Source organism: Rhipicephalus microplus, chromosome 1 (assembly GCF_043290135.1).
Source record: "Rhipicephalus microplus isolate Deutch F79 chromosome 1, USDA_Rmic, whole genome shotgun sequence".
Lineage (NCBI taxonomy): Eukaryota > Metazoa > Arthropoda > Arachnida > Ixodida > Ixodidae > Rhipicephalus > Rhipicephalus microplus.
In genome coordinates this window covers 193171303-193243391 of record NC_134700.1, presented here as the reverse complement: position 1 = coordinate 193243391, position 72089 = coordinate 193171303, and the positions used below count along the sequence as shown (strand labels likewise).

The window sequence follows — 72089 nt, the reverse complement described above, 5'->3', positions numbered from 1 at the left end:
TACATAATCTGACTTGGTGACAAGGCGGATGCGTCCATCTTGTTCAAGCGGAGAAGAGTCAGTGGCATTTAGATGCAGGAAGCGCTGATGACATGATATGAAAGCGGACGCAGAAGACAAGAAATTCCACCCAAGAATGAGAGCGTGGGTGCACTCACGAAATACCGCGAAAACAATGTGATGACGAATGCCTTCTATGCCTACACGAACGGTACACTGTGCAAGTAGACGAATGAGAGCGTTGGTCTCCGAACGTAGGGTGGGCCGCAGGTGTGGTGACTTTTCGAAGGCGGGAACAAAAATCAGCACGAATAATCGAAACGGCAGCGCCAGTGTCTACGAGAGCCTCAACACGTACACCTTCTACACTACTATCAAATTCCATGGCCGCTCTGGAGGAATTATTAGCTGTCCAAGGGATGCAGTTTCCCCTCCTAAAACTGCATTGGGGAGTTTTCCGCGTGGGCGTTCGTGGAATGGGTGGCGGGCCGTAGAGGCGACACTGAACGGCGACCTGGCGAAGGCGACCTGCGGTGAGACGTACGGGAATTTTCAGGCATGTCCGTATAGTAAGTAGGTGGCGGTGAACGGTAATAGGACGATCGGGACGGTGGTCGTAGGTAGTTTATGGTCAGACGGAAGCTTCGATGTTCTTCGGGAGCGTAGCCGCGTTGCTCGTCTTGTTGGCGCCTTCGACAAAACCGAGCGATATGTCCTCGATAGCCGCAGTAGTAACAGATTGGTCGAGGTGGGCGCTGAGGTGCGTAGTAAGGTGGTGCACGCGCTGGCGGTGATAACGAAGCCACAGGCGTATGGTCTGCTGTTGTAGGCAGAGAAACGGTGGGTGCGGCCGAGAGCGCGGCAACTTCGGCGTACGTGCGCGTCTGGCGCACGCAGGGACTGTTGGAACACGTCGCACGCGATGCGGAGGCGATCTCTTGTTTAATCAGGTCTCGCAAGCTATCTTTTTCAGAAGGGAAAGTAATTTTCGCAGCACAGGAAGAGCAGTGCCCGTGCAGCTCTTCACGAACGATGTCGCGGATAAGCGCACGCAAGTCGAGGGGTGCAGGCAAACAAACGTCGGTGGCATCGTAGCAAAGGCCAAGAGACTGAAGCTCGTCAAGTCGCTGACAGATGGTTATCACGTCCTGGGTGGTGGCAGGATTTTGCGTGGCGAGGGCGTTAAAGGCGACGGTGTTAATGCCTTTAATAATGTGGCGTATTTGGTCGTTCTGAGACATGCCGGTGTTAACGCGCTTGTACAGTGCAAGCACATCCTCAATATAAGAGGTGTAAGATTCACCCGGCAGCTGCGTGCGTTCAGCGAGTTTCTTCTTTGCTGCCTCAGTGCGAACTGCAGGGGCACCAAATATCTGACGAATTTGCTGCTCGAAAGTGTCCCAGTCGGGAAGATCCGGGTGGTGGTTCCAGAACCAAGTTTTCGCAACATCGGATAAGTAAAATGGGACGCTTTGCAACTTCTGCGGATTGTCCCACCTGTTCAAATCGCTGACGAGGTCGTAGTTCTTGATCCAGTCTTCGACATCATCGCCTCGGAGACCGGAAAACACAGGTGGATCATGCAGGCGAGTGTTGTTGGGCGGAGCGGGTGGCGGTGGCTGCAGTAGGACGGCGACGTTGGATGGGCCAGGGTTTTCTTGGGCCACCATGGCAGGGGGTTGTATGCGACGACCCAAGCGGAGCTCCAGCGAGAACGGACGAGAGGACTTGAGGGAACAAAAAGCACAGTCCACCACTTGTGAGGAACCGGTTTATTCAGCCAGGCTCGAGCTAAATCACGCCTGTGATGATATTTTCAGATGAAGAAGATGTACAGAGGATGATGATATCTAAGAGAATAAAGAGTCATTCGCTTGTCACGCTCACAATAAATTTAACATCAATTAGTATGACCAGAATTGAACCCCAATATAAACGGGTGGAAAGCCCGCCCATTTACAGCGATGACAGCGCTGCCACGTGATCACCTCTCATGGTCTCGTCCCGAATGATCACGCAGCAACACGAAATCGTGACGCGAGTTTGCCTGCGCAACCCTCATTGTCTTCGCCGCCATCATCAGCCTCCACAAGCGACGATGAAAACTTAGAGGAATAAGGAATCCTTCTGATTCGCTGCATGGCGAGCCATTTTCTGTTCAATTTTATTCTGAGAAGTGATTCTGCAATCGACGCTGAATTGAGCAGCAACGAGGCAGCTTAGACACGCGCTCGGGCCACGCAGGCTGGTAAGACATATGAGCGCTACGTGCGTGTCACTTCATCGCGATCACCATAGTTTCAGATAATCGCATCCGTTCTCACGACTCCACGACAAATCACCCGAAGCGGGACAAGGCTGCACAAGGAAAATGCCGGATTCACACGAACGCGCTGCACGAACCAAGCAAAACAAAGCAAGTGAAGCCGTCGCTAGGCCGCCAGGCTTCGCCGCCAGACGGTGCCACACGTAGACACGGCGAGGACAACACTAAAATTGTCGACTTCATCACAGCTCGTTCGTCGCCACTCGATTCCTGAAGCGTGCCCTAAGATCTTGCTGAACACGACAAAATACTCTCAATTTCTCATAGCCAAGAACGCGCGGATTAGCCTTGGATGCTCTCTGCGTTCGAAATAACTCCTACGCAACGAACGTAATCGATACTTCGCTGAATAAACTGACGCATTCCAAGCAAAATCGCATAAGAGTAATGGGGCAGAAGAACACAACAAAGCTTGTTTTCAAAAACCTCGCTAACCACTTCCTAATAGTTGCTGCTGCCCCCCCCCCCTATAATCCAGCTTGTTTGTTTATTTTTTACCCCCCTAAAGCAGTCGTAAAATTCAATAGACCACAGGTATACCAAAATAAAAAAAGGGTTGATTTGATTGCTCACGCAAAGCGTAAATTTCGCTTGAGTTTTGACAATGTTTTGAGCTCGGCGCAAGGCTGTTTCCCAGAGTCAGAAGCAACTCTGTGCAGGAACTCTTTATAGGCCTGCTGCTCGTCTACGAGGCAACGCAAGATTAACTGCGCCGAATAACGCAGGACTGTCTAGTATTTCCTAGGTTTTCAGTGATGCAAAAGCCACTGCTTGCTGCACTGGGTGTCCGTTCGACTTTTTGTTCTATAGCGTCAAGGCTAAAGCTCGACGGCATAACTTCGTTTTTCCCGCCCAGGCTCTTTGCACGCAGGACTATTTACGGGCAGTTAAGGGAACCGAGTCACGCACTGGCGCGGTCAAATAGGTCACGACGTTCATGTATACTACCAAGGGGAGAAACGAGCTGTTGATATCTGCCAATCTATTTTGCTTCAGGCTACTTTAAGAAGAACGGGACAGAAAAAAAATCGGGGTACTTTCAGCTCCACGAACACCATGATGTCGGGCCAGGAAATGTTTTTGGGAGCAACTCACACCCATCAGTTGGGAACCTCAAGTTGGAAGCGACTCCCGCCTTGCTTAAGTTAAACCGAGTAAGACAATGAATGCGCATAAAAACTCAAGATTGAAACAAGTTTGCCTGTGACATTCGACGAAGTAAGATTTTCTAAAAGGCCGCTCGAATGGCGCATTCTTTCACGAAACTGAGAGAGAGAGTTCCACTATAGCGTTTACCATATACAGACTTTTATTTCCACCCGATCAAGGTTAAGATGCGCGCTACGTGTCGAGAAATTAAAAAAAAATGGCTACGCTGAGCAACTGTAACGGCCGCGATGCTCCTCTGGAGAGGGTGGTCGCGCCCATACCCAACTGACCGCAAGCCCGAGAGACGCCCTTTCCCACAGCACTCACTGTCCTGGGACTATCGACAGTGCCTGTACTGTGAACGTGTGCGAGGAGTGTCGACGCTCTCTGCTGTCATTGGAGGAGGCCGCTGGCATCATGCGTCAATGAAGACCATGTAGCGCACGAGTCTTGAAGACCGAAGAGTATATAAGAGCTAGGAGGAAAACTTCTCAGCCTTGTTTATCAAAAAAGAGCGGGAGCCTGCCGTCAAGATGTTCTGCAAGGCACGTACCTCATTTCGTATCCCTGTTTTCGGATTGCACTTGAACGAAGGATGGCCGTTTTGAAAAAGCAGACGACATTATCAGTTCATCCTTTAACTCATTAAGGACTGCGCCCTTATTAGCACTGCGTCTTTATAAGACACTTCAACAATAGAGCCGCTTATATTGTGTGCATTTTTTTGTTCTAGTGTCCGTGTCTGTGTACGTGCTCTTATTCTGTTAAAAGATGAACCGATACTAACTAGCTCAATTATCCGTGCTACAGCAGCGACATCATCAGTCTTCTAAACACTGAACAATGTTTCACCACTGTTCCAATTTTTTATGCTGCAGGTTCTTCTGTGCTGCGTCCTTGCCCTTTCTGCTGCCCAGCAGCCAAGCCTGGATGGCGTACGACATTTCCCATTACTTTAACTGCAAAATCTGAAATAATAGTTTGGTCAATTCCAAGTCTTTCAAGAACTGGCACTATATTCCACTTGTAAAGTTATTTGTGCCCCACTTTTTGAAAATTCCGTTGTTGTTATAAACAGGTCATGTTACACTTATTTCACTCAACTGAGCGTGAGATTTGTGCTCATAATCAGAAAAGCCTTGAGACAACCATGCAGCAACTGTATATTACACTTGCTCTGTATGAACAATCTTTAGCCAGTTCACCGCGGATACAAATCTCGACTGCTGAACCGAAGGTTATGAGTTATAGCGGGAACCCCGCGTAAATTGCGATGTCAGTGCTTGTTACAGAACACCAGTTGGTAAAATTTACCAGAGACATCCACTGTGGCGTGTCTTACCACCAAGTTATAATTTCGGCACATAAAACCCAAGCTATTCTAACTACATGCGTGAGCCAATCCCATAAAATGAATAAATAGGGAGCTGAAGTATGAAAACCTGATAAGAAAAACAAATGCACATCGTGTGGCAACTGCTCACGTCAAAGTCTATACGCCTGGAATTTCAAATATTGTTTGTGATGTTCTTGGTTGGTCGAAAAATAATCACTGGGTTATGTACATCGCAATTCGAGTTGTTTTCATGTGCCAAAATGTCTGACGTCATGTCGAGTACGGGAAAATAGGTTGCTAGTAATGGTCAATAGTTATGATTTTAACGATAACTAGGACATACTCGTCATTGTTCCTTGCTTTTTTAGACGCGGTGGCATGGCGATGTTGTAAACATGAATTCCTTTCCATAATTTTATTGTTCCTTTAGAGTCAGCACTCGTTCTATACAATAAAGCAATGCTTATGAACGTCATTTGGTCGCATTGCAGCCACCACAGCCATACAGCTTCAGCTATGACAACACCGACGAGTTCGGTACTCGCATCAGCCACACTGAGACGGGTGACGAGAACAACAACAAAGTTGGCTCCTACAGCTACACCGATGCCCAAGGCATCTCCCGCACCGTCAAATACACCGCTGACGCCGACGGTTTCCACGTTGTGGTCGAGACCAACGAGCCAGGAACCAAGTCCTCCAACCCAGCTGCCGCCCAATACGTCTCTAACGCCGCCGAGGTTGCCCCAGCTCCAGTCACCGTAAAGGCCTCCCCGGTGGTGCAGGCCGTGAAGTCCACCCCGGTGGTGCACGCCTTCCACGCTGCCCCGGTCGCTGTGCATGCCGTTAAGGCCACCCCAGTGGTTCACGCCGTCCACGCTGCTCCAGTCGCTGTGCATGCCGTGAAGGCCACCCCAGTGGTGCATGCCGTCCACGCTGCCCCGGTCGCTGTGCATGCCGTGCATCCTGCCCCAACCTTCCCCTTCAACGCCGCCCCAGTCGCCGTCCACCAAGTGACCCCAGTCACCGTGGCTGCCCGCCCAGTCGCCTTCCGCGCTCCCCTCACCTACACCCTCGGCCGTGCCAAGAGCCGTTAGGAACTACACGTAGTTTTATTACAATTAGCTCTATTAAATAATTTATTTGCCACGCATATCTAAGCGTATTTGTCTCACCAATGACTTAGTCACAATCATTGTTACTAGGAAGTCATTGCTTATACGCCCGTTATGGAGGCGAAAATGCTATAGGCCCGTGTGCTCAGATATGGGTGCACGGTAAAGAACTTCGTGTGGTCGAAATTTCCGGAGCCCTCCACTACGGCGTATCTAATACCTATATGGTAGTTTTCGGTAAACGCCACCTATAAATAAATCTTATTGTCCAGTTGAGACAGCGGCCAGTTGCTTTTCCTTTAATGGAGCATAATTTTACCCTTCAATTCATATTATCTCAACGGGCATGGAAGGACAGTCAAGCTGGGTAAGTAAATTATTGACTGCCCAAGTGCCACCTCGTTCTCCTAATAAAATGTAATGTACACTTAAGAAAGTGTTTGCATTAAGCTAACACATGTGAATTTTCTTGCAAGATGCACAGCTTCGGCTACACTTGTACATGCAAAAACATCCTAATAACGAGCGCATACTTGCACTTCGTTGGTTGTGCAACAAAATGGCCTCCTCGATTAGGTCAGTGCATCTCCCTGTATGACCGATGTACAGTTTTGGAACAATAAAAAATTGTATTTTCCTTTCTTACGCAAATATATGTTGTAAGAGTATCGCCATTATCTGCAGATAATATCAAAATATGAAGTAATAAAACGTACAGGGCCACGTCGACATGAGGAAAACACAAGGGCAATTCTGTGTTCTTATCAGTGCATTACCATGATTGCAATTTCACACATGAAATATATAGGAGTCAGACACGGTTTACACAACACCAATAATGCTTCAGCCAAATCACAGAAACCCACTTGTATTAGCGTTGTACGCAGCGCTTTCACAAGGAAAACGTATACATAGATTAATGGCAGAAATGTTTTCAAGACTCAATAGCTTGATATAAAGCATGTGTATAAGCAGTGCAAATTTCTGCAGAGAAATTACCTAGGATTGTATTGTGATCATGCATGAGCGAAGTTGAGTTGTTAGAATTTCATTGAGAAGGTGCCTTTCACGGGTAGACAAAGAAGTCTCAGCAGTATCGCTTTTGAGAATCCTTTGAGTGGTGCTCAATAAAAGTTATGCGAAACAAGAAGGCTCACTCAAGAAATTAACGTGCAACGTAGCAAAACTAACAAGGATGAAATTATTGCACGGTCATAGCCACTGTGAATGGACATTAGCCTCCCTCGACGCCATTAAATATTTCGTATCATTATTGAATATGAATAAAATTGCATGGGTGTCTACATGCATGTGGCAGACCTCCATACTACTTTCTGATATTTCCTATGCGCATAATATAATCTGCTTTTTCCCACTGCTCCCTCTTATACTTATAAAATGCTACGCGAAAACCTTTTGTGAGAAACTTGAAAATTGCTTTGTGCTTGAAGGAAAATTTACCTACACTGATCACGCCACATTCCATTTTTACACCTGCCTATTTCCGTGAAACAATCCTTCTACTTGTCACATGAACATTTCAACAAGCTGCAATGGACCAGTTGTCCGATTCTTGGAAAATTTTAGGCAGCATCCCACAGTTTAGATTCCGAGCTTGCCATGCCAGGCATGCTGCGTTACCCGACTCAGCTAAAGATGGTGTCTCACATTGTTTTCGTTTTCTCCTGGATGTTTCAAAGACGATAGTCTTTCTTGGGGACCTTCACCGCAAAAATTTTGGTCTGTCTGTCTGTCTGTGTGTCTGTCTGTCTGTCTGTCTGTCTGTCTGTCTTTTCTTAGCGACACCGGGTACTTGAAACAGCTGACCCCATCCGCGGCAACCCCCGATGTTGCTCAAGATTTAGCCTTCAAGCTTGTGCAAATTGTTTATTAAAAATCAACTATTGCGCATGTCTGGGGCACCATAACAACACGTATATATTCTGCATGTGCGTCTTTTACTAGAAAAGGCATACATAAGAAACTTTCAAGACCGTAGCTCTTATCACGCTGTGCTGATGATGCAACGCTTGCACGAAAGGGCGAGCGTTTCCAATGGTTTGCTAAGGCGAGACAGTGGTGGCACACACCCGTCGCCTTGCGTTCTACACCTTATAACCTCTGAGACGGGCGCGCACACCCATCTCAGAGCCACACGCTTCGTTTTCCAAGAACACTGCCAGATGGCGCTCATGTCTCACGTGCGACGTGACTTGATGCACTCGTTCGCCTCCACTCTAACGCAGCGCCTCCAGAATATCATTCACCGATTTTCTTGCACTGAATGGTAAATAAATGTTTTGCTCACTCTCTCCACACGCAAGACTTTCGGCGACATTTGCAGATTAACATGCAAATACGGGGCCTAGAACATGCAAATACGGGGCCTAGAACATGCAAATACGGGGCCTTTCAGAAACCTAGAATGGGAACAGTTAGGGATAAGAGTTAATGGAGAGTACCTTAGTAACCTGCGCTTCGCCGATCACATTGCATTGCTGAGTAACTCAGGGGACGAATTGCAACTCATGATTACGGAGTTAGACAAAGAGAGCATAAAGGTGGGTCTTAAAATGAATCTGCAGAAAACGTAAGTAATGAACAACAACCTCGGAAAAGAGCAGCGCTTCGAGATAGGCTTCGAGCAGCGCTTCGGGAAGTTGTAAAAGACTATGTCTACTTAGGGCAGGTAATAACCGCAGAGCCGAACCACGAGATTGAAGTAACTAGAAGAATAAGAATGGGGTGGAGCACATTTGGCAAGCACTCTCAAGTTATGACAGGTAGATGGCCACTATCCTTCAAGAGGAAGGTATATAACAGCTGTATCTTGCCGGTACGTAGCTATGGAGCAGAAACCTGGAAACTTACAAAGAGGGTTCAGCTTAAATTGATGAAGACGCAGCGAGCAATGGAAAGAAAAATGGTAGGTGTAACCTTAAGAGACAACAAGAGAGCAGAGTGGATTAGAGAACAAACGGGAGTTAAGGATATCATAGCTGAAATCAAGAAGAAGAAATGGACATGGGCTGGGCATGTAGCGCGTAGACAGGATAACCTCTGGTCGTTAAGGGTAACTAACTGGATTCCCAGAGAAGGCAAGCGGGTTAGGGGGAAACCGAAGGTTAGATGGGCAGATGAGATTAAGAAGTTTGCGGGTATAAATTGGCAGCAGCGAGCACAGGACCGGGTTAACTGACGGAACATGGGAGAGGCCTTTGTCTTGCAGTGGACGTAGTCAGGCTGATGATGATGATGATGATGATGGGGCCCATATTTTGTAAGTAGAACATACTTGGTATTTTTTCTTGGACATTGCTGACCAGTATATACATGGCAGAAATAATGCCGAACCAAGTGAAAATTCTCAAGGCAAAGGAGTTATTCAATTAGTACACCTTCCTCTTGCGATGAACTATCAAGGTTAAAACATAAATCAGTGCAACTTAATTTTCTTGATTTCACATATAACATCCTAAAACAATGAGAACATTCTTCTTGAAGACATCAGAGACGCTACATTATCGCCAGATCTGCTTCCAACATGTCCGATGTTCATTTTTTCTCCTGTGCTGCGAATTTTTCGAGAGAGCCATACTTATATGCACGTACACTGGGATTCAAACATGCGTTGAGCCAGCACAACACTTCTATAAAAACCTTGCGGAGTGGAAAAAACCTCTAGTGAGCTTTGACCAAAGCGCCCTGTTCCTAACCATAGCATGAGGTGAACAGGCAGCCGTTGAGCACAGACTGACGAACATCAGGTTTCTCTAACCCAGCATACACATTTTTGCGGGATGATGATGAAAAACATTTATTATAAAAGAGAGAGGTACGGGGCCAAAGCATGATCCCGCTACATGGTCGGCGTCCTTAGTCCGGGACACCGCATGACGAGGCCCCTACTCGCGCCCGTCTCACCAGAGCCCGTTGAGACTTTAGTGATGAGCAGTTGAGGAGGGCAGTCTCCCATGCCTCACGGGAAGGGGTAGAGGAAGGGGGTAGGTGGGGATTTTTCGGACATGCCCATACCATGTGGAAGATATCACACGTCTCCCCACAGTGTGGGCACCGCCCATCTGTGTTCGCATCGAAATGTTTTAGGATTGCAGGACAGAATAGAGTATCTGTCTGCAGGCGCCTTAGAGTTCGCTCTTCCGCCTTACTCAGCCCCTTTGCAGGAGCCGGGTAAAGGCGGCGAGTGTCGCGATAATAGGTCAGAATTTCTTTGAACAGCAGCAGCGGTGTATTGGCCTCCGAGTCATAAGAGCCAAGGTGAGGAGCCCGGTGGGTAAGCGCTCGGGCGGCCGCGTCAGCGGCCTCATTACCTCGTAAGCCCTGATGGCCAGGAGCCCATACGATGCGTTTCGGGGCTGGATCAGCGAGAGCCCGTTTTAGAATTTGGCTGGCTAGGGGGGATATCTCTCCTACCAAGTAATGAGTACATGCTTTCCGGGAGTCCGTGATGATAACTTTCGAGTTGGGGTCCGCAGCAGCAAGCGCTATCGCGACTTCCTCAGCGCGCTCTGGATTTGGTGCTCGGAACGAGAGCCCGTTGACATGCTTTTCCCGGTGAACTACAGAGGCCGTGTAGAATCCCGTGGGTGAAGGCCCTGCTATATCTACGTAGAATACACCAGGTCGGGAGCCGTGTTGCCTCTTGAGCATCCGAGCCCGCGTCTGTCTTCTGCTTTCGTGCGTGTGCTTATCCATGTTACTGGGGAGTGGAGCGACCGAGAGCATATGCCGCCACAGTTCCGGAATACGCTCCGCCTCCTCTGCAGTGCAAGTGTGCTGTATATGTAAGCGGTTTAGCAGGCGGCGCCCGGGAGCCATCTGCACGAGCCGCGTATATTGATTCATAAGGTGGGCCTCCCGCAACTCCTGGTAGCAGTTGAGCACACCTAACGCCCTCAGTTTGGCGTTGGAAGTGGCCACCGGGAGATCCAGAGCTCGTTTAGTAGCCTTACGAATGATGGCATCTATTCTTTCGTCTTCTTGCTTGTTAGTGCGAATGTATGGGACGGCGTAGAGGATCCGGCTAGTCACGAAGGCATGCGCGAGCCGAAGCGCATCCCTGCCCCGCAGACCACCCCGCTTGTTGGAAACGCGGTGGATCATTCGCCCTACCTGTTCGCCTATTCTCTTGAGTTTCGCTATAGCGGTGTCCGGTCTGAGTCTGTGGTGAATGAACAGGCCCAGAATCCGGAGCTCCTCCACCTCTCTGATGGGAACCCCAGACAGGGAGATGTGTATGGCTGACTTATCTCTTGGCTTCGCTCTAACGTGCAGAAGCTCTGATTTGTTTGGAGCACATTGGAGTCCACAATCGTTGGCATACGCCTCGACTATGGATGTGGCCTGCTGAAGGCGTTCCTGCATTTCACCAAGGCTCCCTTCAGTGGTCCATATTGTAATATCGTCGGCATATACTGCGTGTTGTGTGCCTTCCACCCTGGCCAATTCACTTGGAAGGCGCATCATAGCTATGTTGAAAAGGAGCGGTGATAACACTGCTCCCTGGGGGGACCCCGTGTTCCCATAATGTACGGGCCATATTCCTCGCCCTCGATCCGAAGAAGTGCCTGGCGTTTAGAGAGAAAATATTTGACATATGCAAAGGCCTTAGCCCCGCAATCGGTGGAGCTCAAGTTAGCCAGGATGCTGCTGTGTTTAACATTGTCGAAAGCCCCCCTCAGATCATGGGCGAGGATGGCTTTATCATTGTGTTGCATACTTATGGGCTGTATGACGGCCCTATGGAGCTGGAGAAGGACATCCTGTGCAGACATGTGTGGGCGAAACCCAAACATGGTGTCTGCAAAGAAGCGCTTGCCCTCAAGGTATGGGGAGAGGTGATCCCGTACCATCGTCTCCATAAGCTTGCCCGCGCACGAAGTCAGTGATATGGGCCTCAGATTTTCCGTATTCACGTCCTTGCCTGCTTTGGGGATTTTTGCAGGCTGACAGATAAAGTAATTGCTCACTCACTCGTCAAAACTTTCGTGCTGACCGTCTTCCGTTATCATGCATCAATTTATTTTTTCACTCGAAGTACACAACTTAATGAAGTGATCGTGGTGCCTCGGCTGAGACTTGGTCTCACCTTTCAGAACTTTCTCTCCTTAGTGCCCAACGTTCCGCTCTGTACATGCAGAATAGATAGAAATTCTTTGTGCTGTGGGGTCCTTGTAGCAAACATTTCAACAAGTGGCCTTATCTTCTTCAAGCCTACATTTCTCGGGGGAGTTTGTAACCGCGCTTACCAAAATAAATTTATCTGTCAAGTGGTGCTTACTTTTGACAGCCAGTGTTGAGCGAAACTTCTACCGCGTCCCCCAAGACCCTAAATAAAGTTCATCCATCCATCCATCCTTATACCTCCTCTTCAACCCTTTCGATGCGAATGCTATCTCCATCGCCACATCCCTTGCTCTTTACTTCTTTCTCTTTTCTTTTCGTTCACTCACTCTCGCACACCAGTGTCTCTTATCCATCCTTATCGCGTTTTCAGCGGGTGCGCTTTCTTGGCATTTTGCCCAGGCTCGAGAAGAGTGCGCGAAGCATATAAATACACGAGATAAGGTATGCAGTTTCAACTGGAGTAGAGAAACGAGAAAAAAAAAGAAGGCAGGGAGGTTAACCATGCAGTGCTAGTATCCGGTATGCTACCCGACCCTGGGGTTAGAGAACGGGACGTTGAAAGGGAGAGAGAAAGAGAGTTAAAAACTATATAAGAGCGTAACATGGACACACACGTACACACAAAATCAGTCCATTCCAGCTGGAAAAATCCACATGGAACGGACCAAGCAAGCATAAGTATCATGAGTGCACTGGTTCTTTGTCATGGTCTGACAAAGTTTGCCACTTGTTCAGCCTGTCTTAAAAGTACTGCTTGAGAACAAAGAGGACACGGAAATGACTCTATAAACTTTTAAGAGCTGAAACTTAGAGGATCAAGCGCAAATACTGGGCCATTGGGAGTGATATGGCAGAGCCTTGAAGAAGACAATACTGCTCGTGGAAGCGTTGGCTCCAACGAAACCCCGTGTTTAAGAATTAATCATCTTTTCAAGCGAGAAGTCCCCTAAACGTCTGCGTTTTTCAGATGCCGAAGACGCACGCACTGCCAGTGCTCTTGCAAGACAGCTTCACTATCCGCGACGATGGTGTTGTGGTGAGGTTGCTCGGCTGCTGACCTGAGGGTCGCGGGTTCGATTGTCGCTGCGGCGGTTGCATTTCGATGATGGTGAATTGATAGAGGCCCGTGTACTGTGCCATTTCAATGCATGGTAAAAAAATTACCCCGTATCTGCATGTATTAGTGGAAATGTCGTCGAAAGACGACAGTTCTGCGTGTGGAAAAAGTGAACAAAACGTTTATTTGATGTTCTGCGCCAGAAAATCGGTGAATTGTATTCTGGAAGCACTGTGTTAGAGAGCCTCAATCCGTGCAGCCAAGGCAAACGAGCGCATCTAGGCACGTTAGACACAAGCGCCATCTGGCAGTTATCTTCGAAATCGAAGGAAGGCGTGAGCGCCTGCGGAGAAAGATGCGTGCTTGTCCATTGATTGATTGATTGATTGATTGATTGATTGATTAAAAACTTTATTTGACTATCTACAATGTCCTCTCGCTTGTTAGCTTCAGCACGATGAAAAAAAAACTCGGGTGACCTCAAACTGGTCAGCTTGTTACTGCAGGGCAGGGAATGGTGATCGTGTGCAAGGCAGCACACCAGAGGTTCAGCCTGGCTCTGATGAGTGGGTCTTCAAGTATCCAGTTGGTAGTCCCTTCCATGTATTGCTGTAGCTGAGGCAGGGTACGTTGGGCTTTTTTCATAAAAGCAGCTCGGCTTGATTCGTGAACGGGGCATACCCAGAGGATATGCTTCGTCGTTGTTGGCTCGTGGCAGTAGTCACAGTTGGGGTCGGAGTACTTAGTCGGGTGTATCTTGTGAAGGACCGAGATTGTCGTGAAACTACGTGTTTGCAATCTTCTGAGTGTGACCTCGTAGAGGCGGGTTGACCTTGGTGGTGGGGCATCGTGTTTCGTAGCTTTTTCTAACTTGGACCTTAATTGCCACCGGCGTTGAACTTTCGCTCGGTAGTTGCCTTCATGGGTCTCATCTTGCGCCATCGTTGCGGCCTGGTTCGAGCTCGCATCCTCGAGTCGTTCCTTGCTATGATGCTGCAAGGCTCGTTGATGAACTAGCTCGTGTTCAGGTATTTTGTGTGTCCAGGAATCCAATGAACTCGTACTCGGACTGATCGTTCTTGAAGGTGGGCGGCATAGTGCAGGATGTTCCTGGCGTACGCTGGTAGCTTTCTCCTAGTTTGGAGTGTTTGAAGCACTTGCTGCGAACCCGTGAAGATATGAATAACTTTTGGCGATGATCCGTTTTGATTGTAATGGGCTAGAGCTTCCTAAATAGCGTACCCTTCAGCTGCTTCGGGCAGTAAGCAGGGTTGAGTTATAAAGAATGAGGATTCTTCCCCTGTTCTCGTGTTGAAAAATGCCCCTATGTTGGAGCCTTCTAGAGTGCACGAGGCGTCTGTGTAGATTATATGTTCTTCGTTAGGTATACTTTCAAGGTGTTCAATATGCCGCAGAGCGTAGTATGCCCTTCGTTGATTGTCCAAGGCTTGGCTCATATGTTTTTGAAGCGGCCGATTGTCTGTCATGGTAATATCTTCCCATGGCGGAAAGGTGGGTATAATTTCAGGCAGGCCTTGGTTGCTTAGACCAAGCTCGTTCCTGATGGATCTTCCAGGACGGGTTAACTTGGGGCGCTCATTTTGTGCTTGCAGTGCAGGCTCTACATAGTCACGTAATGGAAGAAGTATAGACTTGTTCCGTACAGGTCTTCGACTTTGGTGTATTTCGGTAGCCCTGTGGCGATGCGAATGCTTCTTTTGTTGATGCATTCAAGTTTTTCAAGCTGGGTTGGTGTCATTGGCAGGAAGGGTAGTCGATATGGAAGCCTTGAGTGGACGAGCGTTTGTGTGAGCCTTTTAATTTGACATTCAGGTAGGCCCCAGGCGCAATTTGTCAACTTTCGCAGCACTCTTATTGTCTGTTTTGTAGTTCACAGCGCTTTTTCTACCCATTGAGTGGACTTGGCGTTTTGTTGATGTATAATGCCCAGTACCTTAATGTGCTCATTGCGCTGTATGCTTGTGTTGCGTACAGTAAGTTGGATTTTATCTCGAATAAATTGCTGCTTGCTGTGGTTTGTAAGTTTCAGAACAACTATAAATTCTGTCTTTTGTGGTGAAATCTGGAGACCTTGCCTGTCAAGGAAAGTGGTGATAACATCAATTGTCTTCTGGAATTGCTGCTGTTGCGTAGAGGTGTCTCGTGCGTTACACCAAATTGTAACGTCGTCGGCATAGATCACCGCCGAGATGGACTGGACTTCAGTTAGAAAAAAGGCAAGCGGGCGCATTGTTATGTTAAACAGTGCTGGAGAGATAACGGCTCCCTGTGGAACTCCGATTTTGTTGGAGTATGATTGACTGGTGAAAGAGCCTATTTTTATAGAAAAGGTCCTGTCCTGGAGAAAACTCCGGACGTAACTATACAGCCTTCTACCAACAGGCAGTTCTGACAGCTCTCGTAGTATAGTATCATGGGGTACCGAATCGAAAGCCTTCATCATGTCAATACCTACAATAGTGCTCGGCCAAAAAGGTGAGGGGTTCTTTAGTATGTCCTCGTATAGACACCGGAGTGTGTCTTGAGTAGACAGGTGGGGTCTAAATCTAGTTTGGGTCCAGTGATAGTGCTCCCCCTTTTATAGCATCCATGTGAGGCGCTTGTTTACCATTCGCTCCATCACCTTTCCGATTACTGAAGTTAATGAAATTGGCCGAAGGTTACTTGCTGCCATCGGAGGTTCGTTTGGTTTAGGCAGTGGTATACCATTTCAATGTTTTCATCCTTTAGGAAGATCGCTATCTTCCCATGCTTGATTGATGATGGAAAGAAGAGGTGTTAGTTGGTTCTCAGACAGTTGCTGTAATTATTTGTAGGTAATCATATCAGGGCCCCAAGCTGTTTAACAATTTGACTCCTTTAGTGCTATAATAAGTTCTTGAATTATGAAGGGAGCATCCATTATGTCGTTGCTTTGTTTCTCCTCTGGCCACTTTGGATACTCCGGATGCCTTGCCGTTTGTGGAAAAAATGTGTTGGCGCACGTATCAGCGGTGGCTGGTGCTGATGAATGGGAAGCCAAACAGTTTTTTTCAGCGGCTGTTCGAGTTTTGCCCTGACCTTCCAATGATTTGACAATGTTCCATAGACTTTGGTTATTAATCCTACCATGTAGCTGGTTGCAGCAATCTTGCCACTGTTGCCTACGTAGCTTGCATGCGTACTTTGATGCTTGTCTCGTAAGAAGCTTAAGCTTCAGGCGATTGCGAGCTGATTTTTCAGTCATGTATGCATGTAAAGCAGCTATGCGTGCCTTCCACAAGTTTAGGATGTGCCTATCGGGCGCAGACTTTTGAGGAATCTTTTTGTAGATTTTGCTTGCCTTCCTTGCCGCCTGTCGTATATGTTTTGTAAATTCGTCAAGGGTTACTGTTTTAGGGCATCCATCCATATAAGACCGATACTTGTCGAAGTGAATGAAGGAACACTCCTTTGACATAGTAAGAATTTCGCCCCAAGCACTCACAATTGGCAAGTGGTCGCTTCCAATATTGTCGGGCCATAAGTCCCAGTGCGTATCTTTTGGTATAGGTGCCTAACCCACGTGAGGTCTGGCGATGTATTATTTTTATTCGCGCCAACAATCTTTGTGTATTGGCCTGGGGCGTTGAGGAGGGTAAAGCCAGCATCTTCCAAAGCTTTTTTGAGTTGCTTTTCTTTGGGAGAATCTTGCTAGTATCTCCAGAAGACGCATGGTGCGTTAATGTCTCCCAGAATTAAGGTTGGACCTTTAGGGTCTATTTAACTGAGGGTTAGCTCCACATTACTTGATTTGGGAGGGCTGTAGGAGTTTAATATTTCGTATGTATCGCCCTCTATTTCTGTAGGAGTCTGAATGCACCAGAATGAAACTGAAGAAAGGAGGTCGTGGACCGCCGGAAGGTTTTTCTTTGTATACGTAACACATCGACCAGATGAAACGCCAGCATAGCCTGGAATGGGGCAATATTTACCCGGCTCCTGCACGCAAATGATATCGGGAGTTTTTTCGAGGGCGTTTATGATGCAAAGGAACATAAACTTTATTTGTCGAATCCAGACGATTCGAGTCCGGCGTTTTTTAGTGGACCTGGGCACCCACCGCGGATGAGGTTCCGAGACCTTGTCCCGAAGCGGCTTCCTCGGCACGCTGGACGGCCCAGAGCTGTGCTGTCAGGTTTGAGCTGAGCAGTGTGGCCTTCCAACGCGAGCGGATGCTGGCGGTGGAAGAGTGAGACGAATCGGCACTGTTCGAATTGTTTATTAGACCCTGACACTCCCACAGCATGTGACTAAGGGTGGCAACCTCGCCACATGACGTGCATCTGTTTGTAGTGTATATGTCTGGATACATGGCGTGCATGAGTCTGGGGTTTCTGTATGAATCTGTTTGTAATTGTCTGAAGTGTACCGCTTGCGTTCTGTAAAAGTTTACATCAACTTTATTGGGAAGGCTTCTGGCGTTACACTGAACTATCAGAGGCATGATTCTGAATCTATGGTTTCTTCTTGATCTGCACTTGCAATAGGACTGACGCGTTTGTTACCTTTAGCCGACGTTTTTGGTTTGAGTGTCTCAATAATGCGTTGCATGTGCTGTAGCTGTGCAGCGAATTGCTCGAAGCGACGCTCATATTTCTCGTGCTCGGAAGGGAGTTGCCCTTGACTCAAGGTTGGAGCGTCTCTGGCAGCGTTTTATTCTTTCAATTGGATAATCACAGTTTTCAGTTCATCAATAGTTTTCTGTTGGTCACTGATAATTTGCAGATACTTCTTCTCAGTGTTTCGTAGTTGTGCTAGTTCTTGCAGAACGGTTCGATGCGTCTGTGGCGCAGGCGAGGCATTAGGTGGAGACTGCGTGTTATGCACCTTAGCTGCATATGTGGTGGGGGACGCTAGCTGCGTCGGAGCTTGTGTTGCCGACTGTGGGCGCGTCTGCTGTGTGAGTGTTGGCTGATGAGTAGCAAGAGACAGAAAGTTTTGTTCCTCTGACAGTTGCGTCTTCTGGGTCTTTTTTCCTGACGCGCAGCGGTTTGGTGAGGAATAGGGTGCCGCTGGCTTGTGTGGTTTGTTCACTGGCTTACGAAGGGCAGCAGTAGCTGCTGCTACCTTTGGACAGTCACGCGAGCGTGAGTCATGGGGTCCATTGCAGTCTATGCATTTCGGAGTACAGATAAAATACTCCGCATGTTTCGTATGACACTTTGCGCAAACTCCTGGGTCTCTTTTAGGAGCTGTGCAAACGTCAGCTCTGTGTCCTATGCCTAAGCAGTTCAAGCATGACGTTATCTTGGGTTTGTATTTGTGCACAGGGAAACGTACTGATTCAAAAGCCACGTATTCTGGCAGGTTTGAACCGTTGAACGTCATTAGTGCTGTGTTAGACGACCCGAGAGGTCGTGCTGACATGATTTTGCGAGTTGAACTTGTCAGGCCTTGCATTACCTGCTCTTCAGGTAATCCCTTGATTCTGTGAATGACGCCTCTTATGCGCCCTTCACAGAGCGCAACATATGTATTAAACTGTACGATTTGATCTTCAATGATCAGGTGCTCCAGGTTCAGCAGCAGATGTGCAGCTTGCTCTGTGTAGCAATCAACTACTGCTAGGTTAGACTTGGTGAGGAGTCTGCAGTGAATATCCGACCCCTTTATTTGAGGAGGACTTTGACGGAGTCTATATGCAAACTGATACGGCGGAATCTGGGTGATGTTAAATGCTTTAGGCCTCAACAATATGGTCTCAAATAGGGTCTGTGGCTGTGGGGAGGTTGGTGGCTTGGGTCGCGGGAGTTTTCGGTTCTGTACTACAGTCCAGCTTTCCTGGTCGTCCATAGCTGTATGCTCGGATACCGCATGATGTTCAGCAAAAAAGACGCGGGCTTACTTGGTTTCCTGTGGTGGTGGGGCCGCTTGGTGGGGTGTTGGTCGGAAGCCTTGACCGGGATGATCCTTGGGTGGTGGGGTCCACTGGCTGGCTGTTAGAAGCATCGTCCAGTTGGTTGAGGGGTTGGAATCTTGACGGTGCGATCATCTCCTCTCCTAGGTGGGCTCCCCTACAAGGGGAGCCGCCTCGGTGATGAGCAGAACAAGACAACCATTGACAGACGCCGGAAGCATTCGTTGCAGCAGCACGCCGCGACAACCTTCCAGCTCGCCGGTCGAGAAGCGTCTCCTGCGTGCTTGTCCATGAGGGAGGCGATTAGGAGTAGAACGCAAAGTGACGGGCAGATGTCACCACCGTGTTGTCTTACCTTGATATGTGGGGTGTAACATCCAGAAACCACCATATGACTATGAGCGACGCCGTAGTGAAGGGCTCCGGAAATTTTGACCACCTGGGGTTCTTTAACGTGCACTCAAATCTGACTACACGGGCCTACATTTCCGCCTCCATCAGAGATGCAGCCGCTGCAGCCTAGATTCAATCCCACGACCTGCGGGTCAGCAGCCAAGTAACTTATCCACTAGACCATTGCGGCGGGGCACCGTGTCGTCTTAGCAGAGCGTTGGAAATACTTGCCTTTTCGAGCATCGCGTTGCACTGACAGCGCAGCGTGATCAACGCTACGGTCCTTATAATTACTTGTGTGTGCTTTCTCTACAGTATAAATGCACACATACGAAACATCAACGTGTTGGTATGATGCCCCAGATATGTGCGATGATTTCTTTTAAATGCGAAGCATTTTTAGCGAACTTTGGTGACTTTGAGCGTGTCTATCTGTCTATCTATCTATCTATCTATCTATCTATCTATCTATCTATCTATCTATCTATCTATCTATCTATCTATCTATCTATCTATCTATCTATCTATCTATCTAGCCGCCTACGACCTTTAGCTCTCCTGGCCGTTTCGATAATGGTATCGATACCAAACTTGGTATGGCATATGGCATATCATGACTGTATGAAGAACATATTTGACAAGTCATAGCAAGAAAATCATTACATGGATATCATGAATGTCATGATTTACATTTCATGGTTCTGCAGCGCTTGCAGTGGTTTTGTTCACAAGGCATGTCGCAAACTGGTATGGCATGGCATGATTTCATGGCGAAAACAAGTCACCTACCATAACACGAGAATCATGGCATGCGAGTCACGTAACAAAATGACTACTTGCCACGCTCATGATGCGCTCGCGGCCATTTCACTAGCTTCACATGTACCAAACTCGGTATTACGCGACGCGAACAGAAGACATAGGTAAATGACACATTCAAAAATACTCACGACATACGTGTCATGTAACAACACGACTACATTCCACACTGATGATGCACTCGCGGCCCTTTCGCTAGCTTCGCATATGCCAAATTTGATATTACGAGATGCCAATGGATGACGAAGGTATGTGACTGGTGAAAACATGATAATCATGAAACGCGTGTCATGTAAGAACATCACTGCATGCCACAGTCAAGACGCCAATACATTTCGACGTGACGCGGTGCGCGTGCTCGCCGGCGTTCATTTTGTCGCGTCACGCCTGCGTTGCCACGCCAGGCGCCCGTCCTGCATAAACACGCAAGCACGCACTGCGCTGCGTTGATTTGCCACATGTGGATTTCAGCGTGCCCGGCGTCCTTCCATCACGAAAAGAGGGAGACGCAGATTCGTTTGGGTAACGTATCGGCGCGAAATGCACCACGTCTCATTTCGCACCGGTTGCTATCGGGCAGCGCCGACGGACGCTGGTCACGCCTGGTGTCAGACTATAGAGTGCTTGTGTTTTTCCTAACGTAGCGTCGCTGTGCCGAGCGTGCGCGAACGTTAACACTATACATTTGAGCATATTAGGCCATTCATGATGCACTCGCTGCGGTTTGGTAGCTCGACATACACCAAACTTGGTGTTCCGTGACATCAATGGATGAAGAAACATGACTGGTTCAAACGTAATAATCCTCACACGCGTGTCATGTAAGCACATGATAACATACCACGCTCATAGCGTGCTCGTGGCCGTTTCGCAAGCTCCGCATATACTAAATTTGTTATCAAGTGACGAGAATAGATGACGAAGGTAAACGACACAACCAAATATGATATTTTTGACAAGGAAGTCATGAACGCCATAACTTGCCTCCACCTTGTGACGTTCTGCTTATTTTAAAGTGGCATATCTACCTTTCTCATTCGTGCGTCACATGTTGTCGATTCCCATTGTACGTGGGATTTGCCAATTTTTAAAAATAACAATTGCACAAGTATGAATGCTGAAACTAGTGCAATATTGGTAGGTGCTGCGGATGGGGTCGGCCGTTTGAGGTGTAGTTTGGTGCCTTTTGGTTGGATCATTACCGCGGTCAAACAGACAAAAATACAGACAAACATAAAAAATACCAAAATTTTGGCGTCAAAGGTCCCTAAGAAAGACTATCGTCTGTAAAACAGCACCAAGTGGTCGAAATTTTCGGAGTGGTCTATTATGGTGCTTCTCGCATTTATGTGATAATAGTGGGGTCTGAAGCTCGAGATATTTTTAGAACGGAAACATTCCGGTAAAAGCACAAGACGTACAAACCCCCCTTATCACGAGATAAGCGCACGCCCTCGGCCGACCGCGCCCTATATGGCAAAGTCCAGCTGGTGGACGACCGCGTGCATAGCAACGAGCGGGACGCCAACTCTAAAGCACACCCATCATGTCGTCTCACTATTATTGCAGGTAACACAATAAAATGCTTTCGAGATAAGCTTCCCACCAGCGGTAAATGGTGTATATATATAAATAGCTCGTTATTAGTACGCAGAAGGAAGCACACTTTCTTCGCCAAGCTCTAAATGCCACGCGCTGCGGAGAAAGCGGTCGCATTAGAATACGGGCTCTGAAAAATTGTGCGTGTGCGTGGGGGAGGGGGGGGGAGGGCTGCATCCGTCAAAAACTAGTCAATGGCGTGTATATTTAATTGCTGCGGCAATATTTAGAACAGTAATAGTAAGTCTGTATAATGCGGCATTTTAGTTACTGTTCTGGCTGGCGCAACTTTCTTTTCAAGTTGGTGCATTTGCTGTAGAAGTTCGTAACGTGTTTGATAACGGTATTGAGGGCAATCCAGCAATATAATTATCAGAAATTGTTTATTGCTTAGTCAAGCCCCGCCGCGGTAGTGTAGTGGCTAAGGTACTCGGCTGCTGACCCGCAGGGCGCGGGTTTGAATCCCGGCTGCGGCGGCTGCATTTTCGATGGAGGCGGAAATGTTGTAGGCCCGTGTGCTCAGATTTGGGTGCACGTAAAAGATCCCCAGGTGGTTGAAATTTCCGGAGCCCTCCACTAGGGCGTCTCTCATAATCATATGGTGGTTTTGGGACGTTAAACCCCATATATCAATCAATCAATCAATCAATTATTGCTTAGTCAAAAGAACGTTTTGTTGTGCGCAAACCTAGTATTACTACGAGCAGTCAGGTTAGAAAATGACAAGCAGATGGGGGTAGTTCCTCCGTTATATACCTATAGGATTCCCAAGTTATATTTCATGAGCTCTGAAATGTAAAGGATGCCATTTTCGTGGAGTGTAGACATTTACTTTTAAAAAAGCGTGAACCATTCATCAAAGTTTCCTATGAACTGGTTCTGTGTTACTTGAAGCAGTGTGAAGTGACTGGTAAAGCCACACTCCAGCACACAATGCCGCAATTTATAAGAGTGTGAGTAAATGAGTAGCAGGAGGACAATATTGTTACGAGAAGGAGACTGACCCAGAGGAGTAGTCACCGATGTATTTACAGCCAGTTAGGCGAGCAGCGCCAGCCACACAGATTAGCTCGCGCCAGTCTATCTGCTTTATCTTTTTCAACTCAATGCACTGGCACGTAGCATGACCCCCGCTGGCGTAGGCACCGTCCCGGTGCCTTAAAGGTCGTTATCTGACGCATTCTTGTAGGGTTTGATCCTCGAGACGAGTACAATATCACTGGGCCGCATAGTAGGTGATGATGGCCAGGTGGGGCTGATCTCGTAGGTGACAGGTGTTACTTGACGCAATATACGGTAGGGTCCCGTGTAATGAGACAAAAGTTTTTCGGATAGGCCCAGCCGACGATGAGGGGACCAGAGTAAAACGAGGGTACCGGGAGCGAAATGTACGTCTCTATGTTCCGCATCGTACCGACGGCATTGGTTGGTTTGCGACGCCATCAGCCGAGCGCGAGCGAGCGGACGGGCATGATCGGCTCGCACAATCGCGTCGCGGGCATACTCGCTGGTGGACGAGGTGTGAGCTGAGATGACTGTGTCCAGTGGTAAAGTCGGCACTCTTCCGTACAATAAGTAGAACGGCGAAAATTCCGCTGTGTCGTGACGGGATGAATTATACGCGAAAGTTGCGTAAGGTAAGGCAAGGTCCCAGTCTCGGTGGTCAGGCGACACGTACATAGCGAGCATATTTGTTAAATTGCGGTTAAATAGTTCCGTGAGGCCATTCGTTTGAGGGTGGTAAGTGGTTGCCAGTGTGTGTTGCGTGGATCAAGAACGCAGAATGTCGGCGATGACTTGGGATAGAAATGTACGTCCACGGTCTGTGAGAAGCTGTTTCGGAGCACCGTGAATCAATATAACGTCCCGTAACAAGAATCAGTGACGTCGGTTGCACAGCTGGTCGGTAGAGCTCGCGTAATAGCGTAGCGTGTAGCGTAGTCTGTAATAACGGCTATCCATTTGTTTCCCAATGTTGATGTGGGAAAAAGACCAAGCAGTTCTTACCCAACACGGTAAAATGGTTCCGCGGGTATGTCAATTGGTTGAAGATGGCCAGCGGGTAGCAGCGACGGTGTTTTACGACGTTGGAATAGGTCACACGTGCTCACGTATCGGCGTACCAAACGAGCAAGGCCTGGCCAGTAAAAACGGCGCCGGACGCGCTCGTTCGTGCGGGATACGCCAAGGTGTCCAGCCGTGGGAGCGTCGTGAAGTTCGGTGAGAATACAGCGGCGCAAATGCTTAGGCACAACAATGAGAAGGCCGGGCCCGTCTGGTCGGAAATTGCGACGGTATAGCAGACCCTTATGAATGACAAAGAAGCTGACAGAAGCATCATTTGTGGAGGATTTCATACGGCTAATGATGTCAAGCAGCTCTGGATCACGCTTCTGTTCTTCCCCCCTATTAAGGAAGTCGGACACTGACAAGATCGAGTTCTCCGTGGGCTTGTTAGTGTCCTCAGGATCGTCGACAGGGTACCGGGAGAGGCAATTGGCGTCATGGTGAAGGTGGCCAGATTTGTAGACCACCGAATAGGAAAACTCTTGCAGGCGCAAAGCCCAGCGACCAAGGCGGCCTGATGGACCTTTCAGAGAGTTGAGCCAGCAGAGTGTGTGGTGGTCGGTAGCTACCGAAAATGGGCGTCCGTATAGATAAGGTCGAAATTTCGCCACTGCCCATACAAGAGCCAAGCACTCACGCTCTGTTATCGAATAGTTACGTTCAGGGGCGGATAGGAGGCGGCTGGCATACGCAATAACGCAATCATGGCCATGTTGTTTCTGAGCCAGCACTGCACCAATGCCATGCCCACTTGCATCTGTACGGATTTCCCTAGGGGCAGCAGGGTTGAAGTGTGCCAGAATCGGAGGGGTAGTGAGAAGAGCGACGAGAGTCGAGAACGCAGAAGCCTCTTCGGATCCCCATGAAAACGGGACTTCTTCCTTGAGGAGCTGCGTAAGCGGCCTCGCTATGCACGCAAAGTTTTTCACGAAGCGTTGGAAGTAGGAGCATAGTCGGATAAAGCTGCGTACATTCATCGCAGATCGTGGTACAGGAAAGTTTTTGACGGCGCTGATTTTCGCCGGGTCTGGTTGTACACCGTTGGCGTCTACTAAATGGCCAAGCACTGTGATTTGATGGCATCCAAAGTGACATTTGGACGAGTTGAGCTGCAGGCCAGCGTGACGGAAGATTCCCAGGATGGCTGAGAGGCGCCTATATGAGTTTCAAATGTTGGTGAAAAGACGATGACGTCGTCCAAGTAGCACAAACAGGTGGACCATTTGAATCCTCTGAGCAGGGGGTCCGTCATTCGTTCGAAGGTGGCTGGAGCGTTACAAAGGCCGAAGGGCATGACCTTGAACATATATAGGCCATCGGGGGAGATGAATGCCGTCTTCTCACGGTCCGTTTCATCTACCTCTATCTGCCAGTAGCCGGAACGAAGCTCTATGGAGGAAGAATAATGAGACCCATAGAGGCAATCAAGCGCATCATCTTTTCGTGGCAGAGGGTAGACGTCTTTTCTGGTAATTTTGTTTAGGTGTCGATAATCCACGCAGAAACGCCATGCACCGTCTTTCTTGCAGACTAGCACTACAGGAGAAGCCCAAGGACTGCAGGATGGCTTAATGATGTCTTTGGCGAGCATTTTGTCGACCTCACTTTGTATGATGTGACGCTCGGCCGCCGACACCCGATATGAACGCCTATGATTAGGATGCTCATTACTATATAGTGTTAATGCGGTGGCCCATACCGGTAGCTTTCCCCAACGGACGGCAGCTGATGTCAAAAACGTCGATGTAGGACAGCAGAACCCGGTGGATCTCATCAGTCTACTGCGGCGTTAAGTTTGAAGCGATCATCGAATAGCGCTGTCGGAGCAAGTGGCAGATTGATGTTGAGCGTGGGGGTCAGAAGGAGCGGCCACCGCGAAAACATCTACCGCATTGTCTTCTAAGGTGCAGAGCAACCCCAAAGAGATCCCTTGTGGCAGAACTTGAGGTGTCGAGCTTAAGTTGACAACTGGGAGGCACTTAAAATTTCCTGTTACGGACAGAATGGTGTGCGGTAATGTAGTGCCACGGCTTATGAGGACATCGGTGATAGGGGTCAGAACATAGTCACCGTCGGGAACTGGTGGCATTGAGACGAGCTCTATGTAGGTCTGTGTCTGTGGAGGAAGGCGCGTGTGTCCCGTTGTGTAGAGGCGACTCGGCCGCTGTGCAAGAGGTTCTGTTGCGGGCAAGTGTAGACGGAGCGTACTGGTCGAACAGTCTATGAGGGCAGAATGCGCGGACAAGAAGTCGAGACCTAAGATTACGTCGTGGGGGAATTTATCAAGGACGGTGAAGAGAACAACTGTGTGTCGATCCGCAATGCTCACACGAGCGGAGCACATTCCAACAATAGATGCTATTCTACCATCCGCCACACGAACGAACTGAGTGGTCGCAGGGGTGAGGAACTTCTTGAGCTTGCGGCGAAAATCACTCGTCATCACGGAAAGTTGGGCGCCGGTGTCGACAAGAGCAACGACATGTACGCCATCTACTTGTACGTCTATGAGGTTCCGTTTTGTCGGTATCGTCAAAAGAGGATTTTTGATCAGTCCGAGCGATGCAGCGCCACCTCCAGGGGCTGCAACGCTTAGTTTTCCGTCGGGGAACCTCGAAGGCAAGGGAAGATCGTCGGCGGGGCTGTGGAGAACGAGACTGGTGACGTTGGGGGGGGGGGTGGAGAGCGGGTGTAGCGGTGTTCAGAAGCAGGTTCCTGGGCAAAATGTTCGCGGGTGGTATCATGGCGATAGGCAGGACGTGCATAAAAGGGACGAGAGGACGGTTGTGCAGGAGGACCCCAGCGACTTCTGCAATGGCGAGAAATGTGGCCGATTCTGTGACACGAGAAGCAGATCGGCTTGTCGTCGTGTGTTCACCATACGGACGGATTACGGAACGTTGAGGAAGAGCCGGTCGGGAAGGGACGTGCAGGCGTGTATCGGGGCTGGTAGTCGGTACGGGGAGGCGGTGAGATAGAGTGAATTCCCAAGTTGGCGATTTCCTGCCGGACGACTGCTTGAGTTAGAGGCAACGTAATTGGCGGAGAGGGGTCTGGGGACGTTGGTCCCACCTTAGCTGGAGCAGCCGCTTCAAGCTCCCGCCTGACGATTCGCGTCAAGTTGTCACAGGTGTCTGGTGGATGATATGTGTCGAGACACGATGACGTCGCAGTGCTGTTCGGGAGGCGCTGGAACTGATGGGAGATGCGTCTGCTTTTAGCTTGTTAGAACCGGCGGCATTCTTGAATGATCGCATTAACAGATGACACATTGTTGAATACCAACAAGTTGAACGCATCGTCGGCGATACCGTTTAGGATATGCGCAACTTTTTCAGGTTCGGACATATTTTCGTCAGCTTGGCGGCTTAGTGAAAGGACAGCCTGAAAGTAACCGATGTAGGGTTCCGTGGAAGATTGTGCGGGAGTCGACAACTCATTTTTCGCAGCTTCAGGACGACCAGAGATGTTGCCAAAAAGCTCACGGATCTTTGCCTTGAAGCTGTCCCAGCTTGTTGTGTCATGCTCGTGGTTGTCAAAACAAACACGAGGGGTTCCGTCGAGATAAAAGATGACGTTTGCGAGCATAAGAGTGGGATCCCACCTGTAAGTGGCGCTGACGCGTTCGTAGAGGCGTAGCCACTGGTCGACGTCAGAACCCTCGCTGCCCGAGAACACGCCGGGGTCTTCGAGCGCGGGAAGCGTCACGAAAGTTGTTGCGGGTGCTGGGTTGACAGGTCGGGTAGAAGGGGGAGCAACCAGAGAGGATGTAGCAGAGTCTTGAGTGGTCATGTTGTAAGCCGCGAGGAAGCGTCCGCTTCGGAGTTCCGGGGCGAGGACGGGGATTGCACAACTCCACCAAATATGTTACGAGAAGGAGACTGACTCAGAGGGGTAGTCACCGATGTATTTACAGCCAGTTAGGCGAGCAGCGCCAGCCACACAGATTAGCTCGCACAAGTCTATCTGCTTTATCTTCTTCAACTCCATGCACTGGCACGTAGCAATATTATGGTGAGGCTTTTTGTGGAGCATGGTTTGGCTCTGCTAACATACCTTCAGGACACTTGATATTTCTTACCAAGGTGTCGCTCTCAAACTAGCTTGATTTATAAAGTTGGCTCAGTGGGCGGTAATAACACTCTTTGAATTAGAATGGTGTCGGCCAGGCCGTGCCATTGTCAGAGGGAAGAAAGTGGTCAAGCTAAATTACGAAATGAACACTACGAAACAGGAAATATATGAAATGGTTGCTAGCTGTGAAGGAAATATAAATTTCGCAGCTATAGGCTGGAGTAAGCTTCTCTAATTCAAGGCAAATTCAAGACTTCTGAAAGGTCTTCCTCTCACAGAGCGCGCAAACAAAAATTGCGTAATGGAGAGGAGAAATAATGTGTATTTAACCAAGGTTAAATTTGGGGGACCCTAAAGAGTTGAGAGCAATAGCGATCCGTTGCTCTTTGTGCGTACTTCGACCAATGAGTGCATATTATGTAATAAGTATACTGTTTTAAACCATAAAAAATTTTTAGCCTGAAACGTTTTCAAACATGTTATGCACCCACTACATGGCCTTAAGAAAATATTCGCAGCAACGTGCGTACCATTTTTTATGACACACCGGCTCTAAACCACAAAGTTGTTATGATATTCTCATGTTGTGATGCCGTACAGCAATCTACGTTCTTACCACGCAATATTACTGTCATATTACCTGTTATATTGTTACGGCTGTAACTGGCCAGTATACCGGTCTTGTGTGTTTTTCAAGTATGCAGGGTATTTTCACTGCATTGCGAAGCAGAGAAAGTTACTTTCATTGTACCTTCAAGCACACACGTAACTGTGGCGGCCTAGGTTGAATCCTCACTTAGTCAAGAAAATATTCATTATTTATTTTGTTTCCATCTTTCTCGAATTTTAGGCCATGAACTAGATGAACACGTTTCGTTCACAACCAACAACACCGACGCTGGCACTGGCATTTATGCGAAAAAAAGCTTTTAAAGCTATCGCGTTAAAATGCTTTATTTTAGGACATACAAAATCGGTTCGTGAGAACTTGAAGAAGCCACAGCTCACAAAACTCTCATGACAATCGAAGTCCAAGAAAGAGTCTAACGTTTTGTGTAAACTGTGGCAATTTTTGCGAAGGTGCCAAATGCAGAAATTCAAACTGGGCTACACTTTTTAGCAAAGCGAAGAGTGCCTAAATATCTTTCAACTTCTAAAACAGTAGAAGTGAAAATGGTTCAATTCTTCATTACAACGCGAACTCAAAAAAATGCACTTTTTCATCAAAAAATGAGCCATATTTTGCAGCCGTTCGATTCAAATGATTCAAACTGAGTCATAGAGATCCGTTTGATCAGCCCCGTGTCAACAATCATAACCAAAACAACCAACACGGCCACACCTATGATGTTTCAATTCGGACCTAGCTACTTTTCTATCTTTATTTTGTTGCACCCCTAATTGTTTTCGGTGGAATTTGCATTTACTGGAATATCTGATCTCGCAGGCTAAACTCGATTACAAAAACTAAGTGGATTAAAATTCTACTTCCTTCTTTTTCTTGTGTTTATTTCAGTTTCACACAATACAATCATGCCTGTTTGCTCCAGGACCATATATTTGAAATACAAGATATTGAAGATGAGTATATTGGGCATTGGTTGAAGAAAAAAAAATGATTCACAATGACACGGATTCACACAAGCGAAAAAGAGCTAAATCCCGTCTCGAAAGCCTTCAATAGATGCCGAAAACAAGTAAATGGTAGTGACATTTTTCGTTGGTGCGCCTTTTGCCTGTAAAGTACACTAGCTTTTCAAGAGCTAAGCAACAAAAGATGGCACCGACAGAACCACAATGATGGTGTTAAATCTGACGTGAAAAATTCACCGATTACAATAATGCCTGATTCGAATTGTGACCTCACCTGTTCAAATATTTTAAGGCAATAGCGTTACAAAGCTCGTTTCACAGAAATTTCGGTGTCTACATCGGCGTCGTCGGTTGTGAGCAAAATTCATCATGCTATGCATGACCGAGAAACCAAGGACGATGCAAATAAAATGATAAATGATAAAAAAATTGTGATGGGAAGCGAACTAAATTTTGGGGGGTCCGAATGGCGATGGAACTTGGTCGTTTGCGTGCCAAGCGGATGTTCTATCACATGGTTACGCCTCTGCTTGTTAAAACAGTCAAAAGAACTTGTTCTGCTGGGAAATGCAGTGAAAGTAGCTTTCGTGCTTCACAAACACACATGTCACAAGACGACATGAAACATTGCAGTGATACTGCGTGGTTACATGTACAGTGCCAACGGGCGTCATGATATGTGTATGTCACAATGGAATAGCTCCGTGGTTGAAAGCCGGTACCCCACTACAAAAGGAACACACGCTAGTTCGCCTATTCCCTTAAGGCCACGAAGTGGGTGCATAGCAAATTCGAACAGGTTTCTTGCTCTAAAGCTTTGAAGTACGTACCACGAACACGATGTCGCTATCACGCTGAACTCGTAAAGACGAAGCTTTCGAGTCTCCTATATTTTTTTTTTCTGTGATAAATTGACGTACGATGGCCTCGCTAACCGGGACACTGCATGGGGATGGCAAAGGTAGGTGCGTTTCACAACAGCTGCTGCAGACAGGCCTACTTTAATACAGTGTTTCATTTTTGTGCAATATCGGAAGACACCCTCGCTGTATATACCTTCATTATGACGACATCGTCAAGCACATGAGGGTACGCACTGTTAGGTGGTGTAGAGTTTTTGCACATGCTCCGTAAAGATGGCATTTACAGTTACTTCAGGTGATGTTGGCACTACTGTGGCCCTAAAACCCCTTGATCTTGGGATGTAACGACACTCTTTTCCACGCGCGTGTTTCCTTCTCAATTCTTCTCGTTTCCTTCTTAATTCTTCTCGATTCTCCTCCTGCGGCCCGCCCGCTCCCGCGGGCTCGCCGCGGAATTTCCATGGAGGTGGTTTATTTGCGGCAGCGTGCGCGCCACAGTAGTGCTGACATTTCTTCTAAAAAGAAATAATAAGACTAAGAACACTGAGACAACCATTTTTAAAAGATTACCTTCTTTGAAAGGTTGTATAGGTGGGGCATGGTAATTAAATGAAAGTTTTGACGGGCAGTTCTATGATGTGGGTGTTTTTTGCCCCATAATAACATGCTCTGCGCTTGCATCTGATATAGTTCCGATTTTTGCATGTCCGTCTGTGTTAGAATTTTTTTTCGCCCTTGTGCGCTCGTATACAGCACAGGTACTTACAGCGTCACATATTGCAATGACTTCGTGGATGGTGGATCGTTTTGTAATGTGTTTATCTACTCGTCACGAAAAGAGCTTTGAGCAGTGGTCTCCAAACTGAAAAAAACCTTTGAGCGGTGTCAATACATAAGAACGTGATTAATTAAAACTGTGTTTTGATGTTGTTGTCAGAGAAACTAGCGATCGGGTTACCTGAAAGAGGAGAAACTCTGCACGAGGAAGGTCATCATAATCTGCCCGTCGATAGCGACCGAAAATCCTATCTGGACTGACTGATTCTGGACAGAAGGCCACTTGTCACATTGAATAAAAGATAATATAGTTTTCAATATTTCAAATGCATCATTCAGCGATGCTATAATACGGGCAATAATAAAGGTGCCTTACATCGCAAAGAGCGCTGTTCTTCTTTGGAAGTTTTTTTGGCCAATGTTGTGCAGTCACTGCTTTTTGCGCAAGCCATCGCTTTTACCTTGGGGTAACATAAAAAATGCGTGACCATTTTCACTGTCGTTGTTGCAGTCATAGGCACAACAGCACTGCAGAGCACCCGCACAAAGCACAAAAAACAAAGCACGCGCTACGTTTGTTACGCGGAGCGTCGGCGAAAAATGGCGCGAACGCAAAAGAAAAGGACAAGCAAAGGATCCGTGAAGGATTAGGAGATATTTATGTGCATGAATCCCGGAAGTCATTCGGAAAGATAGGTAGAAACATTCGATCTAACTTCAGACCACAGTGGACACTTTGGAAACTCAACTCATCAATCCTGAGCGACCAGGAGTCTACTGCGCGCGTCCGCGTAGCACTGGGGAACAGTTTGTTGGCTGGTATACCTCTGTTCACCCCTTGAAAATTTTCAAACAAGACATTCGGCCAATTGCTATATAAATTGGATCTGTGAGAGGATTTCACAGAAAATTAGATCAAAAGATAGTGGATCAAAATCTTCAAACCTGTATTAATTTCAGCGTGAGACGCCTGGTCGTTATACAAACGAAACTGTTAATGCCAAGAATGCACTCCAAAGGTATGACGCTTTACGTTACAAAAGTGCGCGTATTTCATCCAGCAATATTCGTATGTTTCTTACAAAGGAGCCACGTCAAGCCTTACTCGATGAATATCGCAATGCTGAAATTAAATTTATACCTCATGTTTACTCAAGAGGTATATTGGTCCATAATTTCATTGAAGTTATGTCAGAATATGAATATTATTACAAAGAATTGTTCTGCGCTTCTTCTGAAAACGGAAATGAATATCTCGTGACGCAGTTTTTGTCAATCGTGAATCCTCTAACTGACGAGGAGAGTGAATATATTAGTAGGACAATCACTATACAAGACATAGAACTTGCCATTGAACAGTTACCATTGTCAAAAACGCCAGGCCCCGATGGAATGTCCGGCGAGTTTTGCAAAGCGTTGGAATCATCACTATGTCCTGTACTGCGCGACATTTTCATGCTGAGTTTTAATCTGGAGACGCTTTCTCCATCTTTTACTAAAGCAACACTGTTCTAACCCTGAAGTACTCAATTAGAGAAAAACTTCACGTTAATGGCCACAGAAACATTACATTGTGAAACATTCACAACAAATTTTTTTCAAAGGTGCTTTCAAACAAACTTCAGTTTGCATTGTCGATACTTATCAGTGCCCTCCAGAACTGTGGTGTAGAAGGTCGCTCAATACACCCTAACATACATATGGCTCGCACAGTATTGAAACATGGTTCACACTCATATGAACAACTGGCAATACTATTATTACCCTTAGCGAAGGTCTCAATCATGTTCGCCATTCTTTCCTGTTTTCTCTTCGCGAACATGCCAGCGTTGGCTCTACTATACCTTAAGGTGTAAAACTATGCTACAATGAATGTTTGACCCACTTCATTGTAATGGCTATCTTTCAAAGCCCGTGTTCTTCAACTTATTTGTTAAACAAGGCTTTCGGTGGTCGCCAATGCTTTTTGCTCTTGGAGCCTCTGTGCTTAAGTGTAATTGGATCTAGTAACGTGGGTGGTTTCAGTGCTTATGGGAATGAGCTAAAAATATTAGAGTATGCGAAAGACATAGCACTGTTTTGTACATATCTTTTTAGTGTAAAAATTAAGGTGTCAACAGTCGGAGAATTCGAATAAAAATTAGGGGCGTATATGAACTTTGCTAAAAGCTTAGAGCTGTGGTTTGGCCTAAGGACGTATGAACCAGACCATTTTCAAGGTAAAGAATGTCTTGTATTTTACCAAAATACCTAGGCGTTCTATTAGATGCATATTGATCAGGTGCACATCATTGGAAAAACGTATACCCATACTAAAGCATTATACCCAGACGTTTATGCCTCACAACCTCTCTATCTTTAGCAGAGCTAAAGCATTCAACCTCTTTCTGGTTAGGAAAATATTCGACGTGCTGCAAATAATTGATTGATTGATATGTGGGGTTTAACGTTCCGAAACCCATGAGAGACGCTGTGTTGGAGGGGTCCGGAAGTTTCGACCACCTGGGGTTCTTTAACGTGCACCCAAATCTGAGCACACGGGCCTATAATATTTCCACCTCTATCGGAAATGCAGCTGCCGCAACTGGGATTCGATCCCGTGACCTGCGGGTCAGCAGCCGAGTACCTTAGCCACTGGACATACGCGGCGGGGCTGCAAATAATCGGTTCTTGGATGGTTCACGTACATAAATTTTACCATATATTTGCTACTTTTATTTTTCCATCGACTTGTGAACCCATGAGGTGAGGCAATGTTTCTATCCTCTTCGAAGACGTGGTCTTTGGTTGGTACAGCCCTTTAAAAGACAACTTGTGTAGAATTTTTCCTATTTTTGTGACTGTGCTCATACACTGTTTCGACCATTCTTGCAAATGAATTTCGTGGATGTTTTATCGACTTTAGTGGTATCTACTAATTCTAACTCATCTCTACATCTACAAAGGTTCATGTGTGAAGTATACGATTCAGTGCGTTTTTTTTATCACCAGATTTCCCTATGAATACTTGTTATCTAGCTCTTGAAAAGACCTATATTATGCTGTATTGGATGTGGTATTTCCGGCCCCAGTTTACCACTCACTATATATTAGATTGTGTGGTCATGATGGGCTATTACCTGTAACCAAAATGTCTATTTCACCAATAACCAAGACATTTTTTTTACAAAGTGCTTTCAAGAACAATACCTGTAAAAGCCTAGGTAAATACTAAAGGCATCTTTGCATCGGCAATTAACTGCCACCTATGTGAAGTTCTATAAATCTTAGAACATTGCTTTATTAGTTGTGAGGACGCCATCCTCTTTTGGGACGTCCTACAGAGGGCTTTTAAAGAACGATTGGATTTAAATTCTCATAGTATTCATTATCATGTACCACCTTATGCATTGATATGCCAGTTGACGTGCTCTCGTTAATGGGCACGCATAGTTTATGGAAAAATCACTGGTCGGACAGGCATGCGGAACCAATCGTGCCTTCGTGATGCCACTTTGTACAGGTGACTGTGCAGCTACAAATCTTTTGTATACAACTGCAGTTTTAGCCAGACTAGTATACAGAGTTTTTTTTTTCTCATGAAATTCATGAAGTGTGCTGCTCGATTACCTCTTTATAGAGATAGTGTTGTATGAATTTGCCTTTTCATGTTGATTGTACATTTGACGAAGTGGCGTTGCGTATGTTGTACGCTATGTATATACGTAAACAGCATTTGTATTAAATACCATGTAAGAGAAAAAAAAGCACCCACGTGGCTCAGCGGCGGAATATTGTGGCTGGACGCACTGGACCAGGGTTGGAATCTCACTATGTCCGTGGTGCTTTTTAATGCAAAGTATTTCTTAGCGAATTTGGCAACTTTTAGCGTATCTATCTATCTATCTATCTATCTATCTATCTATCTATCTATCTATCTATCTATCTATCTATCTATCTATCTATCTATCTATCTATCTATCTATCTATCTATCTATCTATCTATCTATCGATCGATCGATCTATCTATCTATCTATCTATCTATCTATCTATCTATCTATCTATCTATCTATCTATCTATCTATCTATCTATCTATCTATCTATCTGGCCACCTACGACTTTTACCTCTCCTAGCCGTTCCGATAATAGTATTGATATCAAAATTGGTATGGCATACCATGACTACAGGACGAGCATAAGAGCCGAGTCATAACATTAAAATAATCACATGTATGTCATGAATGTCAAGATTTGCATCTCAAGGTCTTGCTGCGTTGGCGGTGGTTTCGTACACATGACATGTTGCAAATCTCGTATGGCATGACATGACTGCATAGCAAACACAAGTGACAGACCCGAACATAAAAATCATGACATGCGTGTCATGTAACAACATGACTACATGCCACACTCATACCACACTCAGTTTTGCTATCTTTGCATATATTGAATTTGGTATTACGGGACATACCTGGATGACGAAGGCATTTTACTGGTGCAAACATGATAATCATGAGTTGCGTGTCATTTAACAACATGAATACATTCCATGCTCATGATGCGCTCGTGGCCGCTTCGCTAGCTTCTCATGAACTAAATTCGGTATTGCGGGACATGAATGGATGACGAAGGTATGTGACTGGTGCCAACATCATGATCATGAGATGCGTGTCATGTAAAAACATGCCTGCGTCCTACACTCATAATGTGCTCGCGGCCGTTTTGCTACCTTCACATATGCTGAAATTTGGTATTACGTCACGTTAATGGATGAAGAAGGCATTTGATTGATGCAAACACGATAATCATGAGATGCGTGTCATGTAAGAACATTACTACACGCCACACACGAAATGGCAATACACTTCGACGCGAGCCGGCGTGCGTGCGCGCCGGTGTTCGTTTTATTGCGTCCCACTGACGTAGCCACGTCACACTGACGTAGCCGCGCGACACGCTGCGTTGCTTTGACGCATGTGCGTTTAAACGCACACGGTGTCCCTCCGCCACGAAGAGAGGCAGACGCGGTGCTGTCTATCTAAGTAACGTTGTCGGCGCGAAATGCAGCATGTTGCCATTCGTGCCGGTGGCCACCGAGGGGCACCGACGGACGCCGGTCACGCCTGGCGTCACACTATAGAGTACTCGCATTTTGCTAGCGTGCCGTCGCTGCGCCAAGCCTGTGCATGCGTCAACGTTGCGTCGGAGTATATTGGGCCTTTCATGACGCGCTCGCAGCCGTTGCGCTAGCTCCACATGTACCAAATTCGGTATCACGGGAAGTGAATAGACGACGAAGGTAAATGACACGTCCAAACCTGATAATCATAATATGCGTTTCCTGAAAAACATGACTACATGCTACGCTCATAGCGTTCTCGCGGCCGTTTCACTTGTTCCACATATACCAAATTTGGTGTCATGTGACGTGAATGAACGATGAATGTAAATGACACGTCCAAATATAATAATCAGGATCTGCATTTCATGTAAAACATGAATACATGCTACGCTCATTGCACGCTCGCGGCCGTTTGGCTAGCTCCATGTATATCAAAGTTGGTATCAAGTGACGTTAATAAATGACGAAATTAAATGAAACGTCCAAACATGATAATCATGACATGGAAGTCTTGTACGGCATAATTCGTCTCCGCCTCGTAACGTTGTGCTGATTCTAAAGTGACATATCAACGTTCCTCATTCGTGCTTCGTATATCATCGATTCCCACAGTACGTGGGATCTGACATTTTTTTTTATTTGAGATTTTTCGTTATTTTGTGGAATAGTGGTTACGGACACCAGTGGCGGCGGCAGCGGACAACCACGATGCCTCGCGTGATTCGTGTTGAGATCTCATAAGAGTTTTCACTGAAAAAAAAATCCGGATTGCCTTCAGGCTTCGCACCACTGTTATAGAGCTGCATAAATTTTCTCTCTTTCTCCTAGTATTCCATTGGTTTCATTTTTTTCTCTAGTTCCTTTCTGCTGTCTTTAATTCTTTCTCTTACTTTTTTATCTTCTCTGGGAACAAATGATTTTCCCTGCGAACGTTTTTATCAGTGGGCATAGGAGGGGCTTGACCAATATCTGTGGAATTTCTCCGCTACTTAACTGAAGGGTGACGATCCCCTAGACCAACACCCAGCTTGAAACCATTTAACGTGGAAGATAAAAAAGACAGTAGAAACAATTTTCGCTATTTTAATTCTTCTTCAGAACCACCACAGAACCACCAAATCAAGTTTAATGATGTTTCGTTAAAAACTAAAGGAGTTATAGGAGGTCAGCAATTTTGTTGATCTGCCAGTTAACGGTAATAGGGCGGGGTTCGAAAGAAATATCACAGCATATCCACGGAGTTAATGATGATGAGTGGGGCGAAACGTCCTTCCATGCTTGCGCCTGTCCATGCTTCCGTCTGTCCGTGCTTCCCTTTCTTCGTGCTTATTTCCGTCCGTGCGTTCATCTGTCCATGCGTCCGTGTTTCCGTGAATTCGTCTATCCGTGCTTCTGTTCATCTGCCTGTCTATGCGTCCATGCTTCCATGCTTCCATTATTCTATTCTTCCGTTCGTCCAATTGTTCTTACTTCCATCCGTCCGGCTGTCTGTCCATCCGTGCTTCCATTCATCCACTCGTGCTTGCTTCCATCCATACGTCCGTCTGTGTGTCTGTCTATGTGTCTGTCTGTTTATGTGTCTGTGTGTCTGTCTGTGTGTCCCTCTGTCTGTTCGTCCGTCCATCTGTCCGTTGGTCTGTCTGTCTGTCCATCCGTCCGTCCATCTGTCACTCACTCTAGCCCATTGTCCGTGCCTACTTTTCATAGAAGATGTCTTCATTCATTCGTGCAAAGAAGAAGATCAGTGAGTTGTACGAAAATACACTCGCGTAGTTCCACTTTGAAACATACCATATTCCAGGCACAGAGTTTTTATGGAGAAAAACTACTCGGCATTCATGGCTCCGACTGCACACGCAATAGCTTGTCTGCTTTTATTTGCGATGAAAATGTCACAGCATCTAACAATTACAACGCTAATTGCGCGCGACCCGAAGCGTGTAGAAGCCATGCTATTCTTTAACGCACGCGGTGTTCCGAAACCCTTGCCTGGCAGCTCAACAATACTGTAGAACGCGGTAACGGGCTGCTTCCTCAGCGTCTCAACTAAACAACGCCATGACATTCCTACCACCGGGTCGTCGTACCTTTTTCTACGTATCTGAAAAATCTCGATTTACATACCTTGTTGGAGCTCTTGGAACGTGAGGTGGAAATCCGTCGTCACGGAGAACGCCAGCGAACCGCACGTGCTACATTCTTGTCAACAAAGCATCAACTGGCGCTTTCTGTTATCTTGTTTACAAACTACAATCAAGAGCACATGTCCTTTTGCCGCTAAATTTAGCAAGACAACCTCACATTAGGCGTGCATTTTGAACAGGAGTGGTTTTTTCTTGGGTCTACAATTTTATTGATTTGTCGGTTAAAGGGTTAAACAGCTCCGCTATTGAAACGGAGACGTCAGCTAAATATTGTTTGTATATTCGTGTGAAAGTGCATATGGCAAGGTGAGACCATATTTCATTCGTCATGTGCGCGCCTAAATGCCCATAGTTCATGCACCACAGAAATTCTGCAAGCACCAGGACGCACTACTGGTCCCCGATAAAAGAAGAAGCTTTCTTCGGGCAAAAACCGTGTGTCGTACAGAAATTGGGAAAATGCTGCAACGCCCTGGTTCACCAGAGTGGTGAAGAGCACTCGTGGTCAGCAAACTTACCAATAAGCATCTCTGGGCAGACGTGACCAGTAACTAAATGTTACCGTATAAAATACCGCAGGTGGGAACACAATGCGGCGCACGCTTCAGTTTTGCTGCTGAACGGTCTCTACAGAGTGCATTGGTCATGATTTTTTTCTTGTAAAAATATACAGAAACATAAATGCACTGCATTTCTCAAAGTAAATTCTTGGTAGTAGCGATTGAACGATTTGTTCAGAGCGTTCAGCAGCCTACCTATGAGCTCCTGAGATGCCACCTGTGTATTCAGGCGTTCTAAACTACACACGCACGTGTCGTGTGAAAATGACCATAAGTAACAGCTTTTGAGGGTTAGGCAAGTGAATTCCAAAGAGCATTCGCTTCAGGGTCTCCCACAGAAGTCCGACGGAAAGACTGTGTACTACAGAGTCACGTACGAAAATAACTAGTTTTGCGCGTGCATTACCTTTGTGGTTGCTCAAGCTACAGTGAAATTTAAAAAAACGTTTGTGTGAATGCGAAATATCTCTGTGAATGCATCGAGAGAATCTGTCGCAAGGTCAGGACTATCTCGGGCAACGAATCAATATAAAAATAAGAATAAATTAAGAAACACCTAAAAAATATTTGATAACTGCTGCTTTTCGCCAGTCACACTGTCGTGCTCAGTACTGTTCTGATCCCACCCTCACCCCGTCTCAAATTGAAACCCTCACCCCGCGTCACATAGAGAAGAAGGGTATGAGCACTGCCAGGCTTCGACGTGCGTTTGCTCGTGCGACTTGAGAGAAATAGTGACGAAGGCTGTATCAGGACGAACGTGCGATTACACTGCGATGCGTTGAGACTCCTATATAAGGTGCATGCGATTCCACAGTAGGCTTGCACTTCTGACCACTCCAGCGAGTGAGCAAACCAACCGGTCACCATGTACTCTAAGGTGCCCGCTTTTAGATCAAGTTTCAACTTAGTGCATTTATTCTATCTGTAGCTGCACAGCCGGTTGGAAAGCTCGTCACCGGCGAAGAAGGCTTCAGCTTGCATTAATGATGCTGTTTGTGTCACTCGTTTCAGGTGCTCCTGTGCTGCCTTGTCGCGTACGCAGCTGCCCAGCAGGATAACCTTGATGGCGTAAGTACCGTTAAGTCGTTGGTAGAGAGCCCTCTTGAAGCCAGGCGCCTGCGGCTAGCGCAGACCCTGCTCAAAGTTTGGATGTGGCAGTTAATACGTGTGCATCTGGTGATTACGGCCTGAATGCAGCGGTCGGGGCTGTGGGGTCAGGCAAATGCGCCATGCTACCTCCAACCACTTTTTCAGGGAAGGGGGCGAAGATGCCAGCACATTATTCTCACTTAGTGTGATTGTTCTTGCGTTTAGTTGAGTAGGCCTTTTAGTTGTCCACCAGCTATGTTGCGACCTTTGACCTTTTTTAAACACCGTAAGAATTTTTTAATTAGTATGTAAGAAAAGTTAGCCCTAAAACCTTGTGGCCATTTTTAATTTCTTGCTTTTATTGTGAGAGGTTTTGTTGTAATAAGCTATGCCGAGTTCCTTCAAAATATATTTAAAAACAGCGTTGAGAAAATTGAAAGTAAACGACCCTGTAATTATTTTTTCCGTTGGGCACAGCTTGTCCTTCCTATTATCAATACCAAAAATTTATTTAGGACCTGCAGAATCCGCGACACTGCACACGTATTTGATATTTTAATTTCTTGCGAGAATAAGTACAGAGCTGGCTAGAGTCACTTCTTAGCACTACTTTGTAATGATGCGTGGAATATTGCATCTCACACTGCAGAAGTATGTTTGAAGCTAAATAGGCAAATAAAATTATCCATAGCCAAAGCAATGTATGAAGACGCTTAAGCAAATATTATTTGGTGTGCCTAAATGTGGCAAAACCTGGAGGGTTTTTAATTCTTGTTTACGTTCTGCAAAATATATGCAAATGTTCTTGGTACCGCCTTCAAATAAAGCTCTTGTCCAGCTTACGAATAAGTTTCAGTGTGTACGTCAGTGTAACATGGCCGATAAATTGTATTTAAAGCCAAAGTGATTGTAATACTAAACCGACTATGTTGACTAAATATACGTCTGATCCTTTTTTTGTTCTAGTGCGCTCTCAGGGATGACATTTGCGAAAAAATTGCGAACACGCGGATAATTCTCTCGCATCGACGAAAACATGTGGCTTTATTTAAAAAAAAAAAATCACGGGACGCAGAAAGTCTCTTTTCTTCTTAGTCATTTTTACCTTTTTTTTCTCTCAAAACTACGTGGTGCTCGCTTCTTCGTGAAATATTTATTTTTACCAACACACGAATAGTCGTTGCGTCGTAGGAGAGTCAACGAATTTTGATTGCACGTGTAATGCGTCATTTAAAGAAATAGTTATATCACACCATATACCCCATATGCAAAATATACGGTTAACAAAAAAACCATTTCTTTCAATTGTCTTTTTTCCGCGATATGCAAAAACAAAAACTAACAAGCGGATGAAGTTCGTTTAAAAGATGAGAGAATAAGTTAATATTGGGTACCTCAAAACTTGATGGACCCAATTTTACCGCTAATCTTTTTATAGGGACGTTCTTATTTACCTTCACTACTAATATACCGCGTCCTCCGAAGTACAGCGTATGTACATCGTACCAATAAAGTGTGGTAATGTGTTTCATGCTGGCTCACAGCTCTGCAAATTGAACGCAGGAAAGAGTTGGGTATAGGTCACCCGAGAGGAAAGGAAAAAAATGGGCTAACGATTTGAAGCAAATCACTTTCTCTCTTTTTTTATAATGTTAAGAGTGAGTAAAAGAAAAAATAATTAGACAGGCAGATGACACTGCGTGCCTTGTCTGTCTAGCACAGTTTCTTGCATTTTGATGCAAACTTGCCGTAAAGAAAAAAAAAAACGCGCCACTGCACGTAGGCCAGCGTGCCATTGGGGCAGACCACTTCATTGGTGATGTTCTACGCTGGTCGAATAAACGAATTGCGCATAAAGTGAACTCGATTTCAGCACGACAAGTTTTCTTAACCGTGGAGAAAGATAAGTGCTTGATCACTTGACAAATGCGAATTTAGCACTTCGGCTTTTCATGAAAAAAAAAAAAAAACGGCTAGTCGCGTTGAAGCCTGAAGACGGGAGCCCGATGTTTACGATGCTACCTCATAGAGTAATTACACCAAGTGCCCTCATAATATTTGCATTTAGCCAGAAAATATTTCTTAGAATTGCCCTCTAAAGAAGCTGTCCTATGTAATGCTTAAATGGTGCGCATTACAAAACCGGGCGAAGCGTTACGAAGCTTTACAACAAGGTCTGCTGAGGCTCAAAAGAAAAAAAAAGAATACAGGTGATATATATTTCTTTAGTGGGAAAGTAATGCGATTTTTTCATGTTTGTTCTATTTATTACCAGCAGCTTCAATTGCGTAATGCGAAAAGCTGATAGTTTTCTTGTGTGTTAGTTTGTATTGATGGTAGTCAATGAGCGTTATTTTCAAACAACAGATTTTGCGCGTGCTTGGAAAACACTTCCTTCGAAGAATCTCTGGCTCAAAGCAGCTATTGCTTCTTGAAAAAAAAAAAAAGGAACGCTGTAGCTTTAAGAGTTTTTATTACAGACAGCAGAAAATGTACGCGCTTGTATACTGTTAAAATAAACAAAAAAAGATCATTAATTTTGATTGTACTCTGCAACAGCATGATCGGTCTCTTTTTTTTCCTTCTTTCACAGCCACCACAGCCATACAGCTTCAGCTACGACAACACCGACGAGTTCGGCACCCGAATCTCTCAGCAAGAGACTGGCGACGAGAAGAACAACAAGGTCGGTTCCTACAGCTACACCGACCCGAACGGAGTGACCCGTACCGTAAAGTACACCGCCGACGCCGACGGTTTCCATGTTGTGATTGAGACCAACGAGCCGGGCACCAAGACCTCCAACCCCGCCGACGCGCAGTACAACGCCAACCCCATCGAGGTCCCACAGTCAGCTGAAATTCTGACCGCCAAGCCCATTGAGGTCAAGGTCGCCGCCGCGAAGCCAGTTGTTGTGCAGGCCGCCCCAGCTGTCCACGCCGTACATGCTGCCCCCTTCTCTGTCCACGCCGCTCCGGTCTCCTACGCAACTGCCCACCACGTGACCCCAGTCGCCATTTCTGCCCAACCACTGACCATCGCCCACGCTCCACTCACCTACACACTTTCCAAAAGCGCTTAAGTTATTTTCATTAATGTAGAGCAGCAAGATACAGGATGCCACGATGAAAAGCTGCGAATTCCTGAAGCAAACGTCAAGATATTGGAGTCGAAGGGAAAGACAGATATTTGTGAAATGAAGGCTTCGGTTATATTTTTTCTCTTTCTGAACGAGATAAAATAAAAAATTCTCACATCAGTGTGATAGTACTTTTAATTTGACGTATCCTAAACTACTACCATTTCGCACAAATAAAAGGCTGTGATATTCTCTTAAAATTGTGGATTACCTTTTCTATTCCAGCGAGCTACGGTGCTGACTTATTTTTGTTATTTATTACATTCCTCTGACTCTTAGATCCAAGCAGAACGACAGTTTCAAGAGGACATGGCTAGTACGATAAGTTACATAACAAATTGTTTGCGGTGGGTCTATCATACTATCATAGTAAACACAAAAAAAAGGGAACAGGCATGCCTTTCGCTTTCCCTGCGCGTAAAAAGTTTACTACTCTGAGGTGTCCCAATACCATGTTTGGCCTATACACGCTTACAATTTGTGTAAGGCAAACGTCATTATTATATCTTAGAATTGCCACTGCAGTACGTGAGCTGGTGTGACTGCCTTCGTCTCAAGCACACTCATGCGGGCCAGCAGTCAATGTTCCTCAATATACGACTGTTCCATAGGGCAGGTAGAGCCAATCTCGTTCTTTGACAACGAAAATCGTAAGCGAATTGCATCGAGAGTCTTATGACATCGCAATGTGATGCCATCGCGCAAGAATTTTTGGCGTAATGATTTTGTGATCATGATGATGTCATATGGAGACATTGTCATGTGATGATTTTTCGCATCGCTCGTCCCCGACGTGGCGAGATGGTCGCTTACGACGATTAAGTTTCCCATTTGATGAGGCATTTGAGACTTTGGCCCTAAAGGTGTGCAGTTGCGTAAGTACTTCGCAAAATTATGAGTTAGGGTGCAATGGCTACTTTGCAACAGTATCTGCAGTAGGCGCACCTCAGAAAAGAGGTAGAGAGAGCGTGGAACTATAATAAAACAAACTGTGAAAGGCGATCTTCGAGCGTTTATGGCTAGGGCCTCATGTCGAAGGCCCCACTGGCTTTAGCTGCCTGTCCTGATTGATCCAGGAGTGTGAGGTATACTCCGGGGTGTGAAGTAGCGATATATCCCTCAAACTGCTCCGTATCCCTTGTTACAGGTTTGCTGGAAAAAATGGCTAAGCTACTTGATTTACTGTTCTTCGCCTCAATACATCTTGGACAGTTGGCGTACAGACCCTCCACGAATAAAGTGCATTCTCACACGCACAAATGCCCCTTTCTTCAACGGCGAGTATCCATCGTACAATTCAAGGACACACTACTATTGGAACACAAGTAGAATGGCTTGGAAACTTTTGAAGAACACTATACGTTTTAGGTATTCAGGAAGCATTGAAGCATGGTACGCCGATGAGAAGACGATGGGAACGGGGCCTGGAAAGCTATCTTGTTCGAATCTGAAGCGCCAAAATTAATCTTCTTTCACTGTTCTTCTCTGCTCAGCGACAGATTCGCACGACTAATTTCAACTGAACCTGTTAAAAAAAATATTTATACTGAATCTGCTCCGAAAGTTTCTGTGTAATAGATACAGTGATTTGGACGGGGCAATTGGAGTCGGCGGTATACTTAAACTCTTAAATGTTAGTGCACCATTATCTTGATGATTCCGCGTGTATAGTACGTAAGCTTGGGCAGGCGCACCTACGTATAAGTAGCCCATAGCCATGAAACCCGCCAAGTGCTAGTAGAAATTAACTTTATTCAGGGAAAAAAAGGGGGGGGGGGGGAATAAGTGCAGGCAGTTGTGAGCGAGCCCTCAGTCCAGGGCTCCACTGGCACGAGTGGCTCGTCGGAACTAGCCCAGCAAAGCTATTTGGCTCTGCTTGGCCGCCTCCGCAATCCATGCCTCTCAATGCTTGTGCAACATGTGCGCATGTTTAGTAATGTGTAGACTTTCGACGTATGTAGTCTTTTTGGTGCACTCTATTGTTATGTGGCTGAGTGTCGGTGCACCTGATCAACATGTACTTGTTTCTCTATATTGCGAAAGATAAATTCTACTCTAGTGGTTCAAACATGCAAATATATTGGTTTGTATGAGTCTCCAGTTTCTGCTCTGTTGGCCATCCAAATCTTTATGTGGAAAGACATACTCTCTTTGTTGCTATGTTTGTTGGAGAAGGATTCCTTGCTCACTAGAAATGGTTTCAACGTTTGTGTTTGTCGTCGCTCGATTGGTGAAGCCCCGAGCTATATGGTCTGCTATGACACCCCCCACAAGAATTTTGTGAGCAGGACACCATATAATGTGTATGTGTCCTGTTGTAGGCCTATTTAAGATTTTGCACATTAGGTAATCTACCTCGGAGAAAAATTCGGCAAGCCATCTGTGAATCAGAGACCACCACCACTCATTCTCCCCTGTTTTTGCGTTAAATATGGCTATGAATATAGCCCCCCCATCACCCACTCACGTGACAAGTGTTTCTACCGCCATTGTGGTGCGATTTTATGCTATGTTCAAGTGATTTAAGCAAAGAGTCTGCTCTTGCCTTCTTCCTTCCTGCGTGATACTTCGGATGCGTATTTCTACGGAAAGGAACTGCAGTTAAATGTGTGCGTTTTTCCGCATCTATTAGAGCCGTTTCCACGTCACAAAATAGTGGGTGCAATATGAATTATATCTTTTCCATAATCATTCATTTGTGATAACTTGAGTTCAGCTTTTTCTTTCTAAATAAGAGCACCGTATTCGCATACTTCTCAAAGGTATATCATATGCCAATTTTTTTTAACCTTTTGGTTTTGGCATTTTCCAAAATCCCCAATGCTGCTTTGAAGGCTTTCATTGTGATATTCTTGATTTGTTTTCTCTCCTGGTTTGTCATTGTCTGGTCATCATAGGACTTTAAAGTTTTTGAAAATGAACTTGAAGGTAACGATAAAGCACCCATCTAGCAAGCCAAGAATATGTATGTCGGACAGGACGCATGCGAATTAATTCATGGCAAATATGCAGGGAAGGAAAAACTGGAGTTACATTCACCCGTAACATTTCGAAGCGGCATATGCTGCAGCCCATCTTCCAAAAAAGAATACCGCTCCAGGACGATTGATGATTGATTGATTTGTGGGGTTTAACGTCCCAAAACCACCATTTGATTATGAGAGACGCCGTAGTGGAGGGCTTTGGAAATTTTGACCACCAGGGGTTCTTTAACGTGCACCCAAATCTGAGTACACGGGCCTACAACATTTCCGCCTCCATCGGAAATGCAGCCGCCGCAGCCGGGAATCGAACCCGCGACCTGCGGGTCAGCAGCCGAGTACCATAGCCACTAGACCACCGCGGCGGGGCGGCGCTCCAGGACGAGACAAAAGAACAAATGTCACGCATTGAATGTTTTGTGATGCGGCCTTACTACAAACGTGTTTTTTTATGAAAAAATATGAGCAAATGTATACACAGCCTTGTAGTAGAGTGCAAGGACTGTAAGAAAATCGTAATACCGACCAGATAAGCAAAGATATATTAGGAACCTCCAACCAATCTTTCTTATCTGTTGCTTGGGTAAGGTTTTTGAAAAAAAAACAAAATTTAACTAGATTAACAGACTATGCAGAGAAGAAGGGTCTGCTACCAGTGAATATGTCCGGTTTTGGGCCGCTTGTATTGACCCAGAATGTTTTCCTCAAGATGAAAATGACGCACTAAACTCCAACAGATCTAGCAACGACTTCGTTCTGGCGTTAGATATCAGGAAAGCATCCGTTACAATATCTCACAAGGGGATAATGAAATGCCTCGAATCAATCAACTGCAGCCACTGAATATACAGTAACGTCAAGTCATTTATAACAGACAAGAAAGCTACCATATCTCTGGGCTTGGTTACATCTGAAACTTGGGGGGGTGCTGACATCCCCCTGTAATGTTGTCTGCGCCGCGTGGCGCACGTGTCTCGCCCCAAGGCTTTGTTTCGGTGGTGACCACCGCCGGGCGATAGATGGCATTGTGTTCGCTTTGAGTACCACTGTTGGTAGAGTGGTAGCGCCGGTGGTGGCCCCTGGCGGAAGGCAGGCCTTGGTGGTGGGCGAGAGTTGAGCGAGCCTCTTCTGCGCGTGGCGGCTGCCGCGAACGCTGGTCTGTAGCGTGTGTCCCCGGTGCTCGGCACCGCGGGCTTCGCGCCGGGGACCCACGTGGAAAGTCAGGCGTTGGCGATGCCGCCTTGGGCATGTGTTAGTGTGTTGGGTGTGTTAATGTGTGTTTATCATGTTATTGTTTGTTTGCTGTGTCACTGCGTTATGTTGTTTGTATGGTAGCGTGTTAATTGAAATTTGTGTATCATTCGGCGGACAATATCGTCGTCTAAATTAGTTAATTAATGTATGTATGTTTTGTGCTTTGTACCAACCGCGTCTGCTGTGTCCGTTCACTCCAAGAGCGTGGCGTGGCGAGGCGCTGGTTCACCTCGCCGAGACCCCACAAACTTTTGACTATCCAAATATAGGCACCCCGCAGCGAGTCATGCTATCCTATGCTGTAATTATCGGACTGAGAAAGCTAGCACGTGAGACGTAAAATGCAAAATGTATAGGAGCAGCTCTTTATGCAGATGACGTAACCTTATGAACGAAGGGTGGGTCGTACGCGGACAAATCAAACGCCCAACAGGAGTCCTTAAATAAGAAAAATACAAGCTTTTTTTACCGCAGCAGGAATGCAATGCTTGCCGGAAGAGACTGATATGGTTAGAATTAGGGCGCGATATGCAAATAAAAATGACTTAATGCCGTAGGTGTACTACTGGACGGGAAAGCAATCAGGGAGGCGGAAGTAATATGCGTTCTAGGAATGTTGATACATGAGAAATTTGAGAACGACCCACACACTGAAAAGGCTGCGAGGAACCATGGTGATTGTGGCCAGGATGGCCAGGCGGATAGAAAACAACAAAGAGGGGCTAGAAGAGAAATAAGCCATTGCACTTGTTCATGCATTTGTTACTAGCCAACTACCAACCATAAATGCCTGCGCGTTTATTAACTTAATGCTGAACGTACACATTATTCCTGCCACCAGCTGCCCAACGCGTGAACAAAGAGTAAGCCACCAGACACTATGACATCTTGCGTTCCTTCTGCTTCAATGAAAATAAATGTTGATCTTCTCACACAATATGTGGTGCCTTGTAATAGTTTTTAATTAATAAAAAACAAGCACTGCAGAAGACGTTCCCAGTGCCTCCGAGCAGGGAAATTTGGAATGCCAAAGAGTACCATGTGCTCTATTTTAAAAAAAGCTTGCAATATGTATAGAGCCAAATGTGTAAGCGCGACAATAAATGTAAGGGGAGCAACTCCTAGCCCATGTTACAGGTGCTTAGAAAGTTCTGCACAGTCTATCACGACCAGATTTAAAGTCCTTATGGACTCCTACAGAGAGGAGGTCTGCCAGAACAGAATTTCACGTTACAGTTTGATGACCGTGTTCTAGCTTACGTATTTATGTCGGATGTTGCAGCATTTAACTGACGATTTATAAGTGCTGTCTGTACACTGATCTGTCTGATTGCTCATGCTTGAAGCACGCTTAAACTTCATCATAGGTGTCATGTCTCTTAAGAGGCTCGATACCTAATATTTCAATATGTGGTAGTTGATCTTTTTGCAAATCATTAAAATACTAGTTTATGTGCTCGTGATGAGCAGATGTGTAAGAAGCCACAGTGCAAAGAACAGTGCCTACAAAATATTCTCGCCCACTATTCTGGGGCCTTGAGAAAGAAATACGCCCCGCTGAAAAATGTTCCTTTCTTCTCTTCAGCTCCATCCTAATGTGTATTTCGCGCCTATGTAAACCATCGAATAAGTACGTGACGGAGTTCACTAGTAAAGACGTTATAGCTGAATATCCAGTTTCTTCGTGTATGCTCATGCGTCGGCGGACTGGTTGCTCGAGAGTTAAACTCCAGGAATTGTGGTAAAGCATTGTAACTTGGCGCCGCCCATTTGGAAGAGCCAGAGGAACCGAGCAGTGCGCGATGTCCCACCGAGAGTGTAAGATTGAAATTAACAGCACTTTAACGGACATTCTTGTTCCGACCATTACGCCAATACCGACTCTAATATACGCATGTATCTCGCGACGTACGCAAGTATCTCATCTGCGATGCTACTCGTGCCTGCTGCGGAACGATTGGCCACACTGAATAGCAATTCACAGGGCACTGAAACTGGTGCAGCGCGAGCGTTCCCTCTCTCTGGCGGCACCGGAATCTGCACTATTACCATACTGATCGCGTAACCACCGCGTTTCACGCAGAAAAGCCGAGATAGTGACATATCTGGGAAATTTATCTAAAAAAATAAGCAAGTTTCCGGACGTACTTTATAATACGAATACACACGAACAGAGGATCGAAGTGCATGCGCGCTGCCAATTCGCTGCCGCTGTAGGACGCCTACCACGTCCTCTCCACCCTGAATCGCGACGCTGTCTTCTCTGGCTTTTTTTTTTCTTTTGCTGGACACTTGTCAGGCGACAAGATTGCATGCCACATAGAAAAAAAAAAGTCAAACTCTTTCCGGCAATTTCGGTGGAGGTCACACGATCGAGTGCATAATAAAGAAAAATGAATACATGACAAAGAAAAACCATAACGCCCCACTCGTTCTACGATTCAGCAGGACGTTTCGCAAAGCTCGCTATAAAAACGTGCACGGGTTAAAACGAAACGCCAAACACCCTTCCGCCACGCAGCGCGGAAACGTGAAGACCTTCGCACTGTGGCCTCAAGTGATTTTCGAGCGGACCACCTCAAGGCACACCGTTTCGCCATGATCACGAAGGTGCGCCGAACATCATATGGATTTTGCCTTAATTAGTGCGTGCGTGTGATGTAGCGTAAGCGTGTCGGAACAGAAGAAACCAGTGGGGTCACCAACCTGACTCATTTATCGTCGTTCGTGTGCTTCATTTTTTCAGGTGATTTTCTGTTGCCTGCTGGCTTATACAGCCGGCCAAGCCCTTACTGGAGAACTTGTGAGTGTATAAACTGATCGTCTGATTGCATGATGTGGTGATTGTAAAAAAAAGACAAATACATTCGTTCTCTATTGTTTTTTTATAGAAAGCCCGGGTCAATTGCACAAACTACAAAATTAGCTTGTAATGAAGATATAGTGAAAAACATTATTACGCCCAGTATAGATTCTACGGTGCTAGAAAGGTCCATGCTGTCTTCAACAGCGCACGCCCCGAGAAAGAAAGCCGTATGTACTTCATAGCTAGCACCTGAAATGTGCCAAATGTTAACAGGCAATAAAAAAAAGCAATTATGATTGACAAGTACGGAAGAGTCACACCTAGCTACGTTCGTCAAAGGGTGGCTCTGCAACAGAGGCTGCATAGTTTGTGCTTGACAAATTAAAATATTATATTGTAACACCTTCCTGCTGCATATTAGCACTTTCTGCGTATTATAACGCAAATTCAGGACTCCTCCAGTTTGCATGCTTCTTCATCACTACTTTCTCTCTAAATATAGTGCGCTTGTCAGCACTACAGCCCCAAGAAAAGGTCTGAAGAAACGCAGGTGCGATAGACAGAACACTTGGTCATTCAAATATGCTAGGTTAATTTAAATTTTCAAATTAGGCATTGTTGTTTTCTGTTTCTCTCTTCCCTCTTTTCACTCCGAATCCTCTACGCAGCCGGCATCACCCTACAGTTTCAACCACGACACTACGGACGAGTTTGGCACCCGCATCAGCCACGAAGAGACCGGTGACGAAAACAACAACAAGGTCGGTTCCTACAGTTACACCGATCCGAATGGGATCACCCGCACGGTGCGCTACGTGGCTGACGCCAACGGTTTTCGGGCCATCGTCGAGACCAACGAGCCGGGCACCAAGACCTCTAACCCAGCCGATGCCCCATTTGTGTCCAGCGCTGTAGAGCCACCTCCGGCACCACCGGCACCCAAGCCCGCCACCGTGACCGTTCGTCCAGCTCCCACACCCATCACCGTTCACTCAACACCAGTTTTCCATGCCCGTCCAGTCGTGCACGCGCCTCCAGTGGTACACGCTCTCCGTGCCACACCAGTTACCCTGCACGCCGCACCGGTTGCCTTGCACGCAGCCCCAGTCGCCTTGCACGCAGCACCAGTCACCTTGCACGCCGCGCCCATTACTATTGCCACTGCACATCACGAAGCACCGGCACGCCACATCATCGCCCACGCTCCCCTGACGTACACCCTGGGCCGCGCCAAGAGCTAAGCGGGCCTCCCCCCTAGTCCAGAATCTCCCACCTTGATATCCGTTTATGGGAGTCACGTGGTCAAGCGAAGCCTCTCCTGGTTTCACCACCCGTTTGTGATGCGAAGACAAGAAAGAAAAAATCTTGGCTGTGCTTTCTGATTGTTGTTTCTTGCCTGTTACTGCTTACTCCTCAGTTCACATCGCTGTCGGAGTGCACATATTGGAAGCCATTCTTGGACACTTTAACCTAATTCTGCCCATTTACGCTAGTTCCTATTAAATATTACATGTAAAGCTGCTCTTTGATTCACGTGTGTAACGCCGTACGTACGTGCGTTCGTACGAACGCACCGCAACGTGTTCCCCTCATCGCAGGTGTTGGAGCAGTGCCAAATAAGTCACGCCACCGCTGAGCGCTGATGCCCCACTCTCATCGCACGCTTTTCTCGAAGGTGCACACTGACGTCACTCTCTCTCTCTACCTCAGTAAGCTCGCCTCAGCGCCCGCAGATGCCGGCAGCTCCATTGCGTTTCAAACAAACGTTTACTCGAATAAATTCTACACCGAGTTTCGCTTCAAACGTTTCTTCCAGCACCCGCGTCAACGACCATTCCAACCGGATCAGCGCTGTGTGCACCACTGCTGCTTCGCATCTCATCAGGGTTACCTTCGGGGAAATGGTTCGTAATTTTTTCAGAGGGAGTTATGAAACAAACACTATGAACAATCGATGCACACAGTGGCGCTCACGAAGTGTTTATTTAAAATCGCGCAGCACGCCATACCGTGGCCCCAAATTACATATAAAAGTGGGCGGGGCTAGTTGCTTTAGCGAGCGTGCATAGATTATTGAAAAAGAAAAATTTTTGGCGGCATTTTTATGTAAGTATTCACAAGTATCTTTTGTGTAACAGTCGCTTAAACATGGCTCATATCACACATGCCATTATGTTGCCTCAAGGCCTACTAGAATGCAGCGGGCGTGCTTCACAGCTTTTTTTTTTTGCCTGAAGGACCACTAACAAGTTGTAAAGTGTTGTTGGAAATAAAGTTTGGTTAATTAATTGATTGATGATTATGTAGAAACTAAATTTTTGTGCGCTGATCGCAACAAAGTACCTGATGTTTGTTTGGTAGCCAATTCACACATTTTTATTCCTGTGCTATTCTCTTATAAATAAGCTGTTTATGAACGTCTTCTATATTTGTAGAATGTAGATCGATATGTCTTGTTTTCCGCACGCCTGAAGGTACCCCCGACTTCTGAGTATATTCTTGTCATTGAAGTAGCTTTGTCGGACTTTTCAGAGTTGCAGCTTCAAACTTCTAATAAAAATAACTTGTTTACAGGGATCTACGAGCTTTCTCAATCGTTACGAGCTTTCTGAAGTTATTCTCAACATCATTAGACATCTGTTTTGGTCTCACCGTTTTTTCGAGAAATTTAGCTCAACCAAACCATTGTTTTCTGCAACAATTGCTTTCACGCTGTTTTTAATACACTAGCTACAAATGCATGAGTAGAAAGATCAAGAATGAAACCCACGTAGACAAACCCACGTACACGAAGGAATAAAGAACGTCAAGCACCAACTTGGCGTTCTATCTTGTCCTCTTCTTCTTTCATTTACTTGGGCTGCGTCCTCAATCTTTCCTCAGCATGAACAAACTTGTCCAAGAACACACTCTGAATGATGTATTGGAAGCCATTATAACTTTGATGCCACATTACATGTATATGTTACATCAGGACATCTACATTTTCCTTCATAAGATTGAGACTGGTTCAACCATTTTGAATTCATGACAATAAATTGACAACCAATCAGGCTTTATATAGTTTTCTTGATGTACAACTTTCTCTTTTGCAGTCATTTGTGTAGCTAACAATGACAAACACTTCGAGGACCTACTATGAGAGAGTTCACATAGAAAATAATAAAAATAATAAAGAATAAAAATTTTTTGTGGCGAACAAAGGAAGCTGCCACGTGAAAATCATAACCAAAAATGTTGGACCACATATACAAATGTAAAATTCAAACATATACTTTCAAGTGAAAAAAATTGAATATGACACACTTGATGTAATCGGACGTATTGCGTCAAGCACGTGAGAAAGAGAGAGAAAGAAACGTAAGGGGTAGTGAGTGGCTAATTAGATGCAAATACCGGAAACGAAGACTAGATGGCTGTAAGTGGGAGGGTAAGGTTAATGAATACGGCAGTTGATCAAAAAAAAATAGGACAAACAAACGAATTCATGCAGTCCGCTTTGTTTTGCAGGTAGTCATTCCACAATATGACGTGTGTTTTACATCAGACATAAGCTTATGCTGCATAGCTTCTGATCGATTGATTGATTTGTGGGGTTTAGCGTCCCAAAACTATATATGATTATGAGAGACGCCGTATTCGAGGACCCTGGAAATTTCGACCACTTGGGTTCCATAACGTGCACCCAAATCGGAGCACATGTCAATACAGTATTTTCGTTTCCATCGAAAATGCAGCCGTCACAGCCGGGATTTGATGCCGCGACCTGCGGGTCATGCGTATGTTTCGGCTGTTTGGTTGTTCGTGCGTGTTGCGACAAGTCTACCATCACGCTCGACTGCAATGTCATGGAAATATTTCATATTGGTGCGGTGGATCACTTTATTATCACGGTAAGTCGATGCAATATCTAGAGTTAAACTCTACATTGTGTAAAATTTGGTAACACAAAATGTATTGAAGTGCTTTCTCCCGACCACGCCAATTACCGAAGGTACTATGCGTGTAGCGATGCGAAACAAAAAAATACTTCTAGAAGACGCTGGCGATAAAGAACAGTAGAAAAGCGTCGTGGTAGTAGTACTAAAGGAAAACACTTTTTTAATTTTTATTCATTTTTGTTTGAATGTTCCCGAGGTTGTAACGCTCAATCCAGAGCATCACTGGTGTGATAATTTGGTGGCCTAGTCACAACAATAATGTTTAATTGCTAGTTCCGACACACAAGTAAGAAAACGCCTAAAGTGTAGAGAAAACTGTACCATCGGAAGGCAGTCCCGTGGATGGGTAACAGCCCCAGTTCAATTATCTCTACCTCCATACCACCGCAATCGAGAACACGCGAGCCAAACAATATAAAACCGCACATTAAATAGAATATACAGTTATTTATCAAAAACAGCTAGAAATCTCTCTCTTTCGTTTCAACAAATGATGCCATATACCCAAATTTCGCGTCACATAACCACGTCCACAGCGATCGGCTGATTCGCTGCGTAGTTAGCGTCGTCGCCGCGGGCCGTCGCAACGTACTTGCGCACACATGCTCACGATCACACTGAAAGTAAGCAACACGTTCGAAGAAAAGCAAGAGATTGATTGATTGATATGTGGGGTTTGACGTCCCAAAACCACCATATGATTATGAGAGACGTCGTAGTGGAGGGCTACGGTAGTTTCGACCACCGGGGGTTCTTTAACGTGCACCCAAATCTGAGCACACGCGCCTACAGCAGAAAAGCAAAAGAGAAAAGTGATCAAAGTCATCACGAGTGCTGACGAAGGTACGCATTTACATACTCTCGCCACCCAGTTCCTTGCGTTGCTTTCAGGGCACACACTGGCATGAAAGCACAGTGAAAGCTCTTGGAGTACTGTAATTCCCCTCGTGCCTGAAGGATTCCGAAAACGAAAATGAGCTTCCTGTGTCGAAAGTTGCACACCCACACCTGGTACCCTGCCTTGAATATGAAAGGCTGCGAAAACTACGAGATATAGATGGTACACAAGTATCCGAGCGTGAACGAACTTGGTAATTCAGCAGGAGTTCCGAAGAAGACATTCCGCCCAGTATGCACGTGCGTCGGTAGCCTGGTATTACTAGCGCCTGTTTAACTTCAAGGCGGTTCACCATTGAATTTTTCACAAGGCCTTCTTTTGTAGTTCGAACTGCACGTTTCGCAAGTTCGTTAGACTTTGGGTGGTACGGGGGGGGGGGGGCTGCCTAGACGTGTTATGTTGATGCCTGTAACGAAGTGGGCAAGCTGCTGACTTGCAAACTGGGGCCTGACACTACAGTTTGTGGCAAGCCAAAACATGCCAATCATTCCTGAAACCATGATATTGTGACCTCAGCGGTGTTATTATCGGCCTGCCTGGCTTGACGCCACTTGGACGCATGAGTCATTGTGGCTGAGCCTACCCTAATTTCTTCCGAATCAGCGCTCCCAGAGATGCACCAAGAGCGGCAGGGAATCCCGGGCTCTCGGGAAGGCCTGGACATAAAACGCGAGCGCCGAGGCGCTCTCGACAAGCTCTCACAAGCTCCCAGAAGCTGCCATCATGCTTCCATCGAGAGCTTCCATCATGCTACCACCATCATGTAACCAACTACCTGTAAATATTGTACTTAAAAGTTACTGTTAACAGCTCCGGGCTCCTCTCATCAACATCTCCCGAGATTCTGGCTGTCTCCGGTCATCAGAGCACAACTATGATTACATCAGTGGTTACTGATCTGACTGGGAGTGCCCCGATCCACTTAGTCTGCGGGTCGATGACTATAAGCAGCATGCACCTCTCTATTGGCCCGGCATAGCCAATGTGCAGCCGAGACCACGTCATCGCTCTTTCTGGCTAACTAATAAGCTTCTGGCGATGTGGCATTGCTTGAGCTTGTACACATAGCATGCAAGAACTAGCGAAATTTCGATCTCACCATTCAACCCTACCAGAACAGCGTCCGAGCCACAGTTTCATCGCATATGCTCCCTGGTGTGACAGGTGTAGTTCGAAGATCATGGGCCCCCGCGCCTTGCAGGGTATGCTAACTCGATGACCCCACTAGAACAGACCTTCTGCGCTCGAAAGTTCTAACCTTATGCAAAAAATTGGCAGATCCCATGTACAGTGGGAATCGATGATATGCGAAGCACGAATGAGAAATGTTGATATGTCACTTTAAAATGAGCACAACGTTACGAGGTGGAAGTAAATGATGCCATACATGACCTCTGTGTCATGATTATCATGTTTGGATGTGCCGTTTATCTTCGTCATCTATTCACGTAACGTGATACCAAATTAAGTATATGTGGAGCTAGCGAAACGGACGTAACGTGATACCAAATTTAGTATATGTGGTGCTAGCGAAACGGTCACGAGCATGCAAAGAGCGTTGTATGTTGTCATGTTCTTACATGGCACGCTTGTCGAGATTATTATGTTTGAACCAGTCATATATTTCGGCATCAATTCACGTCACGTAACACCACATTTAATACATGTGGAGCTAGCAAAACGGCTGCGACCACATCGTGAAGGGCCGAATGTACTCCAATGTAGCGTTCACGCACGCGCACGCTGGGTAGAGCGACGCTACGTTAGAAAAACGCGAGCACTCTTGACGCTAGGTGCGACCAGCGTCCGTCGGCGCGGCCCGACGGCAACCGGTGCGATATGTGACATGCTTCATTTCGCGCTGATGCGTTACCCAGACAACACTGCGTCTTCCTCTTCTCGTGACGGAGAAATCCCGGACACGCTGAAACGCGCATGCGTCAAAGCAACGCAGCGCGGTTCGCGCCTGCGAGTATATGGCAGGACCGGCGCCTGGCATGGCAACACCGGCATGACGCAACGAAATGAACGCCGGTGAGCACGCGCACCGCGTCACGTCGAAATGTACTGGCACCTTGATTGTGGCTTGTAGTCATGTTCTCACATGGCACGCATATCATGATTATCAAGCTTGCACCAGTCACATACCTTCGTCATCCATTGGCGTCGCGTAATACCGAATTTGGCATATGTGAGGCTATCAAAACGGCCGCTAGCTCATCACGAGTGTGGCATGTAGTCATGTCGCATGACACGCTTGTCGTGATTATCATGTTTGGATGTGTCATTTACCTAAGCCGTCCGTTCGTGTCTCATAAGGCCGAGTTTGGTACATGTGAAGCTAGCGAAACGGCCGCGAGCGCATCATGAGCGTAGCATGTAGTCATGTTGTTACATGACACGCATCTCATGTTTATCATGTTTGCGCCAGCATCATACCTTCCTTATCCATTCACGTACTGTAATACCAAATTTGGTATTTGTGACGCTAGCGAAAAGGCCGTTAGCGCATCATGAGCGCAGCATGTAGTCATGTTACATGACACGCATGTCATTATTTTCATGTTAGGGTCTGTCGCTTGTGTTCGCCATGCAAACATGTCATACCATACCAGTTTTGCAACATGTCATTTGAACGAAACTACCGCAAGAGCTGCAGGACTATGAAATGTAATTGATCACACTCATGACATACATGTTATGATTTTCAAGTTTCGACAAGTTAAAAATGTTCTCCATATACTCATGTTTTGCCATACCAAGTTCGGTATTGATACCATTATCGAAACGACCCGGAGAGCTAAAAGTCGTAGATAGATAGATAGATATATAGATAGATAGATAGATAGATAGATAGATAGATAGATAGATAGATAGATAGATAGATAGATAGATAGATAGATAGATAGATAGATAGATAGATAGATACGCTCAAAGTCGCCGAAGATCACTAAAAAACCCTTCGCTTTTAAAATAAATTGGAAGATTTCTGCGCCATGATGAGAGGCTTTCAGGCTATCCATGAAGTATGAAGGTCTGAACAAAACAGATTTCTGTCTGCACGCATCAGTGTCTGATGTCATGCAGACAGGCATCGAACTACCAAAATGCTCCGTATTACTGCACATATTCAGGCAAGATTTCCGAGTCAACCACCTCTGCTTTTGGCACTGGTAAATGGCTAATTGCGTCTGATTGGTGTTTTGCTTCTTGTCCTTGTACTCGATGCGGTATCACTAGTGAACTAAAAAAATTGCCCGCAGCTTCCCTCGGGGGAACACTGAGGAGGATGCGGAGCATATAATTGGTTAAAGGGGTGTTAAAGTGCGACTTACTTGGGTCGATGGCTAAATTGTTTAACGTGGTTGTAGGAGGGGTGTTAAATGAGTGAACACGTACGACACGTACGCGAAAGGGCGGTGTTTATTTATTGCGACGAACTTTGAGCGGTTCCGCCAACACTTTGGCCGGCTCTGGTCGAAGGGACGTCGATCATTGCGACCTCGGACGTCGACGCGCCGTACAAACCAACCGACGAGCGGCAACTGAGCGAGCGAGCACCGACCTTGAGTATATATACAGCGCGACGGCGCATGCACTGTCAGCTGTCGAATGTTCGAGAAGGGGGAGAAGCGCAACGGCGCATGCGCGCGCGTCAGCTGCCGATGTTCTCGAAGCGCGACGGCGCATGCGCGCGCGTCAGCTGCCGATGTTCTCGAAGCGTGACGGCGCATGCGCGCTGCATTATACAGCTAGCGAATGTTCGTGAAGAGGAGAAGCGCACGCGGTGTGTAGAGGAGGAAGGGTGCACAGATGGTGGAGGAGTGAAGCGCGCGCGGTGTGTAGAGATGGAAGGGATGCACAGATGGTGGAAGAAGGAAAAGGAAGCTTGCGGACGGCGCCGCACTACAAGCCTCGAGTATTAGATGCTCCGCATCTAAAACAGAGTCCACCTTTGGATATGTTCCGACACTACTGGAGGCACCAGTCGATCTGCTTGCAGAAGATCCAAAAGGGGTTGGTTGTCCATCACCAGCACAAACTCGCGGCTTGACACGTAGTCTCGAAACTTTAGGACTCCGAACATCAGCGCAAACTTCCTTGTCTAGATGGGAAATATTTTTTTCGCCACGCGTCACTGTGCGTGAAGGAAAACGATGGGTTCATGCCATGCTTTACGAGACACGGCACCTAACTTGTACGGTGATGCATCACATTCCAGCCACATTGGTTCGTTGGCTTTAAAATATATCAGCAGTGGTAAGCTGAGAAGCGTTCGTTTGGACTTCATATAATTTATTTCGTGAGGCGCACCACATCTTTATTTATGCTCTTATTCCAGTAGATTTACAAGGGGCCAACATTCCAAACATGTGTGGCAGGAGCCAGTGTTAATAAAGCAGCAGATACAAAAAATGAGTGCAGTTCGCTTACATCTATGGGGCGTTGTGAATCGTGTATTGCAGGAAGGTTCTTTTCCAATGGTTGCAAGTGGTCATTGTCGATGTGGTACCCCAAGTAGAAGATTGAGTCTTTACGGAAGTGACATTTTGTTTTGCCAAAGCTCGGCACTGTTTTTCTGCAGCCAGTGCAAAATATCTTGAGCAGAGAGTCGTTGCTGTCTTGACGCTCGGCAATTCTACCTCGTCCAAGTACACCTGCATGGCTGAAAGGTTAGCCAAGACAGTTTCCATTCACCACGGAAAAATCGCGGCAGCCGAGCCATCTCAAAACAAAAGATGGTTATAGCAGCGTGCTTGTGCAGCCCCTTGTGCGTGTTTATCACGGCCAAATTCTTCGCTTCTTCACGCTAGGAGAGCCGGTTATATGCTTCTTTCAGATCCAATGTATTAGATATACATCTCCCATGGAGTGACGCAAAAATATCCTCAATATTAGGTAGTTGGTACTGCTCTGTTATGGAAGCAGCGTTAATTGGGGTATAGAAGCCTCCCCCTATTAGAGGTACCCCTGTTTCTTTAGTACCTACGATATTGGTGCCGCCCATTCTGAATGTGCTATAGGCGATATGCCTTCACTCACTGAGCATTCCCGCAGCATTTTCACTTTCTCACGAAGACCGTACACGGGGTAGGCTGCGCTTTGTGGAACCTTCTGACCTTGTGGCCGCGCCTTAGGTTGGGCGCATTTTCGAAGATGGTGTTTCGCAAGTGCCCCAGTACGCAAGTGCCCCAGTATTTTCGCGAGCCCAGATTCAAAAAGTACGTGAAACTCTGGTACATAGACTGTCTTAAGAAACTAACATCAATTTCACTGTTCCGAGGAGCTCACTAAGAGATATTGGCAATGCCTGAATTAAATTTCTTTCACAAACGTTAGGACTAGAATGCCCTATAAAGACCCAGATTGGCAGGGACAGCTTTGCCTGAAAGCTGGGATTGAAGCTGCAGTTCACCCACAATGAGCAACTTGCCAAGGTAGCAGCTGAACATCTCTTTGCAATTCAATAAACGCAGCCAGCTCAGGCGATGCCTGAGACACACTTCTTCGAGATAGTTGAAAATGGTGATCTCGCATCATTGATCATGTTCAGGGCCACATCCCCCTCCCACATTCAACGGAAAAACCTACAATACGCCTGTAACAGACGTTGCTTCTCCCGTGTCTCTTGTACAGTGAACACTGCTGAAATATCACTTTCATCTGTTTCAGATGCAGTGCTGTTATATTTAACGGCGTAGGCAACGCCATTCTGCCTGCCTCAAGCCCCATGCATCCATTGCATTCACCATTTTCTTGCAAAATGGCCTGCCTTCCCACAGCACAAACATTTCTTTTTTTTCTTCGGGCAGTCATTTGGTTGATTATCACAGCTTCCGCAGCATGCGCTATATGCAACCCATTGCTTCCTACCTGTAGTGGTGGTTTGATACTGGGGCGATTTACGAGCTAAACTGCACACCACAGCCTCACTATGTTTGGTAATGACGCTAACTTCCTGTGCAGCGACTTTGGCAGGTGTAGCAATGTCTACCGCTTCGGCCAGTGAGAGCTTACTTTTTTCGAGCAGCGTTTGCTGCACAGCGTGATTAAGGATGCAACAAACGATGCAGTCACCTAGCATAATATCAAAGCCGCTGTCATAATGACACTTATCTGCTACTTTTCGAAGCTCAACCACATTGTCTCAGACAGATTCAGTGTCTGTGTGGTCTCTAGTGAAGACTGTAATATTGTGAAACCACGCGAAGTGTAGTCAGTGGGCAACGAGAGAGCATGCGCCAGTTTTGTGCCTGTTTCTGTTATCACCAAGTGTGCTGATACCTATCACCGCCTTAGCCATATAAGCAGTGTCCTTCTTGCAATAAACGCCTTTTTGTTCCCCGTGTCATAGCGACTCACGCGTCAGTCATTATAGTGGTGATGAGGCACGGTCTTACCAGTGTACGGGCCAGGGGGTTTCGGCAGCATGGCCGTCGTTAGTCTCATTCGAGAGTTCGACCTGAGTGAAAACTTGTCGTTGGTAGAGTATGTTGAGCGGATTGAGTTGTATTGCAGCGAACAAGCTCACTAAGGATGAGTACAAGTGGGCTGTGTTGCTCAGCTGCTGTGGCCCAGAGATGTGCTCCCTCATAGCCACTCTGATGAAGCCATCGCGACTACCCACCGTGGACTACTAAGTCAACGTTGATGCCGTTAAGAGGCACGTCATCCCGAAGCTGCCGAAGCCCGGTTCCTGAAATTCCGCAGCCTTCCGTTTCCTATGAAGGATGAAGTCACTTCTGAGTTGAATCGCTTAGAAAAAATGGTAATTCTAAAACCCAACCAATATTCGGAAAGGGCAACGTCAATTGTCGTTGTGCGAAAAAAGACTGCTCCCTACAAATATGCGGGGATTATAGAAGCACGGTAAACGAGGCCGTAGAAAGTAATGTACACCCCTAGCCAAAAAGGACGGAGTTGTTTTCCAGATTAGAAAAGGGGCGTATTTTTTTCCAAACTCGACTTGACGCAGGCCTATCAGCAACTACTGGTGAATGTAGAAACGGCGGAGTTGCTCGCGATAAATACCGTGCAAGGACTGTACAAGGTTTGTCGGCTGGCATTCGGAGTGTCCGTTGCCCCTGCGCTTTTCCGAAGGGCCACGGACATGTTGCTGGCGGGAATGGCTCAAGTTGCGGTATACCTAGAGGACATCCTGATTGCCATCGAGTCTATTGAGGAATATGAACGGATGGTTGCCGAGGTCCTCAGCCGATTGTCCAAAACTGGGCTCAGAGTCCAAACTGGGAAGTACAAACTGTCAAGGAGAGCCCCGAGTTTCTGGAGCATCCGATTGACGCTAAGGGCATCTACCTTAAAAGGCCAAGGTCGAGGCCATCCACCAGGCTCCTGCCCAGAAGACCAAAATGATCAATTGTTATATCGTTTTTGAAGGGCAGGACAGAAGTAGCTGAAAAATTGTATCGGTTGTTGAATAACCACGTACCAATACATGGAAGCATTTGAGAGCCTGAAGAAGTTGCTGACCTCTAACTCGTTACTGGTGCATTTTAAACCAGGTGCCCCGTTAGTGTTGTCATGCGAAGCATCATCTGTGGGAAGGGGGGGCAGTTTTGACTCACCGTGATAACGAAGGAAACGAGCAGCCTGTGGCGTATGAGTCTACAACATTATCTAAGGCCAAGCGTAATTATGCACAGATCGACCGTGAAGCTCTTGCCGTGGTTTTTAGAGTGTGATATTTCTACCAGTACTTTTGTGGACGAAATTTTGACCTAACATACTGTCAAAGGCGCTGCCAAAATGACACTTATCTGCCACCTTACGAAGCTCAACCACATTGTCTCAGAGAGATGGCTGTGTGGTCTCGAGTGAAGACTGTGATACAGCGAAATCACGTGAAGTGTCGTCAGTGGGCAACGAGAGCATGCGGCAGTTTTTGTGCCTGTTTCTGTTAACACCGAGTGTGCTGATACCTATCACCACCTTAGCTATATAAGCAGTGTCATTCTTGTAACAAAGGCCTTTTTGTTCCGTATTATTGTGACTCACGCGTCAGACATTATACTCATACCTCACTTGCACTCACTTACACACAGTCATTACACTCACGCGTCAGACCCTATAACTAACGGCAACTTCGTTACCATTCGGCGACTAGTGGACGTTTAGAAAGCGAGTGATTCCTGGTAAATGGGATCACTTACTTTACGGGAAAAGCAGTTTTCCGCAAGATGATCTAATACCTTCGATAATAGCGTCGAAATCAAAAGCGCTTTTTTCTTCTCCGCTTTAAAAAATGCCTGGAGTTTTGACAAGCAAAACTCCCACTTATCTTTATTTTCGTCAATACTTGAGCTGTCGAAACTCGTAGCCATGGCCATGCCCACCGAAGTTTCGTGGTGGTGGTTGCATTCAGCACCCAGAAATCGTGTATTCCATCCTCATCACCACTACAGCGTCTCACGCCAGAGTGACAGAGCCAGTCCAGGCACCAACGCGGAATGGGTTTACATAGCAGACAATAAAGTATATATAGGCGGTCAGCCTATGACTTGACACAAGATGGTGGTTGACGTTTGACACATGTTGGCAATGCACTTTTTATCAGTACTAGGGTAGTCGACAAGCCCCAGGTTGAGGGTATTTAATGGAGTATTGTCAGTCTTAGTAGGCCCAGCAAACGTTTTGTGAAATTAAGAGACAGACAGTTTTATTTACAGAAAGTCAGACAGGTTGGCCTGAGCGATAGCCTGCTCTAGCCTGCTACTCTATACTGGGGGAAGGGAAAGGGGACGATAAAGAGTAATTGATGACGATGTTGAGATAGAGAGGGGAGTATATACAATCCTTTCCAGATGATAAAAATGTTATAGCCTGCATATAGTCCAGTTGCTTTTGAAACAAGTTTAGCCGCTCTTGAGACCACAGTTGAACTGTTGGTGTCAGGCCAAGGGCCCGACACGGTATCATGAATTAATGACCTACGGCAAAATCATTCAATAGAAAAAAATTGGTGTTTGTTGTTCACGTGCGTATATGCTGGGCAATCACATAATATGTGCTTAAAATTTAAGCACAAGTCAATGAAAGATTGACTTTCAACAAACGAACAAACAGCGGAGGAGCATTGCGAGGCCATATTTATTTTGGGTAATTTAAAATCGTCCAAAAGAAATCAAAGGTAATTTCAAAATTCTGAAATGAGAACATCCGGAACGTCACGCAGTTTGTCGAAGGCACTCGGCCGCTGAAAGCAAGCAAAAAGCAGTGTGTTTTGCTGGTTGAAGAGAGCACGCACATCGACGTCGTCAGTGCAGTCCTAGAGGACACTATGGTCAGCAACAGCAATCAGAACGCCACTACCCAGTTTTCAATTGTAGTCATCACGGTACAAAGCATATTTCTTGTCACAATAAAACTACTCTTCACTCAAAATTTTATTGGTCAATAAAATATCCATTCATGCAACCACGTAAGTGGCACACAAACCAAGAATAGGTGCTAGATCATCCCATTTATTGATTAGGCTGCGCACATTTGACTATCAAACTGATAAAGCTTGAAGAGGTTCGTTTGATTGCTAATACCCAACCATGTTAGGAAAAATAGGACCATGGTTCGTAACGGCAGATGACATATCAGCAGCAGTGGGAGCATTGCCCAATTGCAGTTCACCGACATGATTAGCATTATGCGGGTAAACAAATGTAACATTTTTGTTGATGTATAACTGATTGCACATCACAGTGAAAAATTTGTCGCTTTTCTTGCCGAAATTGTATAGTTTTGCCATAACTTGATCAGTATATTTCAGCCTATTTTTTGTAGAAAGAATCGTTTCTATTCGTTTACAAGACGAAAATTAGACGATAGTAGGTCTGCACCTATTAGTGACGAAACGGCCAAATCTGTGCTCGGGAAATGCGCTCTTCGCTGCTATTGAGGTTCAGACTTAAGACTGAGTTCAATATTGAACAGACTTTTTCCTCTGACTTTGCCCAACTTTGAGCAGCAGTATCTGCCATGCCATGAAATATTAAATTTTCTGAGAGTGAACAGCCTTCAAATTCATTGAGGCGCTCGCTCAGTACGGCCATCTGAGGAACTAGTTTTTTTCCCCGATTGCCCCCAAACGATCGGCTACTTCTTCAACTGCCGAAAGTCTGTTGTTGATATCGACAATATGTTGCCGCAGTGAATGTTGAGCCTCTTTGACTTCACTCAGACCAGACAACACATCTGTATGTTTCGCATCAAATTTGTCGTGCATTAATTTAACAATTTGTAGATATGTTTTGCAAGAATCGCAAGGGTTTAGCTTCACGTTCTCGGGCATGAAAAAAAATTATGCCAGCGGAGGAGATAGCGATCACGCATGTAATCAAGGAGGGCAGGGAGTGAGAAGCGCTCCTGACAATAATCATGGATTTGAAGGCTGCATGTAGGAATTACGAAAAAGGTAGAATGTGTATGAAGGCCTTCCAAGTTCCAACCAAAGCTTATAAAGGCTTTCCAATTGAATACACTCGAACTATTATCTGGGTGCCAGGGCTCGAAAGCGTCACCAGAAACCAGTTTGTGGATGAGGCGGCTTGAGGCTTCAGAAATCACCGAGCTTCCTTGCACACTGCAATAGAGGATCCAACGCGCCTAGACCCTAACTTTGGTACATTTCTTCAGTATTACAGGAACAATAAAAAACTGTATCCAGCGCCGCATAAGAACCTCACAGAAATAGAATTGGTGGCATTACGCAGAATCCAAACAAACGCGTACACGAACTTACACAGGCTACATGTATTCTACCCCACAGCATACATAGATATATGTCCATGGTGTGGGGCCGCACCAACTCTGTTTCACATCACGTGGGAGTGTACACATCCCAATGAAGAACAACACAGCATGAACAACACAGATAAACAATGGGAGGCACTGCTATTCCCCTCGGTCAATGCTGATGAGCGCTGGCTGGTCCAACGGGTAGAGATAATGGCTAAGGCTAGCGGAGCCCTGGATTTGGAATGCTCCGCGTTATGCGCAAGTAAAGTTTTCTCTCTCTCTGTCTTAATGAAGGAAACCATGTGTCGATGCGAAGCAGCGGGCGCTAACGCTTACACTGGCGGCCACGTTAACGCTGGCATTCATCGTGGCGTTGCGCAGGGGAGAAACCTCACGAGGCGCAAAACACGCTGTGATAGACCGACGACTCCGGTTGACAGAGACACCCGCAGATCGGCTTTCAGTCAACTCACACACTGATATTGTTTATTGTTCTACAACGCACAGGAGAAATCTTCCACTGACACTACCTCTACCTTGGAGGCCATGATCCAAGGTCTATATATACAGGATAGCCAGTGAACGATTGTGAAGCACGCAGTAATCATTTTCAATCAAGAAACTCGCCAGCAGACGCTGCCTGCTTCGGCGTTGCGAAACGAGACAGGAAGGAGCTCAGGAGAGGATAGAGGGGGAGGGGACACGCATTTGCAATGAGGGTGTAAATGCCGTGGGGAAGAATGCCTTGAGGAGAAAGAGGGGTGGGGGACGAGCATTGGTTAGCAGACGCTCTTTGCATCGACGATGTGAGGCGAGAGAGAGGAATGTAGGAAAGGAGAAAGAACGGCAGTGGACGAGCATGCGCTGTACAGGTGGGCCCGCCGCACACCGCATTGAGCTGCTCTCTCAGCTGCTTTGCATCTAATAACAACTTAGCGATGAATACAGATTATTTGAGACAGAATCCATGTGTGCGGAAGCACTAGCAGCCAAACGTCGTCTTTTTACAGTAAAATGGAGGTGCTGTACTCGCCGGCACCATAAAACAAAAAGATGTTTTAAACATGACGGATGCAGTGCCTCCGTTTTCACAGATGTGGCGCAAGTTTTGGCACCTTTCAGGCCTGCATCGGTCGACTTGGTAGCCACAATTGTCTGCGCTGAAGTAAGGCGCGGCAAGAGCGCCAGCACTGTTTTGGTAGCCTCACAGAGGAACGGGTGGACGATCAGCTGGTTCAGGGAGTCGATTCCTCCGTCATCTACTGCCAGGATCACTTGCACGGGTGCAGTGGCGTTGAGTCTGTCTCATGATGTCAATCGGTAAAAGATTTGCACCCAGAGAAGGAAAGATTCTTGGTACCTGTGGATGGCACTAGTGTTTCCATTCTTTTAGAAAGGGCTAAAAAATTATTCACGGCAGTAAGGTTAGCACAGATTTAAAAATTTGATGTTTTTAAACTAGCACTTCCACTTTCGTTTTGAACACTTTTTGGTAAAGTTACTATTTAAGAAGTCATAAAACCTGTCTGCAAATTTGATTATTCCGGCGACTATAGGCGGCGCGGCAGTATGTCGAAATGGTGGACCAAACCGGGATGACGCGTGCGTGCACGTCAGTGTCGCAGAGCGTAAAGACGCGTTCATTGGTTCATGACTACTGAGAGACTGAACTGTGTCGTAGTTTATCACCGTGTGACAGCTTCGTAGCATGGCTACATGGCGCCACCGGCGTCACTGGAATGACCAAATATGAGAAATTCACACCAGATTCATGAAGTGAATGATGATGAGTGGAGCGAAGCATCCGTTCGTGCGTCCAATGCGTGCTCTAGTGTCACAGGAGAGGATAGACAGAGACAGACAGACAGACGGACAGAGAAAGAGACAGAAGGACGGACAGACGAACACTTTCGCCCCGCTCATCATCATTTCCTCCGTGGATAGGCTCTGATTTTTTGTCTTTTTAATGCATAGTGCTGCTTAGCTAAAGCTTAGCCAAACCCAAATATGAGTACACTGCCTTACAGTATATCCACCTCCATCAAGCACCTATAGGAGTGGTGCTCTAAAATCTAAGCTCCGCTCAAATAACCATCGTCAGCCTTAGGAAGGTCAACCAGCCCTTCACATCAAAGATACTGTTGGGACAGATAGTTCCCGCTAGAACCACTAGTGCCTTTTTCGCGACTAAGGTAAATAGTACGCATAATAGGATTTCTTGACTCAAAAATACTAGAGTTTGCTTGACTTGAAATTCAGAACCTAAAACCAGGAAGACAAAAGTCTATAAGAGAAGTGTCAAGTGCCTGGAAAACGGTAAATGTTCTTGGCGTCGTATAATTGAGTAAGCGCAATATGATGGAGCATTAGGGAAAACACTTCGTGGAGTGATAGCGATGCCTGTTTGCGGAGCTGAAATATTTACTTAGACTGTAATCAGGTAAAATATAACCGTCCACCAAAACAAATGTGCCAGCTTTGCAAAAAAAATAAATAAAGGAGGGGGGATTTTTCACTAAAAGAACACGATCAGAAAAGTTAGCCATGAACAGCCGATGGCGTTGGGGTACCCTTGTTGAGGAAATAAAAATTGGCAGCATATTCACGGAGTAAATGATGGAAAGTGGGGCGAAGCATTCGTCCATCCATTCGCTCTTGCTTCCGTCCGTCCATGCGTCCGTCTGTGTGACCGTCCATGCATACATCCGCCCGTCTGTGCGTGGGTCTGTCCATGCGTCCGTCCCTGCGTTCGTCCATGCATCCACCCCTGCGTCCATTCATGCATCCATCCATGCATCTGTCTGTGTGTCCCTTCGTCCATCTATTAAACACTCCAAGTACCACCATCTCTCATCTTTTCATCATATATTCCCCATATAGAAGCACCGCCATCCAGCAGACGTTCCAAGGACTAAACGAGAGGTGGCACACGCACACTTTCTTACGGCTTGCGCTTCGGGTGTACATCGCACCTTTAACCACCTCGAGTTTATGGTATATACTAGTTCACTGTATTTATGGCACTGCGGCCCAATGCTCTCTAAACCTTTCCTAAACCAAGGAGGCTACGCCCAGCGAGTGTAACGTAGCAACTTTTTCCTGTCAGATAGTGCTCAACGTATATACCAATGGCTGCTAATGGGAAATGAGACACAGGAGAATTCGGCTTTTACTTTCTTACGGCTTGCGCTTCGTATCTACTTCCCACCTTTAACCACCTCGAGTTCATTCATGATATATACTAGTTCATTGTATTCATGGCACTGCGGCTCAATGCTCGCTAAACCTTTCTAAAACTAAGGAGGTTACACCCAGCGAGTATAACGTAGCAACCCTTTCTTGTCAGATAGTGCTCAATGTACAAGCCAATGGCTGCTAATGGGGATCGCAGCATGCGCGTTAACAAAAAGCTGAATGCTCTTGTCTCCCATTCCCCATTAGCAGCCCTTTGCATGCACATTGAGCACCCCTTTTTATTGTTCAACAACGCAGAAAAGTAATCTCTCACCGGCACCACCTTGGAGGTCAAAATATTATACTTGTTCCATACTACAATGGCTACGAGGCACGAACGGGTGCCGCTATAACGAGCTTCACCCCTCAAACCATTTGTTTGGCGACATCTCACTCCGCAACTCGCGGCGTTAGATAGTGAGCCACGAGAACGCACTCCTCCACCGTAGTAACGGCGAGCTATTTATAAACACTGCTCCCCGCTGGTGGTAGGCCAATCCTACGCTAATATAAGCATGTTCTCAGCTGTTCCAGTGAGATGGCGTGAAGGGCGCGCTTGGTGGCCCGCTCGTGTACTTTGCCCTATGATGAGTGGTTTCCTCTGTGTATCGTGCACGGGCTTATCTCCCGGTCGCGGAGAATTAAACGTCTTGTGCTTTCACCAGAATAATTGAGTTGTGTATTTGCAGGGCTCACAAAGGTCACATTACTCGCTGCAGTCCCTCCGTTTGCGAAAATTGCCAGCTTTTCAAACACACCGAAGTAACGACTGTGGCACTAATTAGTTTACATGTGTACGCTTAGTTCATCCTTTTAGTTTGAGCAGGGCGTTGAGTGTTGAGCCATGAATGTTATCAAGTCACACTCGTCATATGAGTTCCTCAGCAGTGCGCGGCAGGTTTCGATCTGGTTGCCTCTCTTCACGTGACATTTCAATTTGTTGCTAGTGCGTTCACGGCTTCGTACTTGCGGCTACACTATGATTTTACCGCGATCGCGTTACAGAGATCGTTTTGCAGAAATTTCAGTGTTGGCGTCGGCATCATGGTTGTGTGTGGAAAATCATCTTATCTTATGTGCGACTGAAAAATGGAGAACGATAGAAATAAAGTTATATTTAAAAATATCCTAGGTCAGAGCGAGGAGCGAGTCTGGCTCGTCCGGATATAAGTGGGGTTCGAACTAGCGTTATTTGTGAAGCAAGCGGATGTTCTACCACATGGTCACGCGTATGCTTGTGAATAAATTGAAAATACCTTCCTGTGCTTCAATATTCAGCAAAAGTCACGCATGCTTCACAAACACACGCGTCTTGTGTACAGCCTTCATAATACAACCTGACATACTGCAGTGATAATGCGTGGTACAAGCGCCTATTGCAATCAGGCTTCAAAACAGTTGATTATCAGAATCACTTCATGGGTTAAAGCAGTTAACTCGGTATAAAAGACGAACACGCTAAAGGATCTGTTTCCTTAAAGGGACCAGCTGAAACACTTTTTTCAAATGACTAGGTAATGTACTTACTGACAGAGCTCATTGCGTAACAAATTAAATACCGTAAAATTTTAGCGATCTGTCCAGTTCAGGCAAAGTTAAAAAGATTTGTCGCACGCTGCAACCGCATAGACAAGTCGCGGCCTCCTGCGGAATACCCTGTAACGACCGAGCGCTCGTCTTCACATCAGCCAATGGGTGATGGAATGCCTTCTATGGGTGATTTTTCAGCGTCTTCCGTCATCAGTCGAGAGATGAAAAAAAATTCCCCGCAGCTTCCCTCGGGGGAACACTGAGGAGGATGCGGAGCATATAATTGGTTAACGGGGTGTTAAAATGCGACTTACTTGGGTCGATGGCTAAATTGGTTAACGTGGTTGTGAAATGGGGTGTTAAATTGCGACTTACTTGGGTCGATGGCTAAATTGGTTAACGTGGTTGTAGGAGGGGGTGTTAAATGAGTGAACACGTACACACGTATGCGAAAGGGCGGCGCTGGTCGAAGGGACGTCGATCATTGTGTTTGTGGATTCGTTGGAATTCATTTCACCGCGACCTTGGACGTCGACGCGCCGTACAAACCAACCGACGAGCGGCAACTGAGCGAGCGAGCGCCGACCTTGAGTATATATACAGCGCGACGGCGCATGCACTGTCAGCTGTCGAATGTTCGAGAAGGGGGAGAAGCGCAACGGCGCATGCGCGCGCGTCAGCTGCAGATGTTCTCGAAGCGCGACGGCGCATGCGCGCGCGTCAGCTGCCGATGTTCTCGAAGCGTGACGGCGCATGCGCGCTACATTATACAGCTAGCGAATGTTCGTGAAGAGGAGAAGCGCACGCGGTGTGTAGAGGAGGAAGGGTGCACAGATGGTGGAGGAGTGAAGCGCGCGCGGTGTGTAGAGGAGGAAGGGATGCACAGATGGTGGAAGAAGGAGGGGGAAGCTTGCGGACGGCGCCGCACTACAAGCCTCGCGTATTAGATGCTCCGCATCTAAAAACGATTTGTAGCTGAAGTTATAACTTGTTTTGAATTCCAAGCTGCGTGCTGCACTATAATATTTCGTTTGCGTGTTTTGGAGCCTCTACTACAGATCAGCAGTGTTTATGGCCATGTTAAAAAATTGTTTAGGGGCCCCTTTAACGCCACGTAGTTGGTGCATAGCAAGTTCGGAATGGTATCATGCACTAAGTTTTCCAAGTACGTACTAAGAACAGAAGATCACTACCACGTTGAACTCCTATAGGCGAAGCTTTAGGGTCTTCTAAATTTTTTGTGGTTGTTGTTCTTCTTCACGTAGAAGTTAGACCCTTATATTAATGAAGGGCGCACAGAATTGCTGAAAGGGGTTTGCACTCAGTAGAAAGTATTTTGTACCGAACTGCCATTTTGGCTGTCAGGTCTTTGGGAGCGTGTGCCGTTCTTCAATGTTCCGTCCAACAGTGATCGTCTGGCGAAGTGGTGCCATGCAATTCTGAT

General features: G+C 46.3%; 3 protein-coding genes across 3 annotated transcripts; all 3 read left to right on the top strand.

Moving 5' to 3' along the window:
• Positions 1-3939: 3939 nt before the first annotated feature.
• On the top strand, positions 3940-6577 carry LOC119185089 (uncharacterized). Its single transcript, XM_037434214.2, has 3 exons — positions 3940-4020; positions 4354-4410; positions 5303-6577. The coding sequence occupies exons 1-3, from the start codon at positions 4009-4011 to the stop codon at positions 5906-5908; spliced, it is 675 nt and encodes a 224-aa protein (XP_037290111.2). The 5' UTR covers positions 3940-4008; the 3' UTR covers positions 5909-6577.
• Positions 6578-39763: 33186 nt separating this feature from the next.
• Positions 39764-43373, top strand: LOC119185087 (cuticle protein 16.8). The gene is made up of 3 exons (XM_037434212.2): positions 39764-39901; positions 40036-40092; positions 42707-43373. The coding sequence occupies exons 1-3, from the start codon at positions 39890-39892 to the stop codon at positions 43193-43195; spliced, it is 558 nt and encodes a 185-aa protein (XP_037290109.2). The 5' UTR covers positions 39764-39889; the 3' UTR covers positions 43196-43373.
• Positions 43374-49991: 6618 nt separating this feature from the next.
• LOC119185090 (cuticle protein 16.8) lies at positions 49992-51675 on the top strand. Its single transcript, XM_037434216.2, has 3 exons — positions 49992-50097; positions 50234-50290; positions 50962-51675. Exons 1-3 carry the CDS (start codon positions 50086-50088, stop codon positions 51532-51534), a joined length of 642 nt encoding a protein of 213 aa, XP_037290113.2. The 5' UTR covers positions 49992-50085; the 3' UTR covers positions 51535-51675.
• Positions 51676-72089: the final 20414 nt, after the last annotated feature.

Coding starts and splice junctions, on each gene's coding strand:
- LOC119185089 (XM_037434214.2), top strand. Junction 4,411..5,302: donor AGCAGCCAAGCCTGGATGGC/GTACGACATTTC, acceptor GTCGCATTGCAG/CCACCACAGCCATACAGCTT.
- LOC119185087 (XM_037434212.2), top strand. Junction 40,093..42,706: donor AGCAGGATAACCTTGATGGC/GTAAGTACCGTT, acceptor CTTCTTTCACAG/CCACCACAGCCATACAGCTT.
- LOC119185090 (XM_037434216.2), top strand. Junction 50,291..50,961: donor AAGCCCTTACTGGAGAACTT/GTGAGTGTATAA, acceptor TCCTCTACGCAG/CCGGCATCACCCTACAGTTT.